Source organism: Pseudorca crassidens, unplaced genomic scaffold (genome assembly GCF_039906515.1).
Source record: "Pseudorca crassidens isolate mPseCra1 unplaced genomic scaffold, mPseCra1.hap1 Scaffold_46, whole genome shotgun sequence".
Taxonomy (NCBI): Eukaryota; Metazoa; Chordata; class Mammalia; order Artiodactyla; family Delphinidae; genus Pseudorca; species Pseudorca crassidens.
This window is the reverse complement of record NW_027136299.1, coordinates 7,125,604-7,197,692: the sequence shown is the minus strand read 5'-3', so window position 1 is coordinate 7,197,692 and position 72,089 is coordinate 7,125,604.

Genomic DNA, 72,089 nt, shown 5'->3' with positions numbered 1-72,089 from the left:
AAAACGAGAGATTGAAATGAGCACAGATAAAGTTCCTTAAGCCAAATATGGAATAGACAAGAGCTACCTCTTGCTCAACGAAATGGACTCAACACCGCATATTAAATGCCTAAGAATGTACCTGACTAGTAAGTATCTTAAAACCTATGGATTGCTATGTCTCCGAAAGAGAATCAAGCATGTGTACAGGGGCATAAACGCAGCAGTGATAGGATTGGAGAGGTTCGGTGAGCAAATGAAGACCCTTTGAAGTCATATTGCATGGTACCCATTCCACGGGTTTCAACTACCCAGGTTTAAGGTATTCTTCCTTCAGCTAAAACATGCATGTGGAACCTAGAGTATGATCAACCATGTGATCGGGAGACGTGTTCAAATATGTCTCAGTTTTCGTACCCTGGTACTCGGGTGCAACATTCCAGACGCTTTACTAACACCCTCCTGACTTGGAGAGTCAGTCCCTTTAACCTCCTGTTTGGCCCAGTTTGCAATTTCTGCGGAAGATGAACAGGAATAGCGAGAACCAATGAGAGACTAGCTGGAGGTGTCTGGACGGGCAAATTTAACTCTCATTTCCCACCAGGAAGAGGAATTAACCAAAGGCTCAGCGTGCCGTGCCGGAACCAGATTAGGGCCTGAAGCCATCCTGCGGTGTTGCGGCCAGCTCAAAAGAAAGCGAGTTGAAGAAAGGAGCTCAGGGGCACTGTAATTCACAAACCTGCAGAGTTATAAATGACAGCTATCGTCCAAAAATATACTGAAGTAAGGCTGCCAAGAGGACTTGAAAGCAGGGCAGAATTGCAGGAAACCGATTTCAGGAGGCAGACTGGAATTGCATTGAAAGCATAGGAAAAGAGGCAGAACGTCCACAATGATGCACTTGGCCAAAAAGGGCGTATGCGTTTTTTCCTGAATATATTCAGGAAAAAACGCATACGCCCTTTTTGGCCAACCAAGCAAGCTTGCAAAGGAAATCTGCACTACAATGAAGTCTCACTTCCCCCCGGTCAAAAGGGCCATCTGAAAAAAGTGTAAAATCCAGAAAGGCAGGACAGGCCATGGAGAACTGGGAGCCTTGTTATGCTGATGGGCGGGATGTAAATTGCCAACAGACACTCGGGAGAAGTGTATGGTGTTTCCCGAAACATCTAAAAAACAAAGCAACAGAGCCTAGGGCACTTCCACTTATGGTCCTATAGCTTAGGGAAATTAAAATGAAAAAGACACAGCCACCCCAAAGTTTGGGACGCCTCTGTTTACAAGAACCTCGTGTACAGTACAAGTTCAACATCGCAGAAAGTGAAAAATGGATAAAGAAGTTGTGGTATTTACTTACAAAGCAATATCACTCAGCAATGAAATCTATGTCATCAGGCCCTTAGCAGCACAATGAGTGGATTCAGGTATGATGATTCTAACTGAAATAAGTCACACAGAAAAAGAAACATCATAAGATATCAGTAATACACGGAATGTAAACTTGGCTCCACAGGAACTGAATTACAGAACAGAACAGGGTCTCAAATTTAGAAAACCAACTTATGCTTTCTTAAGGGTAAAGGTGAGTTGGGGTGCTGCATAAAACCAGAGATTGAAATGAGCACAGATAAAGTTCCTTAAGCCAAATATGGAATAGACAAGAGCTACCTCTTGCTCAATGAAATGGACTCAACACCGCATATTAAATGCCTAAGAATGTACCTGACTAGTAAGTATCTTAAAACCTATGGATTGCTATGTCTCCGAAAGAGAATCAAGCATGTGTACAGGGGCATAAACGCAGCAGTGATAGGATTGGAGAGGTTCGGTGAGCAAATGAAGACCCTTTGAAGTCATATTGCATGGTACCCATTCCACGGGTTTCAACTACCCAGGTTTAAGGTATTCTTCCTTCAGCTAAAACATGCATGTGGAACCTAGAGTATGATCAACCATGAGATCGGGAGACGTGTTCAAATATGTCTCAGTTTTCGTACCCTGGTACTCGGGTGCAACATTCCAGACGCTTTACTAACACCCTCCCGACTTGGAGAGTCAGTCCCTTTAACCTCCTGTTTGGCCCAGTTTGCAATTTCTGCGGAAGATGAACAGGAATAGCGAGAACCAATGAGAGACTAGCTGGAGGTGTCTGGACGGGCAAATTTAACTCTCATTTCCCACCAGGAAGAGGAATTAACCAAAGGCTCAGCGTGCCGTGCCGGAACCAGATTAGGGCCTGAAGCCATCCTGCGGTGTTGCGGCCAGCTCAAAAGAAAGCGAGTTGAAGAAAGGAGCTCAGGGTCACTGTAATTCACAAACCTGCAGAGTTATAAATGACAGCTATCGTCCAAAAATATACTGAAGTAAGGCTGCCAAGAGGACTTGAAAGCAGGGCAGAATTGCAGGAAACCGATTTCAGGAGGCAGACTGGAATTGCATTGAAAGCATAGGAAAAGAGGCAGAACGTCCACAATGATGCACTTGGCCAAAAAGGGCGTATGCGTTTTTTCCTGACTATATTCAGGAAAAAACGCATACGCCCTTTTTGGCCAACCAAGCAAGCTTGCAAAGGAAATCTGCACTACAATGAAGTCTCACTTCCCCCCGGTCAAAAGGGCCATCTGAAAAAAGTGTAAAATCCAGAAAGGCAGGACAGGCCATGGAGAACTGGGAGCCTTGTTATGCTGATGGGCGGGATGTAAATTGCCAACAGACACTCGGGAGAAGTGTATGGTGTTTCCTGAAACATCTAAAAAACAAAGCAACAGAGCCTAGGGCACTTCCACTTATGGTCCTATAGCTTAGGGAAATTAAAATCAAAAAGACACAGCCACCCCAAAGTTTGGGACGCCTCTGTTTACAAGAACCTCGTGTACAGTACAAGTTCAACATCGCAGAAAGTGAAAAATGGATAAAGAAGTTGTGGTATTTACTTACAAAGCAATATCACTCAGCAATGAAATCTATGTCATCAGGCCCTTAGCAGCACAATGAGTGGATTCAGGTATGATGATTCTAACTGAAATAAGTCACACAGAAAAAGAAACATCATAAGATATCAGTAATACACGGAATGTAAACTTGGCTACACAGGAACTGAATTACAGAACAGAACAGGGTCTCAAATTTAGAAAACCAACTTATGCTTTCTTAAGGGTAAAGGTGAGTTGGGGTGCTGCATAAAACCAGAGATTGAAATGAGCACAGATAAAGTTCCTTAAGCCAAATATGGAATAGACAAGAGCTACCTCTTGCTCAATGAAATGGACTCAACACCGCATATTAAATGCCTCAGAATGTACCTGACTAGTAAGTATCTTAAAACCTATGGATTGCTATGTCTCCGAAAGAGAATCAAGCATGTGTACAGGGGCATAAACGCAGCAGTGATAGGATTGGAGAGGTTCGGTGAGCAAATGAAGACCCTTTGAAGTCATATTGCATGGTAGCCATTCCACGGGTTTCAACTACCCAGGTTTAAGGTATTCTTCCTTCAGCTAAAACATGCATGTGGAACCTAGAGTATGATCAACCATGTGATCGGGAGACGTGTTCAAATATGTCTCAGTTTTCGTACCCTGGTACTCGGGTGCAACATTCCAGACGCTTTACTAACACCCTCCCGACTTGGAGAGTCAGTCCCTTTAACCTCCTGTTTGGCCCAGTTTGCAATTTCTGCGGAAGATGAACAGGAATAGCGAGAACCAATGAGAGACTAGCTGGAGGTGTCTGGACGGGCAAATTTAACTCTCATTTCCCACCAGGAAGAGGAATTAACCAAAGGCTCAGCTTGCCGTGCCGGAACCAGATTAGGGCCTGAAGCCATCCTGCGGTGTTGCGGCCAGCTCAAAAGAAAGCGAGTTGAAGAAAGGAGCTCAGGGGCACTGTAATTCACAAACCTGCAGAGTTATCAATGACAGCTATCGTCCAAAAATATACTGAAGTATGGCTGCCAAGAGGACTTGAAAGTAGGGCAGAATTGCAGGAAACCGATTTCAGGAGGCAGACTGGAATTGCATTGAAAGCATAGGAAAAGAGGCAGAACGTCCACAATGATGCACTTGGCCAAAAAGGGCGTATGCGTTTTTTCCTGAATATATTCAGGAAAAAACGCATACGCCCTTTTTGGCCAACCAAGCAAGCTTGCAAAGGAAATCTGCACTACAATGAAGTCTCACTTCCCCCCGGTCAAAAGGGCCATCTGAAAAAAGTGTAAAATCCAGAAAGGCAGGACAGGCCATGGAGAACTTGGAGCCTTGTTATGCTGATGGGCGGGATGTAAATTGCCAACAGACACTCGGGAGAAGTGTATGGTGTTTCCTGAAACATCTAAAAAACAAAGCAACAGAGCCTAGGGCACTTCCACTTATGGTCCTATAGCTTAGGGAAATTAAAATCAAAAAGACACAGCCACCCCAAAGTTTGGGACGCCTCTGTTTACAAGAACCTCGTTTACAGTACAAGTTCAACATCGCAGAAAGTGAAAAATGGATAAAGAAGTTGTGGTATTTACTTACAAAGCAATATCACTCAGCAATGAAATCTATGTCATCAGGCCCTTAGCAGCACAATGAGTGGATTCAGGTATGATGATTCTAACTGAAATAAGTCACACAGAAAAAGAAACATCATAAGATATCAGTAATACACGGAATGTAAACTTGGCTACACAGGAACTGAATTACAGAACAGAACAGGGTCTCAAATTTAGAAAACCAACTTATGCTTTCTTAAGGGTAAAGGTGAGTTGGGGTGCTGCATAAAACCAGAGATTGAAATGAGCACAGATAAAGTTCCTTAAGCCAAATATGGAATAGACAAGAGCTACCTCTTGCTCAACGAAATGGACTCAACACCGCATATTAAATGCCTAAGAATGTACCTGACTAGTAAGTATCTTAAAACCTATGGATTGCTATGTCTCCGAAAGAGAATCAAGCATGTGTACAGGGGCATAAACGCAGCAGTGATAGGATTGGAGAGGTTCGGTGAGCAAATGAAGACCCTTTGAAGTCATATTGCATGGTACCCATTCCACGGGTTTCAACTACCCAGGTTTAAGGTATTCTTCCTTCAGCTAAAACATGCATGTGGAACCTAGAGTATGATCAACCATGTGATCGGGAGACGTGTTCAAATATGTCTCAGTTTTCGTACCCTGGTACTCGGGTGCAACATTCCAGACGCTTTACTAACACCCTCCTGACTTGGAGAGTCAGTCCCTTTAACCTCCTGTTTGGCCCAGTTTGCAATTTCTGCGGAAGATGAACAGGAATAGCGAGAACCAATGAGAGACTAGCTGGAGGTGTCTGGACGGGCAAATTTAACTCTCATTTCCCACCAGGAAGAGGAATTAACCAAAGGCTCAGCGTGCCGTGCCGGAACCAGATTAGGGCCTGAAGCCATCCTGCGGTGTTGCGGCCAGCTCAAAAGAAAGCGAGTTGAAGAAAGGAGCTCAGGGGCACTGTAATTCACAAACCTGCAGAGTTATAAATGACAGCTATCGTCCAAAAATATACTGAAGTAAGGCTGCCAAGAGGACTTGAAAGCGGGGCAGAATTGCAGGAAACCGATTTCAGGAGGCAGACTGGAATTGCATTGAAAGCATAGGAAAAGAGGCAGAACGTCCACAATGATGCACTTGGCCAAAAAGGGCGTATGCGTTTTTTCCTGAATATATTCAGGAAAAAACGCATACGCCCTTTTTGGCCAACCAAGCAAGCTTGCAAAGGAAATATGCACTACAATGAAGTCTCACTTCCCCCCGGTCAAAAGGGCCATCTGAAAAAAGTGTAAAATCCAGAAAGGCAGGACAGGCCATGGAGAACTGGGAGCCTTGTTATGCTGATGGGCGGGATGTAAATTGCCAACAGACACTCGGGAGAAGTGTATGGTGTTTCCCGAAACATCTAAAAAACAAAGCAACAGAGCCTAGGGCACTTCCACTTATGGTCCTATAGCTTAGGGAAATTAAAATGAAAAAGACACAGCCACCCCAAAGTTTGGGACGCCTCTGTTTACAAGAACCTCGTGTACAGTACAAGTTCAACATCGCAGAAAGTGAAAAATGGATAAAGAAGTTGTGGTATTTACTTACAAAGCAATATCACTCAGCAATGAAATCTATGTCATCAGGCCCTTAGCAGCACAATGAGTGGATTCAGGTATGATGATTCTAACTGAAATAAGTCACACAGAAAAAGAAACATCATAAGATATCAGTAATACACGGAATGTAAACTTGGCTACACAGGAACTGAATTACAGAACAGAACAGGGTCTCAAATTTAGAAAACCAACTTATGCTTTCTTAAGGGTAAAGGTGAGTTGGGGTGCTGCATAAAACCAGAGATTGAAATGAGCACAGATAAAGTTCCTTAAGCCAAATATGGAATAGACAAGAGCTACCTCTTGCTCAACGAAATGGACTCAACACCGCATATTAAATGCCTAAGAATGTACCTGACTAGTAAGTATCTTAAAACCTATGGATTGCTATGTCTCCGAAAGAGAATCAAGCATGTGTACAGGGGCATAAACGCAGCAGTGATAGGATTGGAGAGGTTCGGTGAGCAAATGAAGACCCTTTGAAGTCATATTGCATGGTACCCATTCCACGGGTTTCAACTACCCAGGTTTAAGGTATTCTTCCTTCAGCTAAAACATGCATGTGGAACCTAGAGTATGATCAACCATGTGATCGGGAGACGTGTTCAAATATGTCTCAGTTTTCGTACCCTGGTACTCGGGTGCAACATTCCAGACGCTTTACTAACACCCTCCTGACTTGGAGAGTCAGTCCCTTTAACCTCCTGTTTGGCCCAGTTTGCAATTTCTGCGGAAGATGAACAGGAATAGCGAGAACCAATGAGAGACTAGCTGGAGGTGTCTGGACGGGCAAATTTAACTCTCATTTCCCACCAGGAAGAGGAATTAACCAAAGGCTCAGCGTGCCGTGCCGGAACCAGATTAGGGCCTGAAGCCATCCTGCGGTGTTGCGGCCAGCTCAAAAGAAAGCGAGTTGAAGAAAGGAGCTCAGGGGCACTGTAATTCACAAACCTGCAGAGTTATAAATGACAGCTATCGTCCAAAAATATACTGAAGTAAGGCTGCCAAGAGGACTTGAAAGCAGGGCAGAATTGCAGGAAACCGATTTCAGGAGGCAGACTGGAATTGCATTGAAAGCATAGGAAAAGAGGCAGAACGTCCACAATGATGCACTTGGCCAAAAAGGGCGTATGCGTTTTTTCCTGACTATATTCAGGAAAAAACGCATACGCCCTTTTTGGCCAACCAAGCAAGCTTGCAAAGGAAATCTGCACTACAATGAAGTCTCACTTCCCCCCGGTCAAAAGGGCCATCTGAAAAAAGTGTAAAATCCAGAAAGGCAGGACAGGCCATGGAGAACTGGGAGCCTTGTTATGCTGATGGGCGGGATGTAAATTGCCAACAGACACTCGGGAGAAGTGTATGGTGTTTCCTGAAACATCTAAAAAACAAAGCAACAGAGCCTAGGGCACTTCCACTTATGGTCCTATAGCTTAGGGAAATTAAAATGAAAAAGACACAGCCACCCCAAAGTTTGGGACGCCTCTGTTTACAAGAACCTCGTGTACAGTACAAGTTCAACATCGCAGAAAGTGAAAAATGGATAAAGAAGTTGTGGTATTTACTTACAAAGCAATATCACTCAGCAATGAAATCTATGTCATCAGGCCCTTAGCAGCACAATGAGTGGATTCAGGTATGATGATTCTAACTGAAATAAGTCACACAGAAAAAGAAACATCATAAGATATCAGTAATACACGGAATGTAAACTTGGCTACACAGGAACTGAATTACAGAACAGAACAGGGTCTCAAATTTAGAAAACCAACTTATGCTTTCTTAAGGGTAAAGGTGAGTTGGGGTGCTGCATAAAACCAGAGATTGAAATGAGCACAGATAAAGTTCCTTAAGCCAAATATGGAATAGACAAGAGCTACCTCTTGCTCAATGAAATGGACTCAACACCGCATATTAAATGCCTAAGAATGTACCTGACTAGTAAGTATCTTAAAACCTATGGATTGCTATGTCTCCGAAAGAGAATCAAGCATGTGTACAGGGGCATAAACGCAGCAGTGATAGGATTGGAGAGGTTCGGTGAGCAAATGAAGACCCTTTGAAGTCATATTGCATGGTACCCATTCCACGGGTTTCAACTACCCAGGTTTAAGGTATTCTTCCTTCAGCTAAAACATGCATGTGGAACCTAGAGTATGATCAACCATGAGATCGGGAGACGTGTTCAAATATGTCTCAGTTTTCGTACCCTGGTACTCGGGTGCAACATTCCAGACGCTTTACTAACACCCTCCCGACTTGGAGAGTCAGTCCCTTTAACCTCCTGTTTGGCCCAGTTTGCAATTTCTGCGGAAGATGAACAGGAATAGCGAGAACCAATGAGAGACTAGCTGGAGGTGTCTGGACGGGCAAATTTAACTCTCATTTCCCACCAGGAAGAGGAATTAACCAAAGGCTCAGCGTGCCGTGCCGGAACCAGATTAGGGCCTGAAGCCATCCTGCGGTGTTGCGGCCAGCTCAAAAGAAAGCGAGTTGAAGAAAGGAGCTCAGGGTCACTGTAATTCACAAACCTGCAGAGTTATAAATGACAGCTATCGTCCAAAAATATACTGAAGTAAGGCTGCCAAGAGGACTTGAAAGCAGGGCAGAATTGCAGGAAACCGATTTCAGGAGGCAGACTGGAATTGCATTGAAAGCATAGGAAAAGAGGCAGAACGTCCACAATGATGCACTTGGCCAAAAAGGGCGTATGCGTTTTTTCCTGACTATATTCAGGAAAAAACGCATACGCCCTTTTTGGCCAACCAAGCAAGCTTGCAAAGGAAATCTGCACTACAATGAAGTCTCACTTCCCCCCGGTCAAAAGGGCCATCTGAAAAAAGTGTAAAATCCAGAAAGGCAGGACAGGCCATGGAGAACTGGGAGCCTTGTTATGCTGATGGGCGGGATGTAAATTGCCAACAGACACTCGGGAGAAGTGTATGGTGTTTCCTGAAACATCTAAAAAACAAAGCAACAGAGCCTAGGGCACTTCCACTTATGGTCCTATAGCTTAGGGAAATTAAAATCAAAAAGACACAGCCACCCCAAAGTTTGGGACGCCTCTGTTTACAAGAACCTCGTGTACAGTACAAGTTCAACATCGCAGAAAGTGAAAAATGGATAAAGAAGTTGTGGTATTTACTTACAAAGCAATATCACTCAGCAATGAAATCTATGTCATCAGGCCCTTAGCAGCACAATGAGTGGATTCAGGTATGATGATTCTAACTGAAATAAGTCACACAGAAAAAGAAACATCATAAGATATCAGTAATACACGGAATGTAAACTTGGCTACACAGGAACTGAATTACAGAACAGAACAGGGTCTCAAATTTAGAAAACCAACTTATGCTTTCTTAAGGGTAAAGGTGAGTTGGGGTGCTGCATAAAACCAGAGATTGAAATGAGCACAGATAAAGTTCCTTAAGCCAAATATGGAATAGACAAGAGCTACCTCTTGCTCAATGAAATGGACTCAACACCGCATATTAAATGCCTCAGAATGTACCTGACTAGTAAGTATCTTAAAACCTATGGATTGCTATGTCTCCGAAAGAGAATCAAGCATGTGTACAGGGGCATAAACGCAGCAGTGATAGGATTGGAGAGGTTCGGTGAGCAAATGAAGACCCTTTGAAGTCATATTGCATGGTAGCCATTCCACGGGTTTCAACTACCCAGGTTTAAGGTATTCTTCCTTCAGCTGAAACATGCATGTGGAACCTAGAGTATGATCAACCATGTGATCGGGAGACGTGTTCAAATATGTCTCAGTTTTCGTACCCTGGTACTCGGGTGCAACATTCCAGACGCTTTACTAACACCCTCCCGACTTGGAGAGTCAGTCCCTTTAACCTCCTGTTTGGCCCAGTTTGCAATTTCTGCGGAAGATGAACAGGAATAGCGAGAACCAATGAGAGACTAGCTGGAGGTGTCTGGACGGGCAAATTTAACTCTCATTTCCCACCAGGAAGAGGAATTAACCAAAGGCTCAGCGTGCCGTGCCGGAACCAGATTAGGGCCTGAAGCCATCCTGCGGTGTTGCGGCCAGCTCAAAAGAAAGCGAGTTGAAGAAAGGAGCTCAGGGGCACTGTAATTCACAAACCTGCAGAGTTATAAATGACAGCTATCGTCCAAAAATATACTGAAGTAAGGCTGCCAAGAGGACTTGAAAGCAGGGCAGAATTGCAGGAAACCGATTTCAGGAGGCAGACTGGAATTGCATTGAAAGCATAGGAAAAGAGGGAGAACGTCCACAATGATGCACTTGGCCAAAAAGGGCGTATGCGTTTTTTCCTGACTATAGTCAGGAAAAAACGCATACGCCCTTTTTGGCCAACCAAGCAAGCTTGCAAAGGAAATCTGCACTACAATGAAGTCTCACTTCCCCCCGGTCAAAAGGGCCATCTGAAAAAAGTGTAAAATCCAGAAAGGCAGGACAGGCCATGGAGAACTGGGAGCCTTGTTATGCTGATGGGCGGGATGTAAATTGCCAACAGACACTCGGGAGAAGTGTATGGTGTTTCCTGAAACATCTAAAAAACAAAGCAACAGAGCCTAGGGCACTTCCACTTATGGTCCTATAGCTTAGGGAAATTAAAATCAAAAAGACACAGCCACCCCAAAGTTTGGGACGCCTCTGTTTACAAGAACCTCGTGTACAGTACAAGTTCAACATCGCAGAAAGTGAAAAATGGATAAAGAAGTTGTGGTATTTACTTACAAAGCAATATCACTCAGCAATGAAATCTATGTCATCAGGCCCTTAGCAGCACAATGAGTGGATTCAGGTATGATGATTCTAACTGAAATAAGTCACACAGAAAAAGAAACATCATAAGATATCAGTAATACACGGAATGTAAACTTGGCTCCACAGGAACTGAATTACAGAACAGAACAGGGTCTCAAATTTAGAAAACCAACTTATGCTTTCTTAAGGGTAAAGGTGAGTTGGGGTGCTGCATAAAACCAGAGATTGAAATGAGCACAGATAAAGTTCCTTAAGCCAAATATGGAATAGACAAGAGCTACCTCTTGCTCAACGAAATGGACTCAACACCGCATATTAAATGCCTAAGAATGTACCTGACTAGTAAGTATCTTAAAACCTATGGATTGCTATGTCTCCGAAAGAGAATCAAGCATGTGTACAGGGGCATAAACGCAGCAGTGATAGGATTGGAGACGTTCGGTGAGCAAATGAAGACCCTTTGAAGTCATATTGCATGGTAGCCATTCCACGGGTTTCAACTACCCAGGTTTAAGGTATTCTTCCTTCAGCTAAAACATGCATGTGGAACCTAGAGTATGATCAACCATGTGATCGGGAGACGTGTTCAAATATGTCTCAGTTTTCGTACCCTGGTACTCGGGTGCAACATTCCAGACGCTTTACTAACACCCTCCCGACTTGGAGAGTCAGTCCCTTTAACCTCCTGTTTGGCCCAGTTTGCAATTTCTGCGGAAGATGAACAGGAATAGCGAGAACCAATGAGAGACTAGCTGGAGGTGTCTGGACGGGCAAATTTAACTCTCATTTCCCACCAGGAAGAGGAATTAACCAAAGGCTCAGCGTGCCGTGCCGGAAGCAGATTAGGGCCTGAAGCCATCCTGCGGTGTTGCGGCCAGCTCAAAAGAAAGCGAGTTGAAGAAAGGAGCTCAGGGGCACTGTAATTCACAAACCTGCAGAGTTATAAATGACAGCTATCGTCCAAAAATATACTGAAGTAAGGCTGCCAAGAGGACTTGAAAGCAGGGCAGAATTGCAGGAAACCGATTTCAGGAGACAGACTGGAATTGCATTGAAAGCATAGGAAAAGAGGCAGAACGTCCACAATGATGCACTTGGCCAAAAAGGGCGTATGCGTTTTTTCCTGAATATATTCAGGAAAAAACGCATACGCCCTTTTTGGCCAACCAAGCAAGCTTGCAAAGGAAATCTGCACTACAATGAAGTCTCACTTCCCCCCGGTCAAAAGGGCCATCTGAAAAAAGTGTAAAATCCAGAAAGGCAGGACAGGCCATGGAGAACTGGGAGCCTTGTTATGCTGATGGGCGGGATGTAAATTGCCAACAGACACTCGGGAGAAGTGTATGGTGTTTCCTGAAACATCTAAAAAACAAAGCAACAGAGCCTAGGGCACTTCCACTTATGGTCCTATAGCTTAGGGAAATTAAAATCAAAAAGACACAGCCACCCCAAAGTTTGGGACGCCTCTGTTTACAAGAACCTCGTGTACAGTACAAGTTCAACATCGCAGAAAGTGAAAAATGGATAAAGAAGTTGTGGTATTTACTTACAAAGCAATATCACTCAGCAATGAAATCTATGTCATCAGGCCCTTAGCAGCACAATGAGTGGATTCAGGTATGATGATTCTAACTGAAATAAGTCACACAGAAAAAGAAACATCATAAGATATCAGTAATACACGGAATGTAAACTTGGCTACACAGGAACTGAATTACAGAACAGAACAGGGTCTCAAATTTAGAAAACCAACTTATGCTTGCTTAAGGGTAAAGGTGAGTTGGGGTGCTGCATAAAACCAGAGATTGAAATGAGCACAGATAAAGTTCCTTAAGCCAAATATGGAATAGACAAGAGCTACCTCTTGCTCAACGAAATGGACTCAACACCGCATATTAAATGCCTAAGAATGTACCTGACTAGTAAGTATCTTAAAACCTATGGATTGCTATGTCTCCGAAAGAGAATCAAGCATGTGTACAGGGGCATAAACGCAGCAGTGATAGGATTGGAGAGGTTCGGTGAGCAAATGAAGACCCTTTGAAGTCATATTGCATGGTACCCATTCCACGGGTTTCAACTACCCAGGTTTAAGGTATTCTTCCTTCAGCTAAAACATGCATGTGGAACCTAGAGTATGATCAACCATGTGATCGGGAGACGTGTTCAAATATGTCTCAGTTTTCGTACCCTGGTACTCGGGTGCAACATTCCAGACGCTTTACTAACACCCTCCTGACTTGGAGAGTCAGTCCCTTTAACCTCCTGTTTGGCCCAGTTTGCAATTTCTGCGGAAGATGAACAGGAATAGCGAGAACCAATGAGAGACTAGCTGGAGGTGTCTGGACGGGCAAATTTAACTCTCATTTCCCACCAGGAAGAGGAATTAACCAAAGGCTCAGCGTGCCGTGCCGGAACCAGATTAGGGCCTGAAGCCATCCTGCGGTGTTGCGGCCAGCTCAAAAGAAAGCGAGTTGAAGAAAGGAGCTCAGGGGCACTGTAATTCACAAACCTGCAGAGTTATAAATGACAGCTATCGTCCAAAAATATACTGAAGTAAGGCTGCCAAGAGGACTTGAAAGCGGGGCAGAATTGCAGGAAACCGATTTCAGGAGGCAGACTGGAATTGCATTGAAAGCATAGGAAAAGAGGCAGAACGTCCACAATGATGCACTTGGCCAAAAAGGGCGTATGCGTTTTTTCCTGAATATATTCAGGAAAAAACGCATACGCCCTTTTTGGCCAACCAAGCAAGCTTGCAAAGGAAATCTGCACTACAATGAAGTCTCACTTCCCCCCGGTCAAAAGGGCCATCTGAAAAAAGTGTAAAATCCAGAAAGGCAGGACAGGCCATGGAGAACTGGGAGCCTTGTTATGCTGATGGGCGGGATGTAAATTGCCAACAGACACTCGGGAGAAGTGTATGGTGTTTCCCGAAACATCTAAAAAACAAAGCAACAGAGCCTAGGGCACTTCCACTTATGGTCCTATAGCTTAGGGAAATTAAAATGAAAAAGACACAGCCACCCCAAAGTTTGGGACGCCTCTGTTTACAAGAACCTCGTGTACAGTACAAGTTCAACATCGCAGAAAGTGAAAAATGGATAAAGAAGTTGTGGTATTTACTTACAAAGCAATATCACTCAGCAATGAAATCTATGTCATCAGGCCCTTAGCAGCACAATGAGTGGATTCAGGTATGATGATTCTAACTGAAATAAGTCACACAGAAAAAGAAACATCATAAGATATCAGTAATACACGGAATGTAAACTTGGCTACACAGGAACTGAATTACAGAACAGAACAGGGTCTCAAATTTAGAAAACCAACTTATGCTTTCTTAAGGGTAAAGGTGAGTTGGGGTGCTGCATAAAACCAGAGATTGAAATGAGCACAGATAAAGTTCCTTAAGCCAAATATGGAATAGACAAGAGCTACCTCTTGCTCAACGAAATGGACTCAACACCGCATATTAAATGCCTAAGAATGTACCTGACTAGTAAGTATCTTAAAACCTATGGATTGCTATGTCTCCGAAAGAGAATCAAGCATGTGTACAGGGGCATAAACGCAGCAGTGATAGGATTGGAGAGGTTCGGTGAGCAAATGAAGACCCTTTGAAGTCATATTGCATGGTACCCATTCCACGGGTTTCAACTACCCAGGTTTAAGGTATTCTTCCTTCAGCTAAAACATGCATGTGGAACCTAGAGTATGATCAACCATGTGATCGGGAGACGTGTTCAAATATGTCTCAGTTTTCGTACCCTGGTACTCGGGTGCAACATTCCAGACGCTTTACTAACACCCTCCTGACTTGGAGAGTCAGTCCCTTTAACCTCCTGTTTGGCCCAGTTTGCAATTTCTGCGGAAGATGAACAGGAATAGCGAGAACCAATGAGAGACTAGCTGGAGGTGTCTGGACGGGCAAATTTAACTCTCATTTCCCACCAGGAAGAGGAATTAACCAAAGGCTCAGCGTGCCGTGCCGGAACCAGATTAGGGCCTGAAGCCATCCTGCGGTGTTGCGGCCAGCTCAAAAGAAAGCGAGTTGAAGAAAGGAGCTCAGGGGCACTGTAATTCACAAACCTGCAGAGTTATAAATGACAGCTATCGTCCAAAAATATACTGAAGTAAGGCTGCCAAGAGGACTTGAAAGCAGGGCAGAATTGCAGGAAACCGATTTCAGGAGGCAGACTGGAATTGCATTGAAAGCATAGGAAAAGAGGCAGAACGTCCACAATGATGCACTTGGCCAAAAAGGGCGTATGCGTTTTTTCCTGAATATATTCAGGAAAAAACGCATACGCCCTTTTTGGCCAACCAAGCAAGCTTGCAAAGGAAATCTGCACTACAATGAAGTCTCACTTCCCCCCGGTCAAAAGGGCCATCTGAAAAAAGTGTAAAATCCAGAAAGGCAGGACAGGCCATGGAGAACTGGGAGCCTTGTTATGCTGATGGGCGGGATGTAAATTGCCAACAGACACTCGGGAGAAGTGTATGGTGTTTCCCGAAACATCTAAAAAACAAAGCAACAGAGCCTAGGGCACTTCCACTTATGGTCCTATAGCTTAGGGAAATTAAAATGAAAAAGACACAGCCACCCCAAAGTTTGGGACGCCTCTGTTTACAAGAACCTCGTGTACAGTACAAGTTCAACATCGCAGAAAGTGAAAAATGGATAAAGAAGTTGTGGTATTTACTTACAAAGCAATATCACTCAGCAATGAAATCTATGTCATCAGGCCCTTAGCAGCACAATGAGTGGATTCAGGTATGATGATTCTAACTGAAATAAGTCACACAGAAAAAGAAACATCATAAGATATCAGTAATACACGGAATGTAAACTTGGCTACACAGGAACTGAATTACAGAACAGAACAGGGTCTCAAATTTAGAAAACCAACTTATGCTTTCTTAAGGGTAAAGGTGAGTTGGGGTGCTGCATAAAACCAGAGATTGAAATGAGCACAGATAAAGTTCCTTAAGCCAAATATGGAATAGACAAGAGCTACCTCTTGCTCAATGAAATGGACTCAACACCGCATATTAAATGCCTAAGAATGTACCTGACTAGTAAGTATCTTAAAACCTATGGATTGCTATGTCTCCGAAAGAGAATCAAGCATGTGTACAGGGGCATAAACGCAGCAGTGATAGGATTGGAGAGGTTCGGTGAGCAAATGAAGACCCTTTGAAGTCATATTGCATGGTACCCATTCCACGGGTTTCAACTACCCAGGTTTAAGGTATTCTTCCTTCAGCTAAAACATGCATGTGGAACCTAGAGTATGATCAACCATGAGATCGGGAGACGTGTTCAAATATGTCTCAGTTTTCGTACCCTGGTACTCGGGTGCAACATTCCAGACGCTTTACTAACACCCTCCCGACTTGGAGAGTCAGTCCCTTTAACCTCCTGTTTGGCCCAGTTTGCAATTTCTGCGGAAGATGAACAGGAATAGCGAGAACCAATGAGAGACTAGCTGGAGGTGTCTGGACGGGCAAATTTAACTCTCATTTCCCACCAGGAAGAGGAATTAACCAAAGGCTCAGCGTGCCGTGCCGGAACCAGATTAGGGCCTGAAGCCATCCTGCGGTGTTGCGGCCAGCTCAAAAGAAAGCGAGTTGAAGAAAGGAGCTCAGGGTCACTGTAATTCACAAACCTGCAGAGTTATAAATGACAGCTATCGTCCAAAAATATACTGAAGTAAGGCTGCCAAGAGGACTTGAAAGCAGGGCAGAATTGCAGGAAACCGATTTCAGGAGGCAGACTGGAATTGCATTGAAAGCATAGGAAAAGAGGCAGAACGTCCACAATGATGCACTTGGCCAAAAAGGGCGTATGCGTTTTTTCCTGACTATATTCAGGAAAAAACGCATACGCCCTTTTTGGCCAACCAAGCAAGCTTGCAAAGGAAATCTGCACTACAATGAAGTCTCACTTCCCCCCGGTCAAAAGGGCCATCTGAAAAAAGTGTAAAATCCAGAAAGGCAGGACAGGCCATGGAGAACTGGGAGCCTTGTTATGCTGATGGGCGGGATGTAAATTGCCAACAGACACTCGGGAGAAGTGTATGGTGTTTCCTGAAACATCTAAAAAACAAAGCAACAGAGCCTAGGGCACTTCCACTTATGGTCCTATAGCTTAGGGAAATTAAAATCAAAAAGACACAGCCACCCCAAAGTTTGGGACGCCTCTGTTTACAAGAACCTCGTGTACAGTACAAGTTCAACATCGCAGAAAGTGAAAAATGGATAAAGAAGTTGTGGTATTTACTTACAAAGCAATATCACTCAGCAATGAAATCTATGTCATCAGGCCCTTAGCAGCACAATGAGTGGATTCAGGTATGATGATTCTAACTGAAATAAGTCACACAGAAAAAGAAACATCATAAGATATCAGTAATACACGGAATGTAAACTTGGCTACACAGGAACTGAATTACAGAACAGAACAGGGTCTCAAATTTAGAAAACCAACTTATGCTTTCTTAAGGGTAAAGGTGAGTTGGGGTGCTGCATAAAACCAGAGATTGAAATGAGCACAGATAAAGTTCCTTAAGCCAAATATGGAATAGACAAGAGCTACCTCTTGCTCAATGAAATGGACTCAACACCGCATATTAAATGCCTCAGAATGTACCTGACTAGTAAGTATCTTAAAACCTATGGATTGCTATGTCTCCGAAAGAGAATCAAGCATGTGTACAGGGGCATAAACGCAGCAGTGATAGGATTGGAGAGGTTCGGTGAGCAAATGAAGACCCTTTGAAGTCATATTGCATGGTAGCCATTCCACGGGTTTCAACTACCCAGGTTTAAGGTATTCTTCCTTCAGCTAAAACATGCATGTGGAACCTAGAGTATGATCAACCATGTGATCGGGAGACGTGTTCAAATATGTCTCAGTTTTCGTACCCTGGTACTCGGGTGCAACATTCCAGACGCTTTACTAACACCCTCCCGACTTGGAGAGTCAGTCCCTTTAACCTCCTGTTTGGCCCAGTTTGCAATTTCTGCGGAAGATGAACAGGAATAGCGAGAACCAATGAGAGACTAGCTGGAGGTGTCTGGACGGGCAAATTTAACTCTCATTTCCCACCAGGAAGAGGAATTAACCAAAGGCTCAGCGTGCCGTGCCGGAAGCAGATTAGGGCCTGAAGCCATCCTGCGGTGTTGCGGCCAGCTCAAAAGAAAGCGAGTTGAAGAAAGGAGCTCAGGGGCACTGTAATTCACAAACCTGCAGAGTTATAAATGACAGCTATCGTCCAAAAATATACTGAAGTAAGGCTGCCAAGAGGACTTGAAAGCGGGGCAGAATTGCAGGAAACCGATTTCTGGAGGCAGACTGGAATTGCATTGAAAGCATAGGAAAAGAGGCAGAACGTCCACAATGATGCACTTGGCCAAAAAGGGCGTATGCGTTTTTTCCTGAATATATTCAGGAAAAAACGCATACGCCCTTTTTGGCCAACCAAGCAAGCTTGCAAAGGAAATCTGCACTACAATGAAGTCTCACTTCCCCCCGGTCAAAAGGGCCATCTGAAAAAAGTGTAAAATCCAGAAAGGCAGGACAGGCCATGGAGAACTGGGAGCCTTGTTATGCTGATGGGCGGGATGTAAATTGCCAACAGACACTCGGGAGAAGTGTATGGTGTTTCCCGAAACATCTAAAAAACAAAGCAACAGAGCCTAGGGCACTTCCACTTATGGTCCTATAGCTTAGGGAAATTAAAATGAAAAAGACACAGCCACCCCAAAGTTTGGGACGCCTCTGTTTACAAGAACCTCGTGTACAGTACAAGTTCAACATCGCAGAAAGTGAAAAATGGATAAAGAAGTTGTGGTATTTACTTACAAAGCAATATCACTCAGCAATGAAATCTATGTCATCAGGCCCTTAGCAGCACAATGAGTGGATTCAGGTATGATGATTCTAACTGAAATAAGTCACACAGAAAAAGAAACATCATAAGATATCAGTAATACACGGAATGTAAACTTGGCTACACAGGAACTGAATTACAGAACAGAACAGGGTCTCAAATTTAGAAAACCAACTTATGCTTTCTTAAGGGTAAAGGTGAGTTGGGGTGCTGCATAAAACCAGAGATTGAAATGAGCACAGATAAAGTTCCTTAAGCCAAATATGGAATAGACAAGAGCTACCTCTTGCTCAACGAAATGGACTCAACACCGCATATTAAATGCCTAAGAATGTACCTGACTAGTAAGTATCTTAAAACCTATGGATTGCTATGTCTCCGAAAGAGAATCAAGCATGTGTACAGGGGCATAAACGCAGCAGTGATAGGATTGGAGAGGTTCGGTGAGCAAATGAAGACCCTTTGAAGTCATATTGCATGGTACCCATTCCACGGGTTTCAACTACCCAGGTTTAAGGTATTCTTCCTTCAGCTAAAACATGCATGTGGAACCTAGAGTATGATCAACCATGTGATCGGGAGACGTGTTCAAATATGTCTCAGTTTTCGTACCCTGGTACTCGGGTGCAACATTCCAGACGCTTTACTAACACCCTCCTGACTTGGAGAGTCAGTCCCTTTAACCTCCTGTTTGGCCCAGTTTGCAATTTCTGCGGAAGATGAACAGGAATAGCGAGAACCAATGAGAGACTAGCTGGAGGTGTCTGGACGGGCAAATTTAACTCTCATTTCCCACCAGGAAGAGGAATTAACCAAAGGCTCAGCGTGCCGTGCCGGAACCAGATTAGGGCCTGAAGCCATCCTGCGGTGTTGCGGCCAGCTCAAAAGAAAGCGAGTTGAAGAAAGGAGCTCAGGGGCACTGTAATTCACAAACCTGCAGAGTTATAAATGACAGCTATCGTCCAAAAATATACTGAAGTAAGGCTGCCAAGAGGACTTGAAAGCAGGGCAGAATTGCAGGAAACCGATTTCAGGAGGCAGACTGGAATTGCATTGAAAGCATAGGAAAAGAGGCAGAAGGTCCACAATGATGCACTTGGCCAAAAAGGGCGTATGCGTTTTTTCCTGACTATATTCAGGAAAAAACGCATACGCCCTTTTTGGCCAACCAAGCAAGCTTGCAAAGGAAATCTGCACTACAATGAAGTCTCACTTCCCCCCGGTCAAAAGGGCCATCTGAAAAAAGTGTAAAATCCAGAAAGGCAGGACAGGCCATGGAGAACTGGGAGCCTTGTTATGCTGATGGGCGGGATGTAAATTGCCAACAGACACTCGGGAGAAGTGTATGGTGTTTCCCGAAACATCTAAAAAACAAAGCAACAGAGCCTAGGGCACTTCCACTTATGGTCCTATAGCTTAGGGAAATTAAAATGAAAAAGACACAGCCACCCCAAAGTTTGGGACGCCTCTGTTTACAAGAACCTCGTGTACAGTACAAGTTCAACATCGCAGAAAGTGAAAAATGGATAAAGAAGTTGTGGTATTTACTTACAAAGCAATATCACTCAGCAATGAAATCTATGTCATCAGGCCCTTAGCAGCACAATGAGTGGATTCAGGTATGATGATTCTAACTGAAATAAGTCACACAGAAAAAGAAACATCATAAGATATCAGTAATACACGGAATGTAAACTTGGCTACACAGGAACTGAATTACAGAACAGAACAGGGTCTCAAATTTAGAAAACCAACTTATGCTTTCTTAAGGGTAAAGGTGAGTTGGGGTGCTGCATAAAACCAGAGATTGAAATGAGCACAGATAAAGTTCCTTAAGCCAAATATGGAATAGACAAGAGCTACCTCTTGCTCAATGAAATGGACTCAACACCGCATATTAAATGCCTCAGAATGTACCTGACTAGTAAGTATCTTAAAACCTATGGATTGCTATGTCTCCGAAAGAGAATCAAGCATGTGTACAGGGGCATAAACGCAGCAGTGATAGGATTGGAGAGGTTCGGTGAGCAAATGAAGACCCTTTGAAATCATATTGCATGGTAGCCATTCCACGGGTTTCAACTACCCAGGTTTAAGGTATTCTTCCTTCAGCTAAAACATGCATGTGGAACCTAGAGTATGATCAACCATGTGATCGGGAGACGTGTTCAAATATGTCTCAGTTTTCGTACCCTGGTACTCGGGTGCAACATTCCAGACGCTTTACTAACACCCTCCCGACTTGGAGAGTCAGTCCCTTTAACCTCCTGTTTGGCCCAGTTTGCAATTTCTGCGGAAGATGAACAGGAATAGCGAGAACCAATGAGAGACTAGCTGGAGGTGTCTGGACGGGCAAATTTAACTCTCATTTCCCACCAGGAAGAGGAATTAACCAAAGGCTCAGCGTGCCGTGCCAGAAGCAGATTAGGGCCTGAAGCCATCCTGCGGTGTTGCGGCCAGCTCAAAAGAAAGCGAGTTGAAGAAAGGAGCTCAGGGGCACTGTAATTCGCAAACCTGCAGAGTTATAAATGACAGCTATCGTCCAAAAATATACTGAAGTAAGGCTGCCAAGAGGACTTGAAAGCAGGGCAGAATTGCAGGAAACCGATTTCAGGAGGCAGACTGGAATTGCATTGAAAGCATAGGAAAAGAGGCAGAACGTCCACAATGATGCACTTGGCCAAAAAGGGCGTATGCGTTTTTTCCTGAATATATTCAGGAAAAAACGCATACGCCCTTTTTGGCCAACCAAGCAAGCTTGCAAAGGAAATCTGCACTACAATGAAGTCTCACTTCCCCCCGGTCAAAAGGGCCATCTGAAAAAAGTGTAAAATCCAGAAAGGCAGGACAGGCCATGGAGAACTGGGAGCCTTGTTATGCTGATGGGCGGGATGTAAATTGCCAACAGACACTCGGGAGAAGTGTATGGTGTTTCCCGAAACATCTAAAAAACAAAGCAACAGAGCCTAGGGCACTTCCACTTATGGTCCTATAGCTTAGGGAAATTAAAATCAAAAAGACACAGCCACCCCAAAGTTTGGGACGCCTCTGTTTACAAGAACCTCGTGTACAGTACAAGTTCAACATCGCAGAAAGTGAAAAATGGATAAAGAAGTTGTGGTATTTACTTACAAAGCAATATCACTCAGCAATGAAATCTATGTCATCAGGCCCTTAGCAGCACAATGAGTGGATTCAGGTATGATGATTCTAACTGAAATAAGTCACACAGAAAAAGAAACATCATAAGATATCAGTAATACACGGAATGTAAACTTGGCTACACAGGAACTGAATTACAGAACAGAACAGGGTCTCAAATTTAGAAAACCAACTTATGCTTTCTTAAGGGTAAAGGTGAGTTGGGGTGCTGCATAAAACCAGAGATTGAAATGAGCACAGATAAAGTTCCTTAAGCCAAATATGGAATAGACAAGAGCTACCTCTTGCTCAATGAAATGGACTCAACACCGCATATTAAATGCCTAAGAATGTACCTGACTAGTAAGTATCTTAAAACCTATGGATTGCTATGTCTCCGAAAGAGAATCAAGCATGTGTACAGGGGCATAAACGCAGCAGTGATAGGATTGGAGAGGTTCGGTGAGCAAATGAAGACCCTTTGAAGTCATATTGCATGGTACCCATTCCACGGGTTTCAACTACCCAGGTTTAAGGTATTCTTCCTTCAGCTAAAACATGCATGTGGAACCTAGAGTATGATCAACCATGAGATCGGGAGACGTGTTCAAATATGTCTCAGTTTTCGTACCCTGGTACTCGGGTGCAACATTCCAGACGCTTTACTAACACCCTCCCGACTTGGAGAGTCAGTCCCTTTAACCTCCTGTTTGGCCCAGTTTGCAATTTCTGCGGAAGATGAACAGGAATAGCGAGAACCAATGAGAGACTAGCTGGAGGTGTCTGGACGGGCAAATTTAACTCTCATTTCCCACCAGGAAGAGGAATTAACCAAAGGCTCAGCGTGCCGTGCCGGAACCAGATTAGGGCCTGAAGCCATCCTGCGGTGTTGCGGCCAGCTCAAAAGAAAGCGAGTTGAAGAAAGGAGCTCAGGGTCACTGTAATTCACAAACCTGCAGAGTTATAAATGACAGCTATCGTCCAAAAATATACTGAAGTAAGGCTGCCAAGAGGACTTGAAAGCAGGGCAGAATTGCAGGAAACCGATTTCAGGAGGCAGACTGGAATTGCATTGAAAGCATAGGAAAAGAGGCAGAACGTCCACAATGATGCACTTGGCCAAAAAGGGCGTATGCGTTTTTTCCTGACTATATTCAGGAAAAAACGCATACGCCCTTTTTGGCCAACCAAGCAAGCTTGCAAAGGAAATCTGCACTACAATGAAGTCTCACTTCCCCCCGGTCAAAAGGGCCATCTGAAAAAAGTGTAAAATCCAGAAAGGCAGGACAGGCCATGGAGAACTGGGAGCCTTGTTATGCTGATGGGCGGGATGTAAATTGCCAACAGACACTCGGGAGAAGTGTATGGTGTTTCCTGAAACATCTAAAAAACAAAGCAACAGAGCCTAGGGCACTTCCACTTATGGTCCTATAGCTTAGGGAAATTAAAATCAAAAAGACACAGCCACCCCAAAGTTTGGGACGCCTCTGTTTACAAGAACCTCGTGTACAGTACAAGTTCAACATCGCAGAAAGTGAAAAATGGATAAAGAAGTTGTGGTATTTACTTACAAAGCAATATCACTCAGCAATGAAATCTATGTCATCAGGCCCTTAGCAGCACAATGAGTGGATTCAGGTATGATGATTCTAACTGAAATAAGTCACACAGAAAAAGAAACATCATAAGATATCAGTAATACACGGAATGTAAACTTGGCTACACAGGAACTGAATTACAGAACAGAACAGGGTCTCAAATTTAGAAAACCAACTTATGCTTTCTTAAGGGTAAAGGTGAGTTGGGGTGCTGCATAAAACCAGAGATTGAAATGAGCACAGATAAAGTTCCTTAAGCCAAATATGGAATAGACAAGAGCTACCTCTTGCTCAATGAAATGGACTCAACACCGCATATTAAATGCCTCAGAATGTACCTGACTAGTAAGTATCTTAAAACCTATGGATTGCTATGTCTCCGAAAGAGAATCAAGCATGTGTACAGGGGCATAAACGCAGCAGTGATAGGATTGGAGAGGTTCGGTGAGCAAATGAAGACCCTTTGAAGTCATATTGCATGGTAGCCATTCCACGGGTTTCAACTACCCAGGTTTAAGGTATTCTTCCTTCAGCTAAAACATGCATGTGGAACCTAGAGTATGATCAACCATGTGATCGGGAGACGTGTTCAAATATGTCTCAGTTTTCGTACCCTGGTACTCGGGTGCAACATTCCAGACGCTTTACTAACACCCTCCCGACTTGGAGAGTCAGTCCCTTTAACCTCCTGTTTGGCCCAGTTTGCAATTTCTGCGGAAGATGAACAGGAATAGCGAGAACCAATGAGAGACTAGCTGGAGGTGTCTGGACGGGCAAATTTAACTCTCATTTCCCACCAGGAAGAGGAATTAACCAAAGGCTCAGCGTGCCGTGCCGGAAGCAGATTAGGGCCTGAAGCCATCCTGCGGTGTTGCGGCCAGCTCAAAAGAAAGCGAGTTGAAGAAAGGAGCTCAGGGGCACTGTAATTCACAAACCTGCAGAGTTATAAATGACAGCTATCGTCCAAAAATATACTGAAGTAAGGCTGCCAAGAGGACTTGAAAGCGGGGCAGAATTGCAGGAAACCGATTTCAGGAGGCAGACTGGAATTGCATTGAAAGCATAGGAAAAGAGGCAGAACGTCCACAATGATGCACTTGGCCAAAAAGGGCGTATGCGTTTTTTCCTGAATATATTCAGGAAAAAACGCATACGCCCTTTTTGGCCAACCAAGCAAGCTTGCAAAGGAAATCTGCACTACAATGAAGTCTCACTTCCCCCCGGTCAAAAGGGCCATCTGAAAAAAGTGTAAAATCCAGAAAGGCAGGACAGGCCATGGAGAACTGGGAGCCTTGTTATGCTGATGGGCGGGATGTAAATTGCCAACAGACACTCGGGAGAAGTGTATGGTGTTTCCCGAAACATCTAAAAAACAAAGCAACAGAGCCTAGGGCACTTCCACTTATGGTCCTATAGCTTAGGGAAATTAAAATCAAAAAGACACAGCCACCCCAAAGTTTGGGACGCCTCTGTTTACAAGAACCTCGTGTACAGTACAAGTTCAACATCGCAGAAAGTGAAAAATGGATAAAGAAGTTGTGGTATTTACTTACAAAGCAATATCACTCAGCAATGAAATCTATGTCATCAGGCCCTTAGCAGCACAATGAGTGGATTCAGGTATGATGATTCTAACTGAAATAAGTCACACAGAAAAAGAAACATCATAAGATATCAGTAATACACGGAATGTAAACTTGGCTACACAGGAACTGAATTACAGAACAGAACAGGGTCTCAAATTTAGAAAACCAACTTATGCTTTCTTAAGGGTAAAGGTGAGTTGGGGTGCTGCATAAAACCAGAGATTGAAATGAGCACAGATAAAGTTCCTTAAGCCAAATATGGAATAGACAAGAGCTACCTCTTGCTCAATGAAATGGACTCAACACCGCATATTAAATGCCTAAGAATGTACCTGACTAGTAAGTATCTTAAAACCTATGGATTGCTATGTCTCCGAAAGAGAATCAAGCATGTGTACAGGGGCATAAACGCAGCAGTGATAGGATTGGAGAGGTTCGGTGAGCAAATGAAGACCCTTTGAAGTCATATTGCATGGTACCCATTCCACGGGTTTCAACTACCCAGGTTTAAGGTATTCTTCCTTCAGCTAAAACATGCATGTGGAACCTAGAGTATGATCAACCATGAGATCGGGAGACGTGTTCAAATATGTCTCAGTTTTCGTACCCTGGTACTCGGGTGCAACATTCCAGACGCTTTACTAACACCCTCCCGACTTGGAGAGTCAGTCCCTTTAACCTCCTGTTTGGCCCAGTTTGCAATTTCTGCGGAAGATGAACAGGAATAGCGAGAACCAATGAGAGACTAGCTGGAGGTGTCTGGACGGGCAAATTTAACTCTCATTTCCCACCAGGAAGAGGAATTAACCAAAGGCTCAGCGTGCCGTGCCGGAACCAGATTAGGGCCTGAAGCCATCCTGCGGTGTTGCGGCCAGCTCAAAAGAAAGCGAGTTGAAGAAAGGAGCTCAGGGTCACTGTAATTCACAAACCTGCAGAGTTATAAATGACAGCTATCGTCCAAAAATATACTGAAGTAAGGCTGCCAAGAGGACTTGAAAGCAGGGCAGAATTGCAGGAAACCGATTTCAGGAGGCAGACTGGAATTGCATTGAAAGCATAGGAAAAGAGGCAGAACGTCCACAATGATGCACTTGGCCAAAAAGGGCGTATGCGTTTTTTCCTGACTATATTCAGGAAAAAACGCATACGCCCTTTTTGGCCAACCAAGCAAGCTTGCAAAGGAAATCTGCACTACAATGAAGTCTCACTTCCCCCCGGTCAAAAGGGCCATCTGAAAAAAGTGTAAAATCCAGAAAGGCAGGACAGGCCATGGAGAACTGGGAGCCTTGTTATGCTGATGGGCGGGATGTAAATTGCCAACAGACACTCGGGAGAAGTGTATGGTGTTTCCTGAAACATCTAAAAAACAAAGCAACAGAGCCTAGGGCACTTCCACTTATGGTCCTATAGCTTAGGGAAATTAAAATCAAAAAGACACAGCCACCCCAAAGTTTGGGACGCCTCTGTTTACAAGAACCTCGTGTACAGTACAAGTTCAACATCGCAGAAAGTGAAAAATGGATAAAGAAGTTGTGGTATTTACTTACAAAGCAATATCACTCAGCAATGAAATCTATGTCATCAGGCCCTTAGCAGCACAATGAGTGGATTCAGGTATGATGATTCTAACTGAAATAAGTCACACAGAAAAAGAAACATCATAAGATATCAGTAATACACGGAATGTAAACTTGGCTACACAGGAACTGAATTACAGAACAGAACAGGGTCTCAAATTTAGAAAACCAACTTATGCTTTCTTAAGGGTAAAGGTGAGTTGGGGTGCTGCATAAAACCAGAGATTGAAATGAGCACAGATAAAGTTCCTTAAGCCAAATATGGAATAGACAAGAGCTACCTCTTGCTCAATGAAATGGACTCAACACCGCATATTAAATGCCTCAGAATGTACCTGACTAGTAAGTATCTTAAAACCTATGGATTGCTATGTCTCCGAAAGAGAATCAAGCATGTGTACAGGGGCATAAACGCAGCAGTGATAGGATTGGAGAGGTTCGGTGAGCAAATGAAGACCCTTTGAAGTCATATTGCATGGTAGCCATTCCACGGGTTTCAACTACCCAGGTTTAAGGTATTCTTCCTTCAGCTAAAACATGCATGTGGAACCTAGAGTATGATCAACCATGTGATCGGGAGACGTGTTCAAATATGTCTCAGTTTTCGTACCCTGGTACTCGGGTGCAACATTCCAGACGCTTTACTAACACCCTCCCGACTTGGAGAGTCAGTCCCTTTAACCTCCTGTTTGGCCCAGTTTGCAATTTCTGCGGAAGATGAACAGGAATAGCGAGAACCAATGAGAGACTAGCTGGAGGTGTCTGGACGGGCAAATTTAACTCTCATTTCCCACCAGGAAGAGGAATTAACCAAAGGCTCAGCGTGCCGTGCCGGAAGCAGATTAGGGCCTGAAGCCATCCTGCGGTGTTGCGGCCAGCTCAAAAGAAAGCGAGTTGAAGAAAGGAGCTCAGGGGCACTGTAATTCACAAACCTGCAGAGTTATAAATGACAGCTATCGTCCAAAAATATACTGAAGTAAGGCTGCCAAGAGGACTTGAAAGCGGGGCAGAATTGCAGGAAACCGATTTCAGGAGGCAGACTGGAATTGCATTGAAAGCATAGGAAAAGAGGCAGAACGTCCACAATGATGCACTTGGCCAAAAAGGGCGTATGCGTTTTTTCCTGAATATATTCAGGAAAAAACGCATACGCCCTTTTTGGCCAACCAAGCAAGCTTGCAAAGGAAATCTGCACTACAATGAAGTCTCACTTCCCCCCGGTCAAAAGGGCCATCTGAAAAAAGTGTAAAATCCAGAAAGGCAGGACAGGCCATGGAGAACTGGGAGCCTTGTTATGCTGATGGGCGGGATGTAAATTGCCAACAGACACTCGGGAGAAGTGTATGGTGTTTCCCGAAACATCTAAAAAACAAAGCAACAGAGCCTAGGGCACTTCCACTTATGGTCCTATAGCTTAGGGAAATTAAAATGAAAAAGACACAGCCACCCCAAAGTTTGGGACGCCTCTGTTTACAAGAACCTCGTGTACAGTACAAGTTCAACATCGCAGAAAGTGAAAAATGGATAAAGAAGTTGTGGTATTTACTTACAAAGCAATATCACTCAGCAATGAAATCTATGTCATCAGGCCCTTAGCAGCACAATGAGTGGATTCAGGTATGATGATTCTAACTGAAATAAGTCACACAGAAAAAGAAACATCATAAGATATCAGTAATACACGGAATGTAAACTTGGCTACACAGGAACTGAATTACAGAACAGAACAGGGTCTCAAATTTAGAAAACCAACTTATGCTTTCTTAAGGGTAAAGGTGAGTTGGGGTGCTGCATAAAACCAGAGATTGAAATGAGCACAGATAAAGTTCCTTAAGCCAAATATGGAATAGACAAGAGCTACCTCTTGCTCAACGAAATGGACTCAACACCGCATATTAAATGCCTAAGAATGTACCTGACTAGTAAGTATCTTAAAACCTATGGATTGCTATGTCTCCGAAAGAGAATCAAGCATGTGTACAGGGGCATAAACGCAGCAGTGATAGGATTGGAGAGGTTCGGTGAGCAAATGAAGACCCTTTGAAGTCATATTGCATGGTACCCATTCCACGGGTTTCAACTACCCAGGTTTAAGGTATTCTTCCTTCAGCTAAAACATGCATGTGGAACCTAGAGTATGATCAACCATGTGATCGGGAGACGTGTTCAAATATGTCTCAGTTTTCGTACCCTGGTACTCGGGTGCAACATTCCAGACGCTTTACTAACACCCTCCCGACTTGGAGAGTCAGTCCCTTTAACCTCCTGTTTGGCCCAGTTTGCAATTTCTGCGGAAGATGAACAGGAATAGCGAGAACCAATGAGAGACTAGCTGGAGGTGTCTGGACGGGCAAATTTAACTCTCATTTCCCACCAGGAAGAGGAATTAACCAAAGGCTCAGCGTGCCGTGCCGGAACCAGATTAGGGCCTGAAGCCATCCTGCGGTGTTGCGGCCAGCTCAAAAGAAAGCGAGTTGAAGAAAGGAGCTCAGGGGCACTGTAATTCACAAACCTGCAGAGTTATAAATGACAGCTATCGTCCAAAAATATACTGAAGTAAGGCTGCCAAGAGGACTTGAAAGCAGGGCAGAATTGCAGGAAACCGATTTCAGGAGGCAGACTGGAATTGCATTGAAAGCATAGGAAAAGAGGCAGAACGTCCACAATGATGCACTTGGCCAAAAAGGGCGTATGCGTTTTTTCCTGAATATATTCAGGAAAAAACGCATACGCCCTTTTTGGCCAACCAAGCAAGCTTGCAAAGGAAATCTGCACTACAATGAAGTCTCACTTCCCCCCGGTCAAAAGGGCCATCTGAAAAAAGTGTAAAATCCAGAAAGGCAGGACAGGCCATGGAGAACTGGGAGCCTTGTTATGCTGATGGGCGGGATGTAAATTGCCAACAGACACTCGGGAGAAGTGTATGGTGTTTCCCGAAACATCTAAAAAACAAAGCAACAGAGCCTAGGGCACTTCCACTTATGGTCCTATAGCTTAGGGAAATTAAAATGAAAAAGACACAGCCACCCCAAAGTTTGGGACGCCTCTGTTTACAAGAACCTCGTGTACAGTACAAGTTCAACATCGCAGAAAGTGAAAAATGGATAAAGAAGTTGTGGTATTTACTTACAAAGCAATATCACTCAGCAATGAAATCTATGTCATCAGGCCCTTAGCAGCACAATGAGTGGATTCAGGTATGATGATTCTAACTGAAATAAGTCACACAGAAAAAGAAACATCATAAGATATCAGTAATACACGGAATGTAAACTTGGCTACACAGGAACTGAATTACAGAACAGAACAGGGTCTCAAATTTAGAAAACCAACTTATGCTTTCTTAAGGGTAAAGGTGAGTTGGGGTGCTGCATAAAACCAGAGATTGAAATGAGCACAGATAAAGTTCCTTAAGCCAAATATGGAATAGACAAGAGCTACCTCTTGCTCAACGAAATGGACTCAACACCGCATATTAAATGCCTAAGAATGTACCTGACTAGTAAGTATCTTAAAACCTATGGATTGCTATGTCTCCGAAAGAGAATCAAGCATGTGTACAGGGGCATAAACGCAGCAGTGATAGGATTGGAGAGGTTCGGTGAGCAAATGAAGACCCTTTGAAGTCATATTGCATGGTACCCATTCCACGGGTTTCAACTACCCAGGTTTAAGGTATTCTTCCTTCAGCTAAAACATGCATGTGGAACCTAGAGTATGATCAACCATGTGATCGGGAGACGTGTTCAAATATGTCTCAGTTTTCGTACCCTGGTACTCGGGTGCAACATTCCAGACGCTTTACTAACACCCTCCCGACTTGGAGAGTCAGTCCCTTTAACCTCCTGTTTGGCCCAGTTTGCAATTTCTGCGGAAGATGAACAGGAATAGCGAGAACCAATGAGAGACTAGCTGGAGGTGTCTGGACGGGCAAATTTAACTCTCATTTCCCACCAGGAAGAGGAATTAACCAAAGGCTCAGCGTGCCGTGCCGGAACCAGATTAGGGCCTGAAGCCATCCTGCGGTGTTGCGGCCAGCTCAAAAGAAAGCGAGTTGAAGAAAGGAGCTCAGGGGCACTGTAATTCACAAACCTGCAGAGTTATAAATGACAGCTATCGTCCAAAAATATACTGAAGTAAGGCTGCCAAGAGGACTTGAAAGCAGGGCAGAATTGCAGGAAACCGATTTCAGGAGGCAGACTGGAATTGCATTGAAAGCATAGGAAAAGAGGCAGAACGTCCACAATGATGCACTTGGCCAAAAAGGGCGTATGCGTTTTTTCCTGAATATATTCAGGAAAAAACGCATACGCCCTTTTTGGCCAACCAAGCAAGCTTGCAAAGGAAATCTGCACTACAATGAAGTCTCACTTCCCCCCGGTCAAAAGGGCCATCTGAAAAAAGTGTAAAATCCAGAAAGGCAGGACAGGCCATGGAGAACTGGGAGCCTTGTTATGCTGATGGGCGGGATGTAAATTGCCAACAGACACTCGGGAGAAGTGTATGGTGTTTCCCGAAACATCTAAAAAACAAAGCAACAGAGCCTAGGGCACTTCCACTTATGGTCCTATAGCTTAGGGAAATTAAAATGAAAAAGACACAGCCACCCCAAAGTTTGGGACGCCTCTGTTTACAAGAACCTCGTGTACAGTACAAGTTCAACATCGCAGAAAGTGAAAAATGGATAAAGAAGTTGTGGTATTTACTTACAAAGCAATATCACTCAGCAATGAAATCTATGTCATCAGGCCCTTAGCAGCACAATGAGTGGATTCAGGTATGATGATTCTAACTGAAATAAGTCACACAGAAAAAGAAACATCATAAGATATCAGTAATACACGGAATGTAAACTTGGCTACACAGGAACTGAATTACAGAACAGAACAGGGTCTCAAATTTAGAAAACCAACTTATGCTTTCTTAAGGGTAAAGGTGAGTTGGGGTGCTGCATAAAACCAGAGATTGAAATGAGCACAGATAAAGTTCCTTAAGCCAAATATGGAATAGACAAGAGCTACCTCTTGCTCAACGAAATGGACTCAACACCCCATATTAAACGCCTAAGAATGTACCTGACTAGTAAGTATCTTAAAACCTATGGATTGCTATGTCTCCGAAAGAGAATCAAGCATGTGTACAGGGGCATAAACGCAGCAGTGATAGGATTGGAGAGGTTCGGTGAGCAAATGAAGACCCTTTGAAGTCATATTGCATGGTACCCATTCCACGGGTTTCAACTACCCAGGTTTAAGGTATTCTTCCTTCAGCTAAAACATGCATGTGGAACCTAGAGTATGATCAACCATGTGATCGGGAGACGTGTTCAAATATGTCTCAGTTTTCGTACCCTGGTACTCGGGTGCAACATTCCAGACGCTTTACTAACACCCTCCCGACTTGGAGAGTCAGTCCCTTTAACCTCCTGTTTGGCCCAGTTTGCAATTTCTGCGGAAGATGAACAGGAATAGCGAGAACCAATGAGAGACTAGCTGGAGGTGTCTGGACGGGCAAATTTAACTCTCATTTCCCACCAGGAAGAGGAATTAACCAAAGGCTCAGCGTGCCGTGCCGGAACCAGATTAGGGCCTGAAGCCATCCTGCGGTGTTGCGGCCAGCTCAAAAGAAAGCGAGTTGAAGAAAGGAGCTCAGGGGCACTGTAATTCACAAACCTGCAGAGTTATAAATGACAGCTATCGTCCAAAAATATACTGAAGTAAGGCTGCCAAGAGGACTTGAAAGCGGGGCAGAATTGCAGGAAACCGATTTCAGGAGGCAGACTGGAATTGCATTGAAAGCATAGGAAAAGAGGCAGAACGTCCACAATGATGCACTTGGCCAAAAAGGGCGTATGCGTTTTTTCCTGACTATATTCAGGAAAAAACGCATACGCCCTTTTTGGCCAACCAAGCAAGCTTGCAAAGGAAATCTGCACTACAATGAAGTCTCACTTCCCCCCGGTCAAAAGGGCCATCTGAAAAAAGTGTAAAATCCAGAAAGGCAGGACAGGCCATGGAGAACTGGGAGCCTTGTTATGCTGATGGGCGGGATGTAAATTGCCAACAGACACTCGGGAGAAGTGTATGGTGTTTCCTGAAACATCTAAAAAACAAAGCAACAGAGCCTAGGGCACTTCCACTTATGGTCCTATAGCTTAGGGAAATTAAAATCAAAAAGACACAGCCACCCCAAAGTTTGGGACGCCTCTGTTTACAAGAACCTCGTGTACAGTACAAGTTCAACATCGCAGAAAGTGAAAAATGGATAAAGAAGTTGTGGTATTTACTTACAAAGCAATATCACTCAGCAATGAAATCTATGTCATCAGGCCCTTAGCAGCACAATGAGTGGATTCAGGTATGATGATTCTAACTGAAATAAGTCACACAGAAAAAGAAACATCATAAGATATCAGTAATACACGGAATGTAAACTTGGCTACACAGGAACTGAATTACAGAACAGAACAGGGTCTCAAATTTAGAAAACCAACTTATGCTTTCTTAAGGGTAAAGGTGAGTTGGGGTGCTGCATAAAACCAGAGATTGAAATGAGCACAGATAAAGTTCCTTAAGCCAAATATGGAATAGACAAGAGCTACCTCTTGCTCAACGAAATGGACTCAACACCGCATATTAAATGCCTAAGAATGTACCTGACTAGTAAGTATCTTAAAACCTATGGATTGCTATGTCTCCGAAAGAGAATCAAGCATGTGTACAGGGGCATAAACGCAGCAGTGATAGGATTGGAGAGGTTCGGTGAGCAAATGAAGACCCTTTGAAGTCATATTGCATGGTACCCATTCCACGGGTTTCAACTACCCAGGTTTAAGGTATTCTTCCTTCAGCTAAAACATGCATGTGGAACCTAGAGTATGATCAACCATGTGATCGGGAGACGTGTTCAAATATGTCTCAGTTTTCGTACCCTGGTACTCGGGTGCAACATTCCAGACGCTTTACTAACACCCTCCCGACTTGGAGAGTCAGTCCCTTTAACCTCCTGTTTGGCCCAGTTTGCAATTTCTGCGGAAGATGAACAGGAATAGCGAGAACCAATGAGAGACTAGCTGGAGGTGTCTGGACGGGCAAATTTAACTCTCATTTCCCACCAGGAAGAGGAATTAACCAAAGGCTCAGCGTGCCGTGCCGGAACCAGATTAGGGCCTGAAGCCATCCTGCGGTGTTGCGGCCAGCTCAAAAGAAAGCGAGTTGAAGAAAGGAGCTCAGGGGCACTGTAATTCACAAACCTGCAGAGTTATAAATGACAGCTATCGTCCAAAAATATACTGAAGTAAGGCTGCCAAGAGGACTTGAAAGCAGGGCAGAATTGCAGGAAACCGATTTCAGGAGGCAGACTGGAATTGCATTGAAAGCATAGGAAAAGAGGCAGAACGTCCACAATGATGCACTTGGCCAAAAAGGGCGTATGCGTTTTTTCCTGAATATATTCAGGAAAAAACGCATACGCCCTTTTTGGCCAACCAAGCAAGCTTGCAAAGGAAATCTGCACTACAATGAAGTCTCACTTCCCCCCGGTCAAAAGGGCCATCTGAAAAAAGTGTAAAATCCAGAAAGGCAGGACAGGCCATGGAGAACTGGGAGCCTTGTTATGCTGATGGGCGGGATGTAAATTGCCAACAGACACTCGGGAGAAGTGTATGGTGTTTCCCGAAACATCTAAAAAACAAAGCAACAGAGCCTAGGGCACTTCCACTTATGGTCCTATAGCTTAGGGAAATTAAAATGAAAAAGACACAGCCACCCCAAAGTTTGGGACGCCTCTGTTTACAAGAACCTCGTGTACAGTACAAGTTCAACATCGCAGAAAGTGAAAAATGGATAAAGAAGTTGTGGTATTTACTTACAAAGCAATATCACTCAGCAATGAAATCTATGTCATCAGGCCCTTAGCAGCACAATGAGTGGATTCAGGTATGATGATTCTAACTGAAATAAGTCACACAGAAAAAGAAACATCATAAGATATCAGTAATACACGGAATGTAAACTTGGCTACACAGGAACTGAATTACAGAACAGAACAGGGTCTCAAATTTAGAAAACCAACTTATGCTTTCTTAAGGGTAAAGGTGAGTTGGGGTGCTGCATAAAACCAGAGATTGAAATGAGCACAGATAAAGTTCCTTAAGCCAAATATGGAATAGACAAGAGCTACCTCTTGCTCAACGAAATGGACTCAACACCCCATATTAAACGCCTAAGAATGTACCTGACTAGTAAGTATCTTAAAACCTATGGATTGCTATGTCTCCGAAAGAGAATCAAGCATGTGTACAGGGGCATAAACGCAGCAGTGATAGGATTGGAGAGGTTCGGTGAGCAAATGAAGACCCTTTGAAGTCATATTGCATGGTACCCATTCCACGGGTTTCAACTACCCAGGTTTAAGGTATTCTTCCTTCAGCTAAAACATGCATGTGGAACCTAGAGTATGATCAACCATGTGATCGGGAGACGTGTTCAAATATGTCTCAGTTTTCGTACCCTGGTACTCGGGTGCAACATTCCAGACGCTTTACTAACACCCTCCCGACTTGGAGAGTCAGTCCCTTTAACCTCCTGTTTGGCCCAGTTTGCAATTTCTGCGGAAGATGAACAGGAATAGCGAGAACCAATGAGAGACTAGCTGGAGGTGTCTGGACGGGCAAATTTAACTCTCATTTCCCACCAGGAAGAGGAATTAACCAAAGGCTCAGCGTGCCGTGCCGGAACCAGATTAGGGCCTGAAGCCATCCTGCGGTGTTGCGGCCAGCTCAAAAGAAAGCGAGTTGAAGAAAGGAGCTCAGGGGCACTGTAATTCACAAACCTGCAGAGTTATAAATGACAGCTATCGTCCAAAAATATACTGAAGTAAGGCTGCCAAGAGGACTTGAAAGCGGGGCAGAATTGCAGGAAACCGATTTCAGGAGGCAGACTGGAATTGCATTGAAAGCATAGGAAAAGAGGCAGAACGTCCACAATGATGCACTTGGCCAAAAAGGGCGTATGCGTTTTTTCCTGAATATATTCAGGAAAAAACGCATACGCCCTTTTTGGCCAACCAAGCAAGCTTGCAAAGGAAATCTGCACTACAATGAAGTCTCACTTCCCCCCGGTCAAAAGGGCCATCTGAAAAAAGTGTAAAATCCAGAAAGGCAGGACAGGCCATGGAGAACTGGGAGCCTTGTTATGCTGATGGGCGGGATGTAAATTGCCAACAGACACTCGGGAGAAGTGTATGGTGTTTCCTGAAACATCTAAAAAACAAAGCAACAGAGCCTAGGGCACTTCCACTTATGGTCCTATAGCTTAGGGAAATTAAAATCAAAAAGACACAGCCACCCCAAAGTTTGGGACGCCTCTGTTTACAAGAACCTCGTGTACAGTACAAGTTCAACATCGCAGAAAGTGAAAAATGGATAAAGAAGTTGTGGTATTTACTTACAAAGCAATATCACTCAGCAATGAAATCTATGTCATCAGGCCCTTAGCAGCACAATGAGTGGATTCAGGTATGATGATTCTAACTGAAATAAGTCACACAGAAAAAGAAACATCATAAGATATCAGTAATACACGGAATGTAAACTTGGCTACACAGGAACTGAATTACAGAACAGAACAGGGTCTCAAATTTAGAAAACCAACTTATGCTTTCTTAAGGGTAAAGGTGAGTTGGGGTGCTGCATAAAACCAGAGATTGAAATGAGCACAGATAAAGTTCCTTAAGCCAAATATGGAATAGACAAGAGCTACCTCTTGCTCAATGAAATGGACTCAACACCGCATATTAAATGCCTAAGAATGTACCTGACTAGTAAGTATCTTAAAACCTATGGATTGCTATGTCTCCGAAAGGGAATCAAGCATGTGTACAGGGGCATAAACGCAGCAGTGATAGGATTGGAGAGGTTCGGTGAGCAAATGAAGACCCTTTGAAGTCATATTGCATGGTACCCATTCCACGGGTTTCAACTACCCAGGTTTAAGGTATTCTTCCTTCAGCTAAAACATGCATGTGGAAACTAGAGTATGATCAACCATGTGATCGGGAGACGTGTTCAAATATGTCTCAGTTTTCGTACCCTGGTACTCGGGTGCAACATTCCAGACGCTTTACTAACACCCTCCCGACTTGGAGAGTCAGTCCCTTTAACCTCCTGTTTGGCCCAGTTTGCAATTTCTGCGGAAGATGAACAGGAATAGCGAGAACCAATGAGAGACTAGCTGGAGGTGTCTGGACGGGCAAATTTAACTCTCATTTCCCACCAGGAAGAGGAATTAACCAAAGGCTCAGCGTGCCGTGCCGGAACCAGATTAGGGCCTGAAGCCATCCTGCGGTGTTGCGGCCAGCTCAAAAGAAAGCGAGTTGAAGAAAGGAGCTCAGGGGCACTGTAATTCACAAACCTGCAGAGTTATAAATGACAGCTATCGTCCAAAAATATACTGAAGTAAGGCTGCCAAGAGGACTTGAAAGCGGGGCAGAATTGCAGGAAACCGATTTCAGGAGGTAGACTGGAATTGCATTGAAAGCATAGGAAAAGAGGCAGAACGTCCACAATGATGCACTTGGCCAAAAAGGGCGTATGCGTTTTTTCCTGAATATATTCAGGAAAAAACGCATACGCCCTTTTTGGCCAACCAAGCAAGCTTGCAAAGGAAATCTGCACTACAATGAAGTCTCACTTCCCCCCGGTCAAAAGGGCCATCTGAAAAAAGTGTAAAATCCAGAAAGGCAGGACAGGCCATGGAGAACTGGGAGCCTTGTTATGCTGATGGGCGGGATGTAAATTGCCAACAGACACTCGGGAGAAGTGTATGGTGTTTCCTGAAACATCTAAAAAACAAAGCAACAGAGCCTAGGGCACTTCCACTTATGGTCCTATAGCTTAGGGAAATTAAAATCAAAAAGACACAGCCACCCCAAAGTTTGGGACGCCTCTGTTTACAAGAACCTCGTGTACAGTACAAGTTCAACATCGCAGAAAGTGAAAAATGGATAAAGAAGTTGTGGTATTTACTTACAAAGCAATATCACTCAGCAATGAAATCTATGTCATCAGGCCCTTAGCAGCACAATGAGTGGATTCAGGTATGATGATTCTAACTGAAATAAGTCACACAGAAAAAGAAACATCATAAGATATCAGTAATACACGGAATGTAAACTTGGCTACACAGGAACTGAATTACAGAACAGAACAGGGTCTCAAATTTAGAAAACCAACTTATGCTTTCTTAAGGGTAAAGGTGAGTTGGGGTGCTGCATAAAACCAGAGATTGAAATGAGCACAGATAAAGTTCCTTAAGCCAAATATGGAATAGACAAGAGCTACTCCTTGCTCAACGAAATGGACTCAACACCGCATATTAAATGCCTAAGAATGTACCTGACTAGTAAGTATCTTAAAACCTATGGATTGCTATGTCTCCGAAAGAGAATCAAGCATGTGTACAGGGGCATAAACGCAGCAGTGATAGGATTGGAGAGGTTCGGTGAGCAAATGAAGACCCTTTGAAGTCATATTGCATGGTACCCATTCCACGGGTTTCAACTACCCAGGTTTAAGGTATTCTTCCTTCAGCTAAAACATGCATGTGGAACCTAGAGTATGATCAACCATGAGATTGGGAGACGTGTTCAAATATGTCTCAGTTTTCGTACCCTGGTACTCGGGTGCAACATTCCAGACGCTTTACTAACACCCTCCCGACTTGGAGAGTCAGTCCCTTTAACCTCCTGTTTGGCCCAGTTTGCAATTTCTGTGGAAGATGAACAGGAATAGCGAGAACCAATGAGAGACTAGCTGGAGGTGTCTGGACGGGCAAATTTAACTCTCATTTCCCACCAGGAAGAGGAATTAACCAAAGGCTCAGCGTGCCGTGCCGGAACCAGATTAGGGCCTGAAGCCATCCTGCGGTGTTGCGGCCAGCTCAAAAGAAAGCGAGTTGAAGAAAGGAGCTCAGGGGCACTGTAATTCACAAACCTGCAGAGTTATAAATGACAGCTATCGTCCAAAAATATACTGAAGTAAGGCTGCCAAGAGGACTTGAAAGCGGGGCAGAATTGCAGGAAACCGATTTCAGGAGGCAGACTGGAATTGCATTGAAAGCATAGGAAAAGAGGCAGAACGTCCACAATGATGCACTTGGCCAAAAAGGGCGTACGCGTTTTTTCCTGAATATATTCAGGAAAAAACGCGTACGCCCTTTTTGGCCAACCAAGCAAGCTTGCAAAGGAAATCTGCACTACAATGAAGTCTCACTTCCCCCCGGTCAAAAGGGCCATCTGAAAAAAGTGTAAAATCCAGAAAGGCAGGACAGGCCATGGAGAACTGGGAGCCTTGTTATGCTGATGGGCGGGATGTAAATTGCCAACAGACACTCGGGAGAAGTGTATGGTGTTTCCTGAAACATCTAAAAAACAAAGCAACAGAGCCTAGGGCACTTCCACTTATGGTCCTATAGCTTAGGGAAATTAAAATCAAAAAGACACAGCCACCCCAAAGTTTGGGACGCCTCTGTTTACAAGAACCTCGTGTACAGTACAAGTTCAACATCGCAGAAAGTGAAAAATGGATAAAGAAGTTGTGGTATTTACTTACAAAGCAATATCACTCAGCAATGAAATCTATGGCATCAGGCCCTTAGCAGCACAATGAGTGGATTCAGGTATGATGATTCTAACTGAAATAAGTCACACAGAAAAAGAAACATCATAAGATATCAGTAATACACGGAATGTAAACTTGGCTACACAGGAACTGAATTACAGAACAGAACAGGGTCTCAAATTTAGAAAACCAACTTATGCTTTCTTAAGGGTAAAGGTGAGTTGGGGTGCTGCATAAAACCAGAGATTGAAATGAGCACAGATAAAGTTCCTTAAGCCAAATATGGAATAGACAAGAGCTACTCCTTGCTCAACGAAATGGACTCAACACCGCATATTAAATGCCTAAGAATGTACCTGACTTGTAAGTATCTTAAAACCTATGGATTGCTATGTCTCCGAAAGAGAATCAAGCATGTGTACAGGGGCATAAACGCAGCAGTGATAGGATTGGAGAGGTTCGGTGAGCAAATGAAGACCCTTTGAAGTCATATTGCATGGTACCCATTCCACGGGTTTCAACTACCCAGGTTTAAGGTATTCTTCCTTCAGCTAAAACATGCATGTGGAACCTAGAGTATGATCAACCATGTGATCGGGAGACGTGTTCAAATATGTCTCAGTTTTCGTACCCTGGGACTCGGGTGCAACATTCCAGACGCTTTACTAACACCCTCCCGACTTGGAGAGTCAGTCCCTTTAACCTCCTGTTTGGCCCAGTTTGCAATCTCTGCAGAAGATGAACAGGAATAGCGAGAACCAATGAGAGACTAGCTGGAGGTGTCTGGACGGGCAAATTTAACTCTCATTTCCCACCAGGAAGAGGAATTAACCAAAGGCTCAGCGTGCCGTGCCGGAACCAGATTAGGGCCTGAAGCCATCCTGCGGTGTTGCGGCCAGCTCAAAAGAAAGCGAGTTGAAGAAAGGAGCTCAGGGGCACTGTAATTCACAAACCTGCAGAGTTATCAATGACAGCTATCGTCCAAAAATATACTGAAGTAAGGCTGCCAAGAGGACTTGAAAGCGGGGCAGAATTGCAGGAAACCGATTTCAGGAGGCAGACTGGAATTGCATTTAAAGCATAGGAAAAGAGGCAGAACGTCCACAATGATGCACTTGGCCAAAAAGGGCGTATGCGTTTTTTCCTGAATATATTCAGGAAAAAACGCATACGCCCTTTTTGGCCAACCAAGCAAGCTTGCAAAGGAAATCTGCACTACAATGAAGTCTCACTTCCCCCCGGTCAAAAGGGCCATCTGAAAAAAGTGTAAAATCCAGAAAGGCAGGACAGGCCATGGAGAACTGGGAGCCTTGTTATGCTGATGGGCGGGATGTAAATTGCCAACAGACACTCGGGAGAAGTGTATGGTGTTTCCTGAAACATCAAAAAAACAAAGCAACAGAGCCTAGGGCACTTCCACTTATGGTCCTATAGCTTAGGGAAATTAAAATCAAAAAGACACAGCCACCCCAAAGTTTGGGACGCCTCTGTTTACAAGAACCTCGTGTACAGTACAAGTTCAACATCGCAGAAAGTGAAAAATGGATAAAGAAGTTGTGGTATTTACTTACAAAGCAATATCACTCAGCAATGAAATCTATGTCATCAGGCCCTTAGCAGCACAATGAGTGGATTCAGGTATGATGATTCTAACTGAAATAAGTCACACAGAAAAAGAAACATCATAAGATATCAGTAATACACGGAATGTAAACTTGGCTACACAGGAACTGAATTACAGAACAGAACAGGGTCTCAAATTTAGAAAACCAACTTATGCTTTCTTAAGGGTAAAGGTGAGTTGGGGTGCTGCATAAAACCAGAGATTGAAATGAGCACAGATAAAGTTCCTTAAGCCAAATATGGAATAGACAAGAGCTACCTCTTGCTCAACGAAATGGACTCAACACCGCATATTAAATGCCTAAGAATGTACCTGACTAGTAAGTATCTTAAAACCTATGGATTGCTATGTCTCCGAAAGAGAATCAAGCATGTGTACAGGGGCATAAACGCAGCAGTGATAGGATTGGAGAGGTTCGGTGAGCAAATGAAGACCCTTTGAAGTCATATTGCATGGTACCCATTCCACGGGTTTCAACTACCCAGGTTTAAGGTATTCTTCCTTCAGCTAAAACATGCATGTGGAACCTAGAGTATGATCAACCATGTGATCGGGAGACGTGTTCAAATATGTCTCAGTTTTCGTACCCTGGTACTCGGGTGCAACATTCCAGACGCTTTACTAACACCCTCCCGACTTGGAGAGTCAGTCCCTTTAACCTCCTGTTTGGCCCAGTTTGCAATTTCTGCGGAAGATGAACAGGAATAGCGAGAACCAATGAGAGACTAGCTGGAGGTGTCTGGACGGGCAAATTTAACTCTCATTTCCCACCAGGAAGAGGAATTAACCAAAGGCTCAGCGTGCCGTGCCGGAACCAGATTAGGGCCTGAAGCCATCCTGCGGTGTTGCGGCCAGCTCAAAAGAAAGCGAGTTGAAGAAAGGAGCTCAGGGGCACTGTAATTCACAAACCTGCAGAGTTATAAATGACAGCTATCGTCCAAAAATATACTGAAGTAAGGCTGCCAAGAGGACTTGAAAGCGGGGCAGAATTGCAGGAAACCGATTTCAGGAGGCAGACTGGAATTGCATTGAAAGCATAGGAAAAGAGGCAGAACGTCCACAATGATGCACTTGGCCAAAAAGGGCGTATGCGTTTTTTCCTGAATATATTCAGGAAAAAACGCATACGCCCTTTTTGGCCAACCAAGCAAGCTTGCAAAGGAAATCTGCACTACAATGAAGTCTCACTTCCCCCCGGTCAAAAGGGCCATCTGAAAAAAGTGTAAAATCCAGAAAGGCAGGACAGGCCATGGAGAACTGGGAGCCTTGTTATGCTGATGGGCGGGATGTAAATTGCCAACAGACACTCGGGAGAAGTGTATGGTGTTTCCTGAAACATCTAAAAAACAAAGCAACAGAGCCTAGGGCACTTCCACTTATGGTCCTATAGCTTAGGGAAATTAAAATCAAAAAGACACAGCCACCCCAAAGTTTGGGACGCCTCTGTTTACAAGAACCTCGTGTACAGTACAAGTTCAACATCGCAGAAAGTGAAAAATGGATAAAGAAGTTGTGGTATTTACTTACAAAGCAATATCACTCAGCAATGAAATCTATGGCATCAGGCCCTTAGCAGCACAATGAGTGGATTCAGGTATGATGATTCTAACTGAAATAAGTCACACAGAAAAAGAAACATCATAAGATATCAGTAATACACGGAATGTAAACTTGGCTCCACAGGAACTGAATTACAGAACAGAACAGGGTCTCAAATTTAGAAAACCAACTTATGCTTGCTTAAGGGTAAAGGTGAGTTGGGGTGCTGCATAAAACCAGAGATTGAAATGAGCACAGATAAAGTTCCTTAAGCCAAATATGGAATAGACAAGAGCTACCTCTTGCTCAACGAAATGGACTCAACACCGCATATTAAATGCCTAAGAATGTACCTGACTAGTAAGTATCTTAAAACCTATGGATTGCTATGTCTCCAAAAGAGAATCAAGCATGTGTACAGGGGCATAAACGCAGCAGTGATAGGATTGGAGAGGTTCGGTGAGCAAATGAAGACCCTTTGAAGTCATATTGCATGGTACCCATTCCACGGGTTTCAACTACCCAGGTTTAAGGTATTCTTCCTTCAGCTAAAACATGCATGTGGAACCTAGAGTATGATCAACCATGTGATCGGGAGACGTGTTCAAATATGTCTCAGTTTTCGTACCCTGGGACTCGGGTGCAACATTCCAGACGCTTTACTAACACCCTCCCGACTTGGAGAGTCAGTCCCTTTAACCTCCTGTTTGGCCCAGTTTGCAATTTCTGCGGAAGATGAACAGGAATAGCGAGAACCAATGAGAGACTAGCTGGAGGTGTCTGGACGGGCAAATTTAACTCTCATTTCCCACCAGGAAGAGGAATTAACCAAAGGCTCAGCGTGCCGTGCCGGAACCAGATTAGGGCCTGAAGCCATCCTGCGGTGTTGCGGCCGGCTCAAAAGAAAGCGAGTTGAAGAAAGGAGCTCAGGGGCACTGTAATTCACAAACCTGCAGAGTTATAAATGACAGCTATCGTCCAAAAATATACTGAAGTAAGGCTGCCAAGAGGACTTGAAAGCAGGGCAGAATTGCAGGAAACCGATTTCAGGAGGCAGACTGGAATTGCATTGAAAGCATAGGAAAAGAGGCAGAACGTCCACAATGATGCACTTGGCCAAAAAGGGCGTATGCGTTTTTTCCTGAATATATTCAGGAAAAAACGCATACGCCCTTTTTGGCCAACCAAGCAAGCTTGCAAAGGAAATCTGCACTACAATGAAGTCTCACTTCCCCCCGGTCAAAAGGGCCATCTGAAAAAAGTGTAAAATCCAGAAAGGCAGGACAGGCCATGGAGAACTGGGAGCCTTGTTATGCTGATGGGCGGGATGTAAATTGCCAACAGACACTCGGGAGAAGTGTATGGTGTTTCCTGAAACATCTAAAAAACAAAGCAACAGAGCCTAGGGCACTTCCACTTATGGTCCTATAGCTTAGGGAAATTAAAATCAAAAAGACACAGCCACCCCAAAGTTTGGGACGCCTCTGTTTACAAGAACCTCGTGTACAGTACAAGTTCAACATCGCAGAAAGTGAAAAATGGATAAAGAAGTTGTGGTATTTACTTACAAAGCAATATCACTCAGCAATGAAATCTATGTCATCAGGCCCTTAGCAGCACAATGAGTGGATTCAGGTATGATGATTCTAACTGAAATAAGTCACACAGAAAAAGAAACATCATAAGATATCAGTAATACACGGAATGTAAACTTGGCTACACAGGAACTGAATTACAGAACAGAACATGGTCTCAAATTTAGAAAACCAACTTATGCTTGCTTAAGGGTAAAGGTGAGTTGGGGTGCTGCATAAAACCACAGATTGAAATGAGCACAGATAAAGTTCCTTAAGCCAAATATGGAATAGACAAGAGCTACTCCTTGCTCAACGAAATGGACTCAACACCCCATATTAAACGCCTAAGAATGTACCTGACTAGTAAGTATCTTAAAACCTATGGATTGCTATGTCTCCGAAAGAGAATCAAGCATGTGTACAGGGGCATAAACGCAGCAGTGATAGGATTGGAGAGGTTCGGTGAGCAAATGAAGACCCTTTGAAGTCATATTGCATGGTACCCATTCCACGGGTTTCAACTACCCAGGTTTAAGGTATTCTTCCTTCAGGTAAAACATGCATGTGGAACCTAGAGTATGATCAACCATGTGATCGGGAGACGTGTTCAAATATGTCTCAGTTTTCGTACCCTGGTACTCGGGTGCAACATTCCAGACGCTTTACTAACACCCTCCCGACTTGGAGAGTCAGTCCCTTTAACCTCCTGTTTGGCCCAGTTTGCAATTTCTGCGGAAGATGAACAGGAATAGCGAGAACCAATGAGAGACTAGCTGGAGGTGTCTGGACGGGCAAATTTAACTCTCATTTCCCACCAGGAAGAGGAATTAACCAAAGGCTCAGCGTGCCGTGCCGGAACCAGATTAGGGCCTGAAGCCATCCTGCGGTGTTGCGGCCAGCTCAAAAGAAAGCGAGTTGAAGAAAGGAGCTCAGGGGCACTGTAATTCACAAACCTGCAGAGTTATAAATGACAGCTATCGTCCAAAAATATACTGAAGTAAGGCTGCCAAGAGGACTTGAAAGCGGGGCAGAATTGCAGGAAACCGATTTCAGGAGGCAGACTGGAATTGCATTGAAAGCATAGGAAAAGAGGCAGAACGTCCACAATGATGCACTTGGCCAAAAAGGGCGTATGCGTTTTTTCCTGAATATATTCAGGAAAAAACGCATACGCCCTTTTTGGCCAACCAAGCAAGCTTGCAAAGGAAATCTGCACTACAATGAAGTCTCACTTCCCCCCGGTCAAAAGGGCCATCTGAAAAAAGTGTAAAATCCAGAAAGGCAGGACAGGCCATGGAGAACTGGGAGCCTTGTTATGCTGATGGGCGGGATGTAAATTGCCAACAGACACTCGGGAGAAGTGTATGGTGTTTCCTGAAACATCTAAAAAACAAAGCAACAGAGCCTAGGGCACTTCCACTTATGGTCCTATAGCTTAGGGAAATTAAAATCAAAAAGACACAGCCACCCCAAAGTTTGGGACGCCTCTGTTTACAAGAACCTCGTGTACAGTACAAGTTCAACATCGCAGAAAGTGAAAAATGGATAAAGAAGTTGTGGTATTTACTTACAAAGCAATATCACTCAGCAATGAAATCTATGGCATCAGGCCCTTAGCAGCACAATGAGTGGATTCAGGTATGATGATTCTAACTGAAATAAGTCACACAGAAAAAGAAACATCATAAGATATCAGTAATACACGGAATGTAAACTTGGCTACACAGGAACTGAATTACAGAACAGAACAGGGTCTCAAATTTAGAAAACCAACTTATGCTTTCTTAAGGGTAAAGGTGAGTTGGGGTGCTGCATAAAACCAGAGATTGAAATGAGCACAGATAAAGTTCCTTAAGCCAAATATGGAATAGACAAGAGCTACCTCTTGCTCAATGAAATGGACTCAACACCGCATATTAAATGCCTAAGAATGTACCTGAATAGTAAGTATATTAAAACCTATGGATTGCTATGTCTCCGAAAGAGAATCAAGCATGTGTACAGGGGCATAAACGCAGCAGTGATAGGATTGGAGAGGTTCGGTGAGCAAATGAAGACCCTTTGAAGTCATATTGCATGGTACCCATTCCACGGGTTTCAACTACCCAGGTTTAAGGTATTCTTCCTTCAGCTAAAACATGCATGTGGAACCTAGAGTATGATCAACCATGTGATCGGGAGACGTGTTCAAATATGTCTCAGTTTTCGTACCCTGGTACTCGGGTGCAACATTCCAGACGCTTTACTAACACCCTCCCGACTTGGAGAGTCAGTCCCTTTAACCTCCTGTTTGGCCCAGTTTGCAATTTCTGCGGAAGATGAACAGGAATAGCGAGAACCAATGAGAGACTAGCTGGAGGTGTCTGGACGGGCAAATTTAACTCTCATTTCCCACCAGGAAGAGGAATTAACCAAAGGCTCAGCGTGCCGTGCCGGAACCAGATTAGGGCCTGAAGCCATCCTGCGGTGTTGCGGCCAGCTCAAAAGAAAGCGAGTTGAAGAAAGGAGCTCAGGGGCACTGTAATTCACAAACCTGCAGAGTTATAAATGACAGCTATCGTCCAAAAATATACTGAAGTAAGGCTGCCAAGAGGACTTGAAAGCGGGGCAGAATTGCAGGAAACCGATTTCAGGAGGCAGACTGGAATTGCATTGAAAGCATAGGAAAAGAGGCAGAACGTCCACAATGATGCACTTGGCCAAAAAGGGCGTATGCGTTTTTTCCTGAATATATTCAGGAAAAAACGCATACGCCCTTTTTGGCCAACCAAGCAAGCTTGCAAAGGAAATCTGCACTACAATGAAGTCTCACTTCCCCCCGGTCAAAAGGGCCATCTGAAAAAAGTGTAAAATCCAGAAAGGCAGGACAGGCCATGGAGAACTGGGAGCCTTGTTATGCTGATGGGCGGGATGTAAATTGCCAACAGACACTCGGGAGAAGTGTATGGTGTTTCCTGAAACATCTAAAAAACAAAGCAACAGAGCCTAGGGCACTTCCACTTATGGTCCTATAGCTTAGGGAAATTAAAATCAAAAAGACACAGCCACCCCAAAGTTTGGGACGCCTCTGTTTACAAGAACCTCGTGTACAGTACAAGTTCAACATCGCAGAAAGTGAAAAATGGATAAAGAAGTTGTGGTATTTACTTACAAAGCAATATCACTCAGCAATGAAATCTATGTCATCAGGCCCTTAGCAGCACAATGAGTGGATTCAGGTATGATGATTCTAACTGAAATAAGTCACACAGAAAAAGAAACATCATAAGATATCAGTAATACACGGAATGTAAACTTGGCTCCACAGGAACTGAATTACAGAACAGAACAGGGTCTCAAATTTAGAAAACCAACTTATGCTTTCTTAAGGGTAAAGGTGAGTTGGGGTGCTGCATAAAACCAGAGATTGAAATGAGCACAGATAAAGTTCCTTAAGCCAAATATGGAATAGACAAGAGCTACCTCTTGCTCAATGAAATGGACTCAACACCGCATATTAAATGCCTAAGAATGTACCTGACTAGTAAGTATCTTAAAACCTATGGATTGCTATGTCTCCGAAAGAGAATCAAGCATGTGTACAGGGGCATAAACGCAGCAGTGATAGGATTGGAGAGGTTCGGTGAGCAAATGAAGACCCTTTGAAGTCATATTGCATGGTACCCATTCCACGGGTTTCAACTACCCAGGTTTAAGGTATTCTTCCTTCAGCTAAAACATGCATGTGGAACCTAGAGTATGATCAACCATGAGATCGGGAGACGTGTTCAAATATGTCTCAGTTTTCGTACCCTGGTACTCGGGTGCAACATTCCAGATGCTTTACTAACACCCTCCCGACTTGGAGAGTCAGTCCCTTTAACCTCCTGTTTGGCCCAGTTTGCAATTTCTGCGGAAGATGAACAGGAATAGCGAGAACCAATGAGAGACTAGCTGGAGGTGTCTGGACGGGCAAATTTAACTCTCATTTCCCACCAGGAAGAGGAATTAACCAAAGGCTCAGCGTGCCGTGCCGAAACCAGATTAGGGCCTGAAGCCATCCTGCGGTGTTGCGGCCAGCTCAAAAGAAAGCGAGTTGAAGAAAGGAGCTCAGGGGCACTGTAATTCACAAACCTGCAGAGTTATAAATGACAGCTATCGTCCAAAAATATACTGAAGTAAGGCTGCCAAGAGGACTTGAAAGCAGGGCAGAATTGCAGGAAACCGATTTCAGGAGGCAGACTGGAATTGCATTGAAAGCATAGGAAAAGAGGCAGAACGTCCACAATGATGCACTTGGCCAAAAAGGGCGTATGCGTTTTTTCCTGACTATATTCAGGAAAAAACGCATACGCCCTTTTTGGCCAACCAAGCAAGCTTGCAAAGGAAATCTGCACTACAATGAAGTCTCACTTCCCCCCGGTCAAAAGGGCCATCTGAAAAAAGTGTAAAATCCAGAAAGGCAGGACAGGCCATGGAGAACTGGGAGCCTTGTTATGCTGATGGGCGGGATGTAAATTGCCAACAGACACTCGGGAGAAGTGTATGGTGTTTCCTGAAACATCTAAAAAACAAAGCAACAGAGCCTAGGGCACTTCCACTTATGGTCCTATAGCTTAGGGAAATTAAAATCAAAAAGACACAGCCACCCCAAAGTTTGGGACGCCTCTGTTTACAAGAACCTCGTGTACAGTACAAGTTCAACATCGCAGAAAGTGAAAAATGGATAAAGAAGTTGTGGTATTTACTTACAAAGCAATATCACTCAGCAATGAAATCTATGTCATCAGGCCCTTAGCAGCACAATGAGTGGATTCAGGTATGATGATTCTAACTGAAATAAGTCACACAGAAAAAGAAACATCATAAGATATCAGTAATACACGGAATGTAAACTTGGCTACACAGGAACTGAATTACAGAACAGAACAGGGTCTCAAATTTAGAAAACCAACTTATGCTTTCTTAAGGGTAAAGGTGAGTTGGGGTGCTGCATAAAACCAGAGATTGAAATGAGCACAGATAAAGTTCCTTAAGCCAAATATGGAATAGACAAGAGCTACCTCTTGCTCAACGAAATGGACTCAACACCGCATATTAAATGCCTAAGAATGTACCTGACTAGTAAGTATCTTAAAACCTATGGATTGCTATGTCTCCGAAAGAGAATCAAGCATGTGTACAGGGGCATAAACGCAGCAGTGATAGGATTGGAGAGGTTCGGTGAGCAAATGAAGACCCTTTGAAGTCATATTGCATGGTACCCATTCCACGGGTTTCAACTACCCAGGTTTAAGGTATTCTTCCTTCAGCTAAAACATGCATGTGGAACCTAGAGTATGATCAACCATGTGATCGGGAGACGTGTTCAAATATGTCTCAGTTTTCGTACCCTGGTACTCGGGTGCAACATTCCAGACGCTTTACTAACACCCTCCCGACTTGGAGAGTCAGTCCCTTTAACCTCCTGTTTGGCCCAGTTTGCAATTTCTGCGGAAGATGAACAGGAATAGCGAGAACCAATGAGAGACTAGCTGGAGGTGTCTGGACGGGCAAATTTAACTCTCATTTCCCACCAGGAAGAGGAATTAACCAAAGGCTCAGCGTGCCGTGCCGGAACCAGATTAGGGCCTGAAGCCATCCTGCGGTGTTGCGGCCAGCTCAAAAGAAAGCGAGTTGAAGAAAGGAGCTCAGGGGCACTGTAATTCACAAACCTGCAGAGTTATAAATGACAGCTATCGTCCAAAAATATACTGAAGTAAGGCTGCCAAGAGGACTTGAAAGCAGGGCAGAATTGCAGGAAAACGATTTCAGGAGGCAGACTGGAATTGCATTGAAAGCATAGGAAAAGAGGCAGAACGTCCACAATGATGCACTTGGCCAAAAAGGGCGTATGCGTTTTTTCCTGACTATATTCAGGAAAAAACGCATACGCCCTTTTTGGCCAACCAAGCAAGCTTGCAAAGGAAATCTGCACTACAATGAAGTCTCACTTCCCCCCGGTCAAAAGGGCCATCTGAAAAAAGTGTAAAATCCAGAAAGGCAGGACAGGCCATGGAGAACTGGGAGCCTTGTTATGCTGATGGGCGGGATGTAAATTGCCAACAGACACTCGGGAGAAGTGTATGGTGTTTCCTGAAACATCTAAAAAACAAAGCAACAGAGCCTAGGGCACTTCCACTTATGGTCCTATAGCTTAGGGAAATTAAAATCAAAAAGACACAGCCACCCCAAAGTTTGGGACGCCTCTGTTTACAAGAACCTCGTGTACAGTACAAGTTCAACATCGCAGAAAGTGAAAAATGGATAAAGAAGTTGTGGTATTTACTTACAAAGCAATATCACTCAGCAATGAAATCTATGTCATCAGGCCCTTAGCAGCACAATGAGTGGATTCAGGTATGATGATTCTAACTGAAATAAGTCACACAGAAAAAGAAACATCATAAGATATCAGTAATACACGGAATGTAAACTTGGCTCCACAGGAACTGAATTACAGAACAGAACAGGGTCTCAAATTTAGAAAACCAACTTATGCTTTCTTAAGGGTAAAGGTGAGTTGGGGTGCTGCATAAAACCAGAGATTGAAATGAGCACAGATAAAGTTCCTTAAGCCAAATATGGAATAGACAAGAGCTACTCCTTGCTCAACGAAATGGACTCAACACCGCATATTAAATGCCTAAGAATGTACCTGACTAGTAAGTATCTTAAAACCTATGGATTGCTATGTCTCCGAAAGAGAATCAAGCATGTGTACAGGGGCATAAACGCAGCAGTGATAGGATTGGAGAGGTTCGGTGAGCAAATGAAGACCCTTTGAAGTCATATTGCATGGTACCCATTCCACGGGTTTCAACTACCCAGGTTTAAGGTATTCTTCCTTCAGCTAAAACATGCATGTGGAACCTAGAGTATGATCAACCATGTGATCGGGAGATGTGTTCAAATATGTCTCAGTTTTCGTACCCTGGTACTCGGGTGCAACATTCCAGACGCTTTACTAACACCCTCCCGACTTGGAGAGTCAGTCCCTTTAACCTCCTGTTTGGCCCAGTTTGCAATTTCTGCGGAAGATGAACAGGAATAGCGAGAACCAATGAGAGACTAGCTGGAGGTGTCTGGACGGGCAAATTTAACTCTCATTTCCCACCAGGAAGAGGAATTAACCAAAGGCTCAGCGTGCCGTGCCGGAACCAGATTAGGGCCTGAAGCCATCCTGCGGTGTTGCGGCCAGCTCAAAAGAAAGCGAGTTGAAGAAAGGAGCTCAGGGGCACTGTAATTCACAAACCTGCAGAGTTATAAATGACAGCTATCGTCCAAAAATATACTGAAGTAAGGCTGCGAAGAGGACTTGAAAGCAGGGCAGAATTGCAGGAAACCGATTTCAGGAGGCAGACTGGAATTGCATTTAAAGCATAGGAAAAGAGGCAGAACGTCCACAATGATGCACTTGGCCAAAAAGGGCGTATGCGTTTTTTCCTGAATATATTCAGGAAAAAACGCATACGCCCTTTTTGGCCAACCAAGCAAGCTTGCAAAGGAAATCTGCACTACAATGAAGTCTCACTTCCCCCCGGTCAAAAGGGCCATCTGAAAAAAGTGTAAAATCCAGAAAGGCAGGACAGGCCATGGAGAACTGGGAGCCTTGTTATGCTGATGGGCGGGATGTAAATTGCCAACAGACACTCGGGAGAAGTGTATGGTGTTTCCTGAAACATCTAAAAAACAAAGCAACAGAGCCTAGGGCACTTCCACTTATGGTCCTATAGCTTAGGGAAATTAAAATCAAAAAGACACAGCCACCCCAAAGTTTGGGATGCCTCTGTTTACAAGAACCTCGTGTACAGTACAAGTTCAACATCGCAGAAAGTGAAAAATGGATAAAGAAGTTGTGGTATTTACTTACAAAGCAATATCACTCAGCAATGAAATCTATGTCATCAGGCCCTTAGCAGCACAATGAGTGGATTCAGGTATGATGATTCTAACTGAAATAAGTCACACAGAAAAAGAAACATCATAAGATATCAGTAATACACGGAATGTAAACTTGGCTACACAGGAACTGAATTACAGAACAGAACAGGGTCTCAAATTTAGAAAACCAACTTATGCTTTCTTAAGGGTAAAGGTGAGTTGGGGTGCTGCATAAAACCAGAGATTGAAATGAGCACAGATAAAGTTCCTTAAGCCAAATATGGAATAGACAAGAGCTACCTCTTGCTCAACGAAATGGACTCAACACCGCATATTAAATGCCTAAGAATGTACCTGACTAGTAAGTATCTTAAAACCTATGGATTGCTATGTCTCCGAAAGAGAATCAAGCATGTGTACAGGGGCATAAACGCAGCAGTGATAGGATTGGAGAGGTTCGGTGAGCAAATGAAGACCCTTTGAAGTCATATTGCATGGTACCCATTCCACGGGTTTCAACTACCCAGGTTTAAGGTATTCTTCCTTCAGCTAAAACATGCATGTGGAACCTAGAGTATGATCAACCATGTGATCGGGAGACGTGTTCAAATATGTCTCAGTTTTCGTACCCTGGTACTCGGGTGCAACATTCCAGACGCTTTACTAACACCCTCCCGACTTGGAGAGTCAGTCCCTTTAACCTCCTGTTTGGCCCAGTTTGCAATTTCTGCAGAAGATGAACAGGAATAGCGAGAACCAATGAGAGACTAGCTGGAGGTGTCTGGACGGGCAAATTTAACTCTCATTTCCCACCAGGAAGAGGAATTAACCAAAGGCTCAGCGTGCCGTGCCGGAACCAGATTAGGGCCTGAAGCCATCCTGCGGTGTTGCGGCCAGCTCAAAAGAAAGCGAGTTGAAGAAAGGAGCTCAGGGGCACTGTAATTCACAAACCTGCAGAGTTATAAATGACAGCTATCGTCCAAAAATATACTGAAGTAAGGCTGCCAAGAGGACTTGAAAGCAGGGCAGAATTGCAGGAAACCGATTTCAGGAGGTAGACTGGAATTGCATTTAAAGCATAGGAAAAGAGGCAGAACGTCCACAATGATGCACTTGGCCAAAAAGGGCGTATGCGTTTTTTCCTGAATATATTCAGGAAAAAACACATACGCCCTTTTTGGCCAACCAAGCAAGCTTGCAAAGGAAATCTGCACTACAATGAAGTCTCACTTCCCCCCGGTCAAAAGGGCCATCTGAAAAAAGTGTAAAATCCAGAAAGGCAGGACAGGCCATGGAGAACTGGGAGCCTTGTTATGCTGATGGGCGGGATGTAAATTGCCAACAGACACTCGGGAGAAGTGTATGGTGTTTCCTGAAACATCTAAAAAACAAAGCAACAGAGCCTAGGGCACTTCCACTTATGGTCCTATAGATTAGGGAAATTAAAATCAAAAAGACACAGCCACCCCAAAGTTTGGGACGCCTCTGTTTACAAGAACCTCATGTACAGTACAAGTTCAACATCGCAGAAAGTGAAAAATGGATAAAGAAGTTGTGGTATTTACTTACAAAGCAATATCACTCAGCAATGAAATCTATGTCATCAGGCCCTTAGCAGCACAATGAGTGGATTCAGGTATGATGATTCTAACTGAAATAAGTCACACAGAAAAAGAAACATCATAAGATATCAGTAATACACGGAATGTAAACTTGGCTACACAGGAACTGAATTACAGAACAGAACAGGGTCTCAAATTTAGAAAACCAACTTATGCTTTCTTAAGGGTAAAGGTGAGTTGGGGTGCTGCATAAAACCAGAGATTGAAATGAGCACAGATAAAGTTCCTTAAGCCAAATATGGAATAGACAAGAGCTACCTCTTGCTCAACGAAATGGACTCAACACCGCATATTAAATGCCTAAGAATGTACCTGACTAGTAAGTATCTTAAAACCTATGGATTGCTATGTCTCCGAAAGAGAATCAAGCATGTGTACAGGGGCATAAACGCAGCAGTGATAGGATTGGAGAGGTTCGGTGAGCAAATGAAGACCCTTTGAAGTCATATTGCATGGTACCCATTCCACGGGTTTCAACTACCCAGGTTTAAGGTATTCTTCCTTCAGCTAAAACATGCATGTGGAACCTAGAGTATGATCAACCATGTGATCGGGAGACGTGTTCAAATATGTCTCAGTTTTCGTACCCTGGTACTCGGGTGCAACATTCCAGATGCTTTACTAACACCCTCCCGACTTGGAGAGTCAGTCCCTTTAACCTCCTGTTTGGCCCAGTTTGCAATTTCTGCGGAAGATGAACAGGAATAGCGAGAACCAATGAGAGACTAGCTGGAGGTGTCTGGACGGGCAAATTTAACTCTCATTTCCCACCAGGAAGAGGAATTAACCAAAGGCTCAGCGTGCCGTGCCGGAACCAGATTAGGGCCTGAAGCCATCCTGCGGTGTTGCGGCCAGCTCAAAAGAAAGCGAGTTGAAGAAAGGAGCTCAGGGGCACTGTAATTCACAAACCTGCAGAGTTATCAATGACAGCTATCGTCCAAAAATATACTGAAGTATGGCTGCCAAGAGGACTTGAAAGCGGGGCAGAATTGCAGGAAACCGATTTCAGGAGGCAGACTGGAATTGCATTGAAAGCATAGGAAAAGAGGCAGAACGTCCACAATGATGCACTTGGCCAAAAAGGGCGTATGCGTTTTTTCCTGAATATATTCAGGAAAAAACGCATACGCCCTTTTTGGCCAACCAAGCAAGCTTGCAAAGGAAATCTGCACTACAATGAAGTCTCACTTCCCCCCGGTCAAAAGGGCCATCTGAAAAAAGTGTAAAATCCAGAAAGGCAGGACAGGCCATGGAGAACTGGGAGCCTTGTTATGCTGATGGGCGGGATGTAAATTGCCAACAGACACTCGGGAGAAGTGTATGGTGTTTCCTGAAACATCTAAAAAACAAAGCAACAGAGCCTAGGGCACTTCCACTTATGGTCCTATAGCTTAGGGAAATTAAAATCAAAAAGACACAGCCACCCCAAAGTTTGGGACGCCTCTGTTTACAAGAACCTCGTGTACAGTACAAGTTCAACATCGCAGAAAGTGAAAAATGGATAAAGAAGTTGTGGTATTTACTTACAAAGCAATATCACTCAGCAATGAAATCTATGTCATCAGGCCCTTAGCAGCACAATGAGTGGATTCAGGTATGATGATTCTAACTGAAATAAGTCACACAGAAAAAGAAACATCATAAGATATCAGTAATACACGGAATGTAAACTTGGCTCCACAGGAACTGAATTACAGAACAGAACAGGGTCTCAAATTTAGAAAACCAACTTATGCTTTCCTAAGGGTAAAGGTGAGTTGGGGTGCTGCATAAAACCAGAGATTGAAATGAGCACAGATAAAGTTCCTTAAGCCAAATATGGAATAGACAAGAGCTACTCCTTGCTCAACGAAATGGACTCAACACCGCATATTAAATGCCTAAGAATGTACCTGACTAGTAAGTATCTTAAAACCTATGGATTGCTATGTCTCCGAAAGAGAATCAAGCATGTGTACAGGGGCATAAACGCAGCAGTGATAGGATTGGAGAGGTTCGGTGAGCAAATGAAGACCCTTTGAAGTCATATTGCATGGTACCCATTCCACGGGTTTCAACTACCCAGGTTTAAGGTATTCTTCCTTCAGCTAAAACATGCATGTGGAACCTAGAGTATGATCAACCATGTGATCGGGAGACGTGTTCAAATATGTCTCAGTTTTCGTACCCTGGTACTCGGGTGCAACATTCCAGACGCTTTACTAACACCCTCCCGACTTGGAGAGTCAGTCCCTTTAACCTCCTGTTTGGCCCAGTTTGCAATTTCTGCGGAAGATGAACAGGAATAGCGAGAACCAATGAGAGACTAGCTGGAGGTGTCTGGACGGGCAAATTTAACTCTCATTTCCCACCAGGAAGAGGAATTAACCAAAGGCTCAGCGTGCCGTGCCGGAACCAGATTAGGGCCTGAAGCCATCCTGCGGTGTTGCGGCCAGCTCAAAAGAAAGCGAGTTGAAGAAAGGAGCTCAGGGGCACTGTAATTCACAAACCTGCAGAGTTATAAATGACAGCTATCGTCCAAAAATATACTGAAGTAAGGCTGCCAAGAGGACTTGAAAGCAGGGCAGAATTGCAGGAAACCGATTTCAGGAGGCAGACTGGAATTGCATTGAAAGCATAGGAAAAGAGGCAGAACGTCCACAATGATGCACTTGGCCAAAAAGGGCGTATGCGTTTTTTCCTGAATATATTCAGGAAAAAACGCATACGCCCTTTTTGGCCAACCAAGCAAGCTTGCAAAGGAAATCTGCACTACAATGAAGTCTCACTTCCCCCCGGTCAAAAGGGCCATCTGAAAAAAGTGTAAAATCCAGAAAGGCAGGACAGGCCATGGAGAACTGGGAGCCTTGTTATGCTGATGGGCGGGATGTAAATTGCCAACAGACACTCGGGAGAAGTGTATGGTGTTTCCTGAAACATCTAAAAAACAAAGCAACAGAGCCTAGGGCACTTCCACTTATGGTCCTATAGCTTAGGGAAATTAAAATCAAAAAGACACAGCCACCCCAAAGTTTGGGACGCCTCTGTTTACAAGAACCTCGTGTACAGTACAAGTTCAACATCGCAGAAAGTGAAAAATGGATAAAGAAGTTGTGGTATTTACTTACAAAGCAATATCACTCAGCAATGAAATCTATGTCATCAGGCCCTTAGCAGCACAATGAGTGGATTCAGGTATGATGATTCTAACTGAAATAAGTCACACAGAAAAAGAAACATCATAAGATATCAGTAATACACGGAATGTAAACTTGGCTCCACAGGAACTGAATTACAGAACAGAACAGGGTCTCAAATTTAGAAAACCAACTTATGCTTTCTTAAGGGTAAAGGTGAGTTGGGGTGCTGCATAAAACCAGAGATTGAAATGAGCACAGATAAAGTTCCTTAAGCCAAATATGGAATAGACAAGAGCTACTCCTTGCTCAACGAAATGGACTCAACACCGCATATTAAATGCCTAAGAATGTACCTGACTAGTAAGTATCTTAAAACCTATGGATTGCTATGTCTCCGAAAGAGAATCAAGCATGTGTACAGGGGCATAAACGCAGCAGTGATAGGATTGGAGAGGTTCGGTGAGCAAATGAAGACCCTTTGAAGTCATATTGCATGGTACCCATTCCACGGGTTTCAACTACCCAGGTTTAAGGTATTCTTCCTTCAGCTAAAACATGCATGTGGAACCTAGAGTATGATCAACCATGTGATCGGGAGATGTGTTCAAATATGTCTCAGTTTTCGTACCCTGGTACTCGGGTGCAACATTCCAGACGCTTTACTAACACCCTCCCGACTTGGAGAGTCAGTCCCTTTAACCTCCTGTTTGGCCCAGTTTGCAATTTCTGCGGAAGATGAACAGGAATAGCGAGAACCAATGAGAGACTAGCTGGAGGTGTCTGGACGGGCAAATTTAACTCTCATTTCCCACCAGGAAGAGGAATTAACCAAAGGCTCAGCGTGCCGTGCCGGAACCAGATTAGGGCCTGAAGCCATCCTGCGGTGTTGCGGCCAGCTCAAAAGAAAGCGAGTTGAAGAAAGGAGCTCAGGGGCACTGTAATTCACAAACCTGCAGAGTTATAAATGACAGCTATCGTCCAAAAATATACTGAAGTAAGGCTGCGAAGAGGACTTGAAAGCAGGGCAGAATTGCAGGAAACCGATTTCAGGAGGCAGACTGGAATTGCATTTAAAGCATAGGAAAAGAGGCAGAACGTCCACAATGATGCACTTGGCCAAAAAGGGCGTATGCGTTTTTTCCTGAATATATTCAGGAAAAAACGCATACGCCCTTTTTGGCCAACCAAGCAAGCTTGCAAAGGAAATCTGCACTACAATGAAGTCTCACTTCCCCCCGGTCAAAAGGGCCATCTGAAAAAAGTGTAAAATCCAGAAAGGCAGGACAGGCCATGGAGAACTGGGAGCCTTGTTATGCTGATGGGCGGGATGTAAATTGCCAACAGACACTCGGGAGAAGTGTATGGTGTTTCCTGAAACATCTAAAAAACAAAGCAACAGAGCCTAGGGCACTTCCACTTATGGTCCTATAGCTTAGGGAAATTAAAATCAAAAAGACACAGCCACCCCAAAGTTTGGGATGCCTCTGTTTACAAGAACCTCGTGTACAGTACAAGTTCAACATCGCAGAAAGTGAAAAATGGATAAAGAAGTTGTGGTATTTACTTACAAAGCAATATCACTCAGCAATGAAATCTATGTCATCAGGCCCTTAGCAGCACAATGAGTGGATTCAGGTATGATGATTCTAACTGAAATAAGTCACACAGAAAAAGAAACATCATAAGATATCAGTAATACACGGAATGTAAACTTGGCTACACAGGAACTGAATTACAGAACAGAACAGGGTCTCAAATTTAGAAAACCAACTTATGCTTTCTTAAGGGTAAAGGTGAGTTGGGGTGCTGCATAAAACCAGAGATTGAAATGAGCACAGATAAAGTTCCTTAAGCCAAATATGGAATAGACAAGAGCTACCTCTTGCTCAACGAAATGGACTCAACACCGCATATTAAATGCCTAAGAATGTACCTGACTAGTAAGTATCTTAAAACCTATGGATTGCTATGTCTCCGAAAGAGAATCAAGCATGTGTACAGGGGCATAAACGCAGCAGTGATAGGATTGGAGAGGTTCGGTGAGCAAATGAAGACCCTTTGAAGTCATATTGCATGGTACCCATTCCACGGGTTTCAACTACCCAGGTTTAAGGTATTCTTCCTTCAGCTAAAACATGCATGTGGAACCTAGAGTATGATCAACCATGTGATCGGGAGACGTGTTCAAATATGTCTCAGTTTTCGTACCCTGGTACTCGGGTGCAACATTCCAGACGCTTTACTAACACCCTCCCGACTTGGAGAGTCAGTCCCTTTAACCTCCTGTTTGGCCCAGTTTGCAATTTCTGCAGAAGATGAACAGGAATAGCGAGAACCAATGAGAGACTAGCTGGAGGTGTCTGGACGGGCAAATTTAACTCTCATTTCCCACCAGGAAGAGGAATTAACCAAAGGCTCAGCGTGCCGTGCCGGAACCAGATTAGGGCCTGAAGCCATCCTGCGGTGTTGCGGCCAGCTCAAAAGAAAGCGAGTTGAAGAAAGGAGCTCAGGGGCACTGTAATTCACAAACCTGCAGAGTTATAAATGACAGCTATCGTCCAAAAATATACTGAAGTAAGGCTGCCAAGAGGACTTGAAAGCAGGGCAGAATTGCAGGAAACCGATTTCAGGAGGTAGACTGGAATTGCATTTAAAGCATAGGAAAAGAGGCAGAACGTCCACAATGATGCACTTGGCCAAAAAGGGCCTATGCGTTTTTTCCTGAATATATTCAGGAAAAAACACATACGCCCTTTTTGGCCAACCAAGCAAGCTTGCAAAGGAAATCTGCACTACAATGAAGTCTCACTTCCCCCCGGTCAAAAGGGCCATCTGAAAAAAGTGTAAAATCCAGAAAGGCAGGACAGGCCATGGAGAACTGGGAGCCTTGTTATGCTGATGGGCGGGATGTAAATTGCCAACAGACACTCGGGAGAAGTGTATGGTGTTTCCTGAAACATCTAAAAAACAAAGCAACAGAGCCTAGGGCACTTCCACTTATGGTCCTATAGATTAGGGAAATTAAAATCAAAAAGACACAGCCACCCCAAAGTTTGGGACGCCTCTGTTTACAAGAACCTCATGTACAGTACAAGTTCAACATCGCAGAAAGTGAAAAATGGATAAAGAAGTTGTGGTATTTACTTACAAAGCAATATCACTCAGCAATGAAATCTATGTCATCAGGCCCTTAGCAGCACAATGAGTGGATTCAGGTATGATGATTCTAACTGAAATAAGTCACACAGAAAAAGAAACATCATAAGATATCAGTAATACACGGAATGTAAACTTGGCTACACAGGAACTGAATTACAGAACAGAACAGGGTCTCAAATTTAGAAAACCAACTTATGCTTTCTTAAGGGTAAAGGTGAGTTGGGGTGCTGCATAAAACCAGAGATTGAAATGAGCACAGATAAAGTTCCTTAAGCCAAATATGGAATAGACAAGAGCTACCTCTTGCTCAACGAAATGGACTCAACACCGCATATTAAATGCCTAAGAATGTACCTGACTAGTAAGTATCTTAAAACCTATGGATTGCTATGTCTCCGAAAGAGAATCAAGCATGTGTACAGGGGCATAAACGCAGCAGTGATAGGATTGGAGAGGTTCGGTGAGCAAATGAAGACCCTTTGAAGTCATATTGCATGGTACCCATTCCACGGGTTTCAACTACCCAGGTTTAAGGTATTCTTCCTTCAGCTAAAACATGCATGTGGAACCTAGAGTATGATCAACCATGTGATCGGGAGACGTGTTCAAATATGTCTCAGTTTTCGTACCCTGGTACTCGGGTGCAACATTCCAGATGCTTTACTAACACCCTCCCGACTTGGAGAGTCAGTCCCTTTAACCTCCTGTTTGGCCCAGTTTGCAATTTCTGCGGAAGATGAACAGGAATAGCGAGAACCAATGAGAGACTAGCTGGAGGTGTCTGGACGGGCAAATTTAACTCTCATTTCCCACCAGGAAGAGGAATTAACCAAAGGCTCAGCGTGCCGTGCCGGAACCAGATTAGGGCCTGAAGCCATCCTGCGGTGTTGCGGCCAGCTCAAAAGAAAGCGAGTTGAAGAAAGGAGCTCAGGGGCACTGTAATTCACAAACCTGCAGAGTTATCAATGACAGCTATCGTCCAAAAATATACTGAAGTATGGCTGCCAAGAGGACTTGAAAGCGGGGCAGAATTGCAGGAAACCGATTTCAGGAGGCAGACTGGAATTGCATTGAAAGCATAGGAAAAGAGGCAGAACGTCCACAATGATGCACTTGGCCAAAAAGGGCGTATGCGTTTTTTCCTGAATATATTCAGGAAAAAACGCATACGCCCTTTTTGGCCAACCAAGCAAGCTTGCAAAGGAAATCTGCACTACAATGAAGTCTCACTTCCCCCCGGTCAAAAGGGCCATCTGAAAAAAGTGTAAAATCCAGAAAGGCAGGACAGGCCATGGAGAACTGGGAGCCTTGTTATGCTGATGGGCGGGATGTAAATTGCCAACAGACACTCGGGAGAAGTGTATGGTGTTTCCTGAAACATCTAAAAAACAAAGCAACAGAGCCTAGGGCACTTCCACTTATGGTCCTATAGCTTAGGGAAATTAAAATCAAAAAGACACAGCCACCCCAAAGTTTGGGACGCCTCTGTTTACAAGAACCTCGTGTACAGTACAAGTTCAACATCGCAGAAAGTGAAAAATGGATAAAGAAGTTGTGGTATTTACTTACAAAGCAATATCACTCAGCAATGAAATCTATGGCATCAGGCCCTTAGCAGCACAATGAGTGGATTCAGGTATGATGATTCTAACTGAAATAAGTCACACAGAAAAAGAAACATCATAAGATATCAGTAATACACGGAATGTAAACTTGGCTACACAGGAACTGAATTACAGAACAGAACAGGGTCTCAAATTTAGAAAACCAACTTATGCTTTCTTAAGGGTAAAGGTGAGTTGGGGTGCTGCATAAAACCAGAGATTGAAATGAGCACAGATAAAGTTCCTTAAGCCAAATATGGAATAGACAAGAGCTACTCCTTGCTCAACGAAATGGACTCAACACCGCATATTAAATGCCTAAGAATGTACCTGACTTGTAAGTATCTTAAAACCTATGGATTGCTATGTCTCCGAAAGAGAATCAAGCATGTGTACAGGGGCATAAACGCAGCAGTGATAGGATTGGAGAGGTTCGGTGAGCAAATGAAGACCCTTTGAAGTCATATTGCATGGTACCCATTCCACGGGTTTCAACTACCCAGGTTTAAGGTATTCTTCCTTCAGCTAAAACATGCATGTGGAACCTAGAGTATGATCAACCATGTGATCGGGAGACGTGTTCAAATATGTCTCAGTTTTCGTACCCTGGTACTCGGGTGCAACATTCCAGACGCTTTACTAACACCCTCCCGACTTGGAGAGTCAGTCCCTTTAACCTCCTGTTTGGCCCAGTTTGCAATTTCTGCGGAAGATGAACAGGAATAGCGAGAACCAATGAGAGATTAGCTGGAGGTGTCTGGACGGGCAAATTTAACTCTCATTTCCCACCAGGAAGAGGAATTAACCAAAGGCTCAGCGTGCCGTGCCGGAACCAGATTAGGGCCTGAAGCCATCCTGCGGTGTTGCGGCCAGCTCAAAAGAAAGCGAGTTGAAGAAAGGAGCTCAGGGGCACTGTAATTCACAAACCTGCAGAGTTATCAATGACAGCTATCGTCCAAAAATATACTGAAGTATGGCTGCCAAGAGGACTTGAAAGCGGGGCAGAATTGCAGGAAACCGATTTCAGGAGGCAGACTGGAATTGCATTGAAAGCATAGGAAAAGAGGCAGAACGTCCACAATGATGCACTTGGCCAAAAAGGGCGTATGCGTTTTTTCCTGAATATATTCAGGAAAAAACGCATACGCCCTTTTTGGCCAACCAAGCAAGCTTGCAAAGGAAATCTGCACTACAATGAAGTCTCACTTCCCCCCGGTCAAAAGGGCCATCTGAAAAAAGTGTAAAATCCAGAAAGGCAGGACAGGCCATGGAGAACTGGGAGCCTTGTTATGCTGATGGGCGGGATGTAAATTGCCAACAGACACTCGGGAGAAGTGTATGGTGTTTCCTGAAACATCTAAAAAACAAAGCAACAGAGCCTAGGGCACTTCCACTTATGGTCCTATAGCTTAGGGAAATTAAAATCAAAAAGACACAGCCACCCCAAAGTTTGGGACGCCTCTGTTTACAAGAACCTCGTGTACAGTACAAGTTCAACATCGCAGAAAGTGAAAAATGGATAAAGAAGTTGTGGTATTTACTTACAAAGCAATATCACTCAGCAATGAAATCTATGTCATCAGGCCCTTAGCAGCACAATGAGTGGATTCAGGTATGATGATTCTAACTGAAATAAGTCACACAGAAAAAGAAACATCATAAGATATCAGTAATACACGGAATGTAAACTTGGCTCCACAGGAACTGAATTACAGAACAGAACAGGGTCTCAAATTTAGAAAACCAACTTATGCTTTCTTAAGGGTAAAGGTGAGTTGGGGTGCTGCATAAAACCAGAGATTGAAATGAGCACAGATAAAGTTCCTTAAGCCAAATATGGAATAGACAAGAGCTACCTCTTGCTCAACGAAATGGACTCAACACCGCATATTAAATGCCTAAGAATGTACCTGACTAGTAAGTATCTTAAAACCTATGGATTGCTATGTCTCCGAAAGAGAATCAAGCATGTGTACAGGGGCATAAACGCAGCAGTGATAGGATTGGAGAGGTTCGGTGAGCAAATGAAGACCCTTTGAAGTCATATTGCATGGTAGCCATTCCACGGGTTTCAACTACCCAGGTTTAAGGTATTCTTCCTTCAGCTAAAACATGCATGTGGAACCTAGAGTATGATCAACCATGTGATCGGGAGACGTGTTCAAATATGTCTCAGTTTTCGTACCCTGGTACTCGGGTGCAACATTCCAGACGCTTTACTAACACCCTCCCGACTTGGAGAGTCAGTCCCTTTAACCTCCTGTTTGGCCCAGTTTGCAATTTCTGCGGAAGATGAACAGGAATAGCGAGAACCAATGAGAGACTAGCTGGAGGTGTCTGGACGGGCAAATTTAACTCTCATTTCCCACCAGGAAGAGGAATTAACCAAAGGCTCAGCGTGCCGTGCCGGAACCAGATTAGGGCCTGAAGCCATCCTGCGGTGTTGCGGCCAGCTCAAAAGAAAGCGAGTTGAAGAAAGGAGCTCAGGGGCACTGTAATTCACAAACCTGCAGAGTTATAAATGACAGCTATCGTCCAAAAATATACTGAAGTAAGGCTGCCAAGAGGACTTGAAAGCAGGGCAGAATTGCAGGAAACCGATTTCAGGAGGTAGACTGGAATTGCATTGAAAGCATAGGAAAAGAGGCAGAACGTCCACAATGATGCACTTGGCCAAAAAGGGCGTATGCGTTTTTTCCTGAATATATTCAGGAAAAAACACATACGCCCTTTTTGGCCAACCAAGCAAGCTTGCAAAGGAAATCTGCACTACAATGAAGTCTCACTTCCCCCCAGTCAAAAGGGCCATCTGAAAAAAGTGTAAAATCCAGAAAGGCAGGACAGGCCATGGAGAACTGGGAGCCTTGTTATGCTGATGGGCGGGATGTAAATTGCCAACAGACACTCGGGAGAAGTGTATGGTGTTTCCTGAAACATCTAAAAAACAAAGCAACAGAGCCTAGGGCACTTCCACTTATGGTCCTATAGCTTAGGGAAATTAAAATCAAAAAGACACAGCCACCCCAAAGTTTGGGACGCCTCTGTTTACAAGAACCTCGTGTACAGTACAAGTTCAACATCGCAGAAAGTGAAAAATGGATAAAGAAGTTGTGGTATTTACTTACAAAGCAATATCACTCAGCAATGAAATCTATGTCATCAGGCCCTTAGCAGCACAATGAGTGGATTCAGGTATGATGATTCTAACTGAAATAAGTCACACAGAAAAAGAAACATCATAAGATATCAGTAATACACGGAATGTAAACTTGGCTACACAGGAACTGAATTACAGAACAGAACAGGGTCTCAAATTTAGAAAACCAACTTATGCTTTCTTAAGGGTAAAGGTGAGTTGGGGTGCTGCATAAAACCAGAGATTGAAATGAGCACAGATAAAGTTCCTTAAGCCAAATATGGAATAGACAAGAGCTACCTCTTGCTCAACGAAATGGACTCAACACCGCATATTAAATGCCTAAGAATGTACCTGACTAGTAAGTATCTTAAAACCTATGGATTGCTATGTCTCCGAAAGAGAATCAAGCATGTGTACAGGGGCATAAACGCAGCAGTGATAGGATTGGAGAGGTTCGGTGAGCAAATGAAGACCCTTTGAAGTCATATTGCATGGTACCCATTCCACGGGTTTCAACTACCCAGGTTTAAGGTATTCTTCCTTCAGCTAAAACATGCATGTGGAACCTAGAGTATGATCAACCATGTGATCGGGAGACGTGTTCAAATATGTCTCAGTTTTCGTACCCTGGTACTCGGGTGCAACATTCCAGATGCTTTACTAACACCCTCCCGACTTGGAGAGTCAGTCCCTTTAACCTCCTGTTTGGCCCAGTTTGCAATTTCTGCGGAAGATGAACAGGAATAGCGAGAACCAATGAGAGACTAGCTGGAGGTGTCTGGACGGGCAAATTTAACTCTCATTTCCCACCAGGAAGAGGAATTAACCAAAGGCTCAGCGTGCCGTGCCGGAAGCAGATTAGGGCCTGAAGCCATCCTGCGGTGTTGCGGCCAGCTCAAAAGAAAGCGAGTTGAAGAAAGGAGCTCAGGGGCACTGTAATTCACAAACCTGCAGAGTTATAAATGACAGCTATCGTCCAAAAATATACTGAAGTAAGGCTGCCAAGAGGACTTGAAAGCGGGGCAGAATTGCAGGAAACCGATTTCAGGAGGCAGACTGGAATTGCATTGAAAGCATAGGAAAAGAGGCAGAACGTCCAAAATGATGCACTTGGCCAAAAAGGGCATATGCGTTTTTTCCTGAATATATTCAGGAAAAAACGCATACGCCCTTTTTGGCCAACCAAGCAAGCTTGCAAAGGAAATCTGCACTACAATGAAGTCTCACTTCCCCCCGGTCAAAAGGGCCATCTGAAAAAAGTGTAAAATCCAGAAAGGCAGGACAGGCCATGGAGAACTGGGAGCCTTGTTATGCTGATGGGCGGGATGTAAATTGCCAACAGACACTCGGGAGAAGTGTATGGTGTTTCCTGAAACATCTAAAAAACAAAGCAACAGAGCCTAGGGCACTTCCACTTATGGTCCTATAGCTTAGGGAAATTAAAATCAAAAAGACACAGCCACCCCAAAGTTTGGGACGCCTCTGTTTACAAGAACCTCGTGTACAGTACAAGTTCAACATCGCAGAAAGTGAAAAATGGATAAAGAAGTTGTGGTATTTACTTACAAAGCAATATCACTCAGCAATGAAATCTATGTCATCAGGCCCTTAGCAGCACAATGAGTGGATTCAGGTATGATGATTCTAACTGAAATAAGTCACACAGAAAAAGAAACATCATAAGATATCAGTAATACACGGAATGTAAACTTGGCTACACAGGAACTGAATTACAGAACAGAACAGGGTCTCAAATTTAGAAAACCAACTTATGCTTTCTTAAGGGTAAAGGTGAGTTGGGGTGCTGCATAAAACCAGAGATTGAAATGAGCACAGATAAAGTTCCTTAAGCCAAATATGGAATAGACAAGAGCTACCTCTTGCTCAACGAAATGGACTCAACACCGCATATTAAATGCCTAAGAATGTACCTGACTAGTAAGTATCTTAAAACCTATGGATTGCTATGTCTCCGAAAGAGAATCAAGCATGTGTACAGGGGCATAAACGCAGCAGTGATAGGATTGGAGAGGTTCGGTGAGCAAATGAAGACCCTTTGAAGTCATATTGCATGGTACCCATTCCACGGGTTTCAACTACCCAGGTTTAAGGTATTCTTCCTTCAGCTAAAACATGCATGTGGAACCTAGAGTATGATCAACCATGTGATCGGGAGACGTGTTCAAATATGTCTCAGTTTTCGTACCCTGGTACTCGGGTGCAACATTCCAGATGCTTTACTAACACCCTCCCGACTTGGAGAGTCAGTCCCTTTAACCTCCTGTTTGGCCCAGTTTGCAATTTCTGCGGAAGATGAACAGGAATAGCGAGAACCAATGAGAGACTAGCTGGAGGTGTCTGGACGGGCAAATTTAACTCTCATTTCCCACCAGGAAGAGGAATTAACCAAAGGCTCAGCGTGCCGTGCCGGAAGCAGATTAGGGCCTGAAGCCATCCTGCGGTGTTGCGGCCAGCTCAAAAGAAAGCGAGTTGAAGAAAGGAGCTCAGGGGCACTGTAATTCACAAACCTGCAGAGTTATAAATGACAGCTATCGTCCAAAAATATACTGAAGTAAGGCTGCCAAGAGGACTTGAAAGCGGGGCAGAATTGCAGGAAACCGATTTCAGGAGGCAGACTGGAATTGCATTGAAAGCATAGGAAAAGAGGCAGAACGTCCAAAATGATGCACTTGGCCAAAAAGGGCATATGCGTTTTTTCCTGAATATATTCAGGAAAAAACGCATACGCCCTTTTTGGCCAACCAAGCAAGCTTGCAAAGGAAATCTGCACTACAATGAAGTCTCACTTCCCCCCGGTCAAAAGGGCCATCTGAAAAAAGTGTAAAATCCAGAAAGGCAGGACAGGCCATGGAGAACTGGGAGCCTTGTTATGCTGATGGGCGGGATGTAAATTGCCAACAGACACTCGGGAGAAGTGTATGGTGTTTCCTGAAACATCTAAAAAACAAAGCAACAGAGCCTAGGGCACTTCCACTTATGGTCCTATAGCTTAGGGAAATTAAAATGAAAAAGACACAGCCACCCCAAAGTTTGGGACGCCTCTGTTTACAAGAACCTCGTTTACAGTACAAGTTCAACATCGCAGAAAGTGAAAAATGGATAAAGAAGTTGTGGTATTTACTTACAAAGCAATATCACTCAGCAATGAAATCTATGTCATCAGGCCCTTAGCAGCACAATGAGTGGATTCAGGTATGATGATTCTAACTGAAATAAGTCACACAGAAAAAGAAACATCATAAGATATCAGTAATACACGGAATGTAAACTTGGCTACACAGGAACTGAACTACAGAACAGAACAGGGTCTCAAATTTAGAAAACCAACTTATGCTTTCTTAAGGGTAAAGGTGAGTTGGGGTGCTGCATAAAACCAGAGATTGAAATGAGCACAGATAAAGTTCCTTAAGCCAAATATGGAATAGACAAGAGCTACCTCTTGCTCAACGAAATGGACTCAACACCGCATATTAAATGCCTAAGAATGTACCTGACTAGTAAGTATCTTAAAACCTATGGATTGCTATGTCTCCGAAAGAGAATCAAGCATGTGTACAGGGGCATAAACGCAGCAGTGATAGGATTGGAGAGGTTCGGTGAGCAAATGAAGACCCTTTGAAGTCATATTGCATGGTACCCATTCCACGGGTTTCAACTACCCAGGTTTAAGGTATTCTTCCTTCAGCTAAAACATGCATGTGGAACCTAGAGTATGATCAACCATGTGATCGGGAGACGTGTTCAAATATGTCTCAGTTTTCGTACCCTGGTACTCGGGTGCAACATTCCAGACGCTTTACTAACACCCTCCCGACTTGGAGAGTCAGTCCCTTTAACCTCCTGTTTGGCCCAGTTTGCAATTTCTGCGGAAGATGAACAGGAATAGCGAGAACCAATGAGAGACTAGCTGGAGGTGTCTGGACGGGCAAATTTAACTCTCATTTCCCACCAGGAAGAGGAATTAACCAAAGGCTCAGCGTGCCGTGCCGGAACCAGATTAGGGCCTGAAGCCATCCTGCGGTGTTGCGGCCAGCTCAAAAGAAAGCGAGTTGAAGAAAGGAGCTCAGGGGCACTGTAATTCACAAACCTGCAGAGTTATCAATGACAGCTATCGTCCAAAAATATACTGAAGTATGGCTGCCAAGAGGACTTGAAAGCGGGGCAGAATTGCAGGAAACCGATTTCAGGAGGCAGACTGGAATTGCATTGAAAGCATAGGAAAAGAGGCAGAACGTCCACAATGATGCACTTGGCCAAAAAGGGCGTATGCGTTTTTTCCTGAATATATTCAGGAAAAAACGCATACGCCCTTTTTGGCCAACCAAGCAAGCTTGCAAAGGAAATCTGCACTACAATGAAGTCTCACTTCCCCCCGGTCAAAAGGGCCATCTGAAAAAAGTGTAAAATCCAGAAAGGCAGGACAGGCCATGGAGAACTGGGAGCCTTGTTATGCTGATGGGCGGGATGTAAATTGCCAACAGACACTCGGGAGAAGTGTATGGTGTTTCCTGAAACATCTAAAAAACAAAGCAACAGAGCCTAGGGCACTTCCACTTATGGTCCTATAGCTTAGGGAAATTAAAATCAAAAAGACACAGCCACCCCAAAGTTTGGGACGCCTCTGTTTACAAGAACCTCGTGTACAGTACAAGTTCAACATCGCAGAAAGTGAAAAATGGATAAAGAAGTTGTGGTATTTACTTACAAAGCAATATCACTCAGCAATGAAATCTATGTCATCAGGCCCTTAGCAGCACAATGAGTGGATTCAGGTATGATGATTCTAACTGAAATAAGTCACACAGAAAAAGAAACATCATAAGATATCAGTAATACACGGAATGTAAACTTGGCTACACAGGAACTGAATTACAGAACAGAACAGGGTCTCAAATTTAGAAAACCAACTTATGCTTTCTTAAGGGTAAAGGTGAGTTGGGGTGCTGCATAAAACCAGAGATTGAAATGAGCACAGATAAAGTTCCTTAAGCCAAATATGGAATAGACAAGAGCTACCTCTTGCTCAACGAAATGGACTCAACACCGCATATTAAATGCCTAAGAATGTACCTGACTAGTAAGTATCTTAAAACCTATGGATTGCTATGTCTCCGAAAGAGAATCAAGCATGTGTACAGGGGCATAAACGCAGCAGTGATAGGATTGGAGAGGTTCGGTGAGCAAATGAAGACCCTTTGAAGTCATATTGCATGGTACCCATTCCACGGGTTTCAACTACCCAGGTTTAAGGTATTCTTCCTTCAGCTAAAACATGCATGTGGAACCTAGAGTATGATCAACCATGTGATCGGGAGACGTGTTCAAATATGTCTCAGTTTTCGTACCCTGGTACTCGGGTGCAACATTCCAGATGCTTTACTAACACCCTCCCGACTTGGAGAGTCAGTCCCTTTAACCTCCTGTTTGGCCCAGTTTGCAATTTCTGCGGAAGATGAACAGGAATAGCGAGAACCAATGAGAGACTAGCTGGAGGTGTCTGGACGGGCAAATTTAACTCTCATTTCCCACCAGGAAGAGGAATTAACCAAAGGCTCAGCGTGCCGTGCCGGAACCAGATTAGGGCCTGAAGCCATCCTGCGGTGTTGCGGCCAGCTCAAAAGAAAGCGAGTTGAAGAAAGGAGCTCAGGGGCACTGTAATTCACAAACCTGCAGAGTTATAAATGACAGCTATCGTCCAAAAATATACTGAAGTAAGGCTGCCAAGAGGACTTGAAAGCGGGGCAGAATTGCAGGAAACCGATTTCAGGAGGCAGACTGGAATTGCATTGAAAGCATAGGAAAAGAGGCAGAACGTCCAAAATGATGCACTTGGCCAAAAAGGGCATATGCGTTTTTTCCTGAATATATTCAGGAAAAAACGCATACGCCCTTTTTGGCCAACCAAGCAAGCTTGCAAAGGAAATCTGCACTACAATGAAGTCTCACTTCCCCCCGGTCAAAAGGGCCATCTGAAAAAAGTGTAAAATCCAGAAAGGCAGGACAGGCCATGGAGAACTGGGAGCCTTGTTATGCTGATGGGCGGGATGTAAATTGCCAACAGACACTCGGGAGAAGTGTATGGTGTTTCCTGAAACATCTAAAAAACAAAGCAACAGAGCCTAGGGCACTTCCACTTATGGTCCTATAGCTTAGGGAAATTAAAATGAAAAAGACACAGCCACCCCAAAGTTTGGGACGCCTCTGTTTACAAGAACCTCGTTTACAGTACAAGTTCAACATCGCAGAAAGTGAAAAATGGATAAAGAAGTTGTGGTATTTACTTACAAAGCAATATCACTCAGCAATGAAATCTATGTCATCAGGCCCTTAGCAGCACAATGAGTGGATTCAGGTATGATGATTCTAACTGAAATAAGTCACACAGAAAAAGAAACATCATAAGATATCAGTAATACACGGAATGTAAACTTGGCTACACAGGAACTGAACTACAGAACAGAACAGGGTCTCAAATTTAGAAAACCAACTTATGCTTTCTTAAGGGTAAAGGTGAGTTGGGGTGCTGCATAAAACCAGAGATTGAAATGAGCACAGATAAAGTTCCTTAAGCCAAATATGGAATAGACAAGAGCTACCTCTTGCTCAACGAAATGGACTCAACACCGCATATTAAATGCCTAAGAATGTACCTGACTAGTAAGTATCTTAAAACCTATGGATTGCTATGTCTCCGAAAGAGAATCAAGCATGTGTACAGGGGCATAAACGCAGCAGTGATAGGATTGGAGAGGTTCGGTGAGCAAATGAAGACCCTTTGAAGTCATATTGCATGGTACCCATTCCACGGGTTTCAACTACCCAGGTTTAAGGTATTCTTCCTTCAGCTAAAACATGCATGTGGAACCTAGAGTATGATCAACCATGTGATCGGGAGACGTGTTCAAATATGTCTCAGTTTTCGTACCCTGGTACTCGGGTGCAACATTCCAGACGCTTTACTAACACCCTCCCGACTTGGAGAGTCAGTCCCTTTAACCTCCTGTTTGGCCCAGTTTGCAATTTCTGCGGAAGATGAACAGGAATAGCGAGAACCAATGAGAGACTAGCTGGAGGTGTCTGGACGGGCAAATTTAACTCTCATTTCCCACCAGGAAGAGGAATTAACCAAAGGCTCAGCGTGCCGTGCCGGAACCAGATTAGGGCCTGAAGCCATCCTGCGGTGTTGCGGCCAGCTCAAAAGAAAGCGAGTTGAAGAAAGGAGCTCAGGGGCACTGTAATTCACAAACCTGCAGAGTTATCAATGACAGCTATCGTCCAAAAATATACTGAAGTATGGCTGCCAAGAGGACTTGAAAGCGGGGCAGAATTGCAGGAAACCGATTTCAGGAGGCAGACTGGAATTGCATTGAAAGCATAGGAAAAGAGGCAGAACGTCCACAATGATGCACTTGGCCAAAAAGGGCGTATGCGTTTTTTCCTGAATATATTCAGGAAAAAACGCATACGCCCTTTTTGGCCAACCAAGCAAGCTTGCAAAGGAAATCTGCACTACAATGA